At 35.9% G+C, this 72,089-nt stretch overlaps 2 protein-coding genes, 1 long non-coding RNA gene and 4 pseudogenes across 5 annotated transcripts; 3 read left to right on the forward strand and 4 right to left on the reverse strand.

The window, feature by feature from the left end:
• The window catches only part of LOC143616790 (protein-tyrosine sulfotransferase-like), an 8,285-nt pseudogene extending 6,777 nt beyond the window's left edge, over positions 1–1,508 (reverse strand).
• Positions 1,509–19,239: 17,731 nt separating this feature from the next.
• Positions 19,240–30,711, forward strand: LOC143616791 (uncharacterized). The gene is made up of 7 exons (XM_077089520.1): positions 19,240–19,456; positions 29,565–29,724; positions 29,918–29,988; positions 30,077–30,154; positions 30,231–30,318; positions 30,439–30,494; positions 30,567–30,711. Exons 1-7 carry the CDS (start codon positions 19,240–19,242, stop codon positions 30,638–30,640), a joined length of 744 nt encoding a protein of 247 aa, XP_076945635.1. The 3' UTR covers positions 30,641–30,711.
• A 1,781-nt stretch (positions 30,712–32,492) lies between these two features.
• LOC143616789 (uncharacterized) lies at positions 32,493–33,192 on the forward strand. The gene is made up of 3 exons (XR_013150722.1): positions 32,493–32,572; positions 32,947–32,988; positions 33,089–33,192. It is a non-coding gene; the product is annotated as an uncharacterized LOC143616789 (long non-coding RNA).
• On the forward strand, positions 33,192–34,370 carry LOC143616792 (uncharacterized). Its single transcript, XM_077089521.1, has 7 exons — positions 33,192–33,225; positions 33,280–33,350; positions 33,437–33,475; positions 33,560–33,664; positions 33,738–33,825; positions 33,917–33,963; positions 34,122–34,370. The coding sequence occupies exons 1-7, from the start codon at positions 33,192–33,194 to the stop codon at positions 34,197–34,199; spliced, it is 462 nt and encodes a 153-aa protein (XP_076945636.1). The 3' UTR covers positions 34,200–34,370.
• A 2,258-nt stretch (positions 34,371–36,628) lies between these two features.
• LOC143616798 (phenylalanine--tRNA ligase, chloroplastic/mitochondrial-like) lies at positions 36,629–40,091 on the reverse strand (annotated as a pseudogene).
• A 4,335-nt stretch (positions 40,092–44,426) lies between these two features.
• LOC143616793 (phenylalanine--tRNA ligase, chloroplastic/mitochondrial-like) lies at positions 44,427–46,754 on the reverse strand (annotated as a pseudogene). Its single transcript, XR_013150723.1, has 5 exons — positions 46,574–46,754; positions 46,122–46,312; positions 44,893–45,119; positions 44,582–44,699; positions 44,427–44,488 (listed from the first exon to the last, which is right to left on the reverse strand). The product of XR_013150723.1 is annotated as a phenylalanine--tRNA ligase, chloroplastic/mitochondrial-like (transcript).
• Positions 46,755–47,175: 421 nt separating this feature from the next.
• LOC143616794 (beta-galactosidase 16-like) lies at positions 47,176–52,162 on the reverse strand (annotated as a pseudogene). The gene is made up of 18 exons (XR_013150724.1): positions 51,703–52,162; positions 51,020–51,115; positions 50,798–50,910; positions 50,644–50,710; positions 50,442–50,534; positions 50,218–50,361; positions 50,044–50,138; positions 49,854–49,962; positions 49,575–49,778; positions 49,333–49,497; positions 48,936–49,091; positions 48,769–48,860; positions 48,562–48,671; positions 48,369–48,461; positions 48,186–48,287; positions 47,855–48,000; positions 47,419–47,752; positions 47,176–47,286 (listed from the first exon to the last, which is right to left on the reverse strand). The product of XR_013150724.1 is annotated as a beta-galactosidase 16-like (transcript).
• Positions 52,163–72,089: the final 19,927 nt, after the last annotated feature.

Consider the following 72,089-nt stretch of genomic DNA (forward strand, 5'->3'; position numbering starts at 1 on the left):
AATAAAAGTTAGTAAAAAATAACAAAACAATTTTTTTTATTTTTCTATGTTTTGTATTAAACGTAACAGCATATATTGCATACTAGGATATAGCCTGTATAATACACGGGTGGTTAAAAAAATACAACAAAAAACTTAAATTTAATAATCCACGTAATAGCATACCTTGTCGTCTCAAAAGCATATTAAAATATATTTATATGTCTAAAAATATGATTAATAAAACATATTTTTATCTTATGAATACATAATAACATACCTTATGAAAAAATTATTTTCTTTTAATAGTTTAAGTAAGTAGATTAAAATTAAATAGCTTATTAGGTGTAAATTATAATTTTAGAAATTGTTGAGGTGAAATTCTATGTGGATAGCTTAATTAAAGGCCATGTGAAAGCTATATGTTGCTTTAATATTATAGTTATATTAGATTAGATGTAAGAAAAAAAACGATGTTACTTAGGGCTTTCACGGGTTTTCAGAACTCAAATGGGCTTTCATTCTATAATTCTTTTATGTATGTATGTATGTATGTATGCATGCATGTATGTATGAGAGAGAGAGAGAGAGAGAAAAGTAGGGTGGTCCCACCAAAACACCCCCTTACCGTCAGTCGTTCCAACACCGTCCCCCCCCCCCCCTCTTACCTCCTCTCTGGCCTCTGCGGTGTTCCCCCTATTACCACCCCTCTGTAGTGTTCCCCTCGTTGTCGCCCCTAAGCTGCCCCTACTAATGCCCATAGCATGTAGTCTAATAGGTTATCATGCATTACATACGAGACAACCTACGCCATTAATTCCATAAAAAAAACTTGATTTTAACACACAGTGACAAATTGAAAATTCACCTGCTTTTCTAAATCGCGGACCAAATTCTATCAAAAACAATATTTTGATTTTGTCTTGAAATAAATTTGAACAAAAACAAACACGATTTGAAGCATTTCGTTTAGTCTTAATTAGTTCACTTTGATTGAGTGTAATCAATTCATTTCAATCCAACAAAGCATAATTAGTTCGATGTAATTACGTCAATTGGACGTAATTGTCTTTGATGTTTTACTTGTAGGCAAGGAACATTTTACACATGGAAATTAAATTCGACTCCTGATAGGAATCTCAGACAGAACAAAATTGGAAGTACCGATTGTAGATCGCGTCAACAAATTAGATTTAAGTTAATTACGAATCTGTCACCGCGTGATTTAAAATTGAAATTGACGCTTAATAGGTTGCATGTATGTTACTGCATGGGAAACGAATATATATATATATATATATATATATATATATATATATATCTCTTAAGGGATGGTCTCCTTTAAGAACTCAAATATAATTAGGAACTAAAAGAACCAATCATGTCTTTGATCGAAACAAAGCCATCTTCATACGAAACAAAGTATTAGTACCACTTTGATTGCCACGTTCTTCAACAACAATTTCTTCACCAGCATCATTATCCACCACGTCTTCGTGAACAACCTGAATAGCTTTCTTCACCAGCATCATTATCCACCATATTCGAATCTGAACTCGGTTGATCCATAACTACAAAAAACAAACAGTTAATTATTATTCTACTAATATATATAAACCTTGACATGAAAAAAAATAAAAGAAACAGTACATGAACGGAGATATGATAATCAGAATACAAATTTAATTTAATTTTAAGTTACAAGTTTAGCCGGTGATTAAAGAATTGATGATGCATACCTGATAATATGTAAACTAATTTCGTTGATTCAATCTTGATGAACGATTTAATATGTATTTGATTGTGTTTAGTATAACTTCCCCATGATAATGGGAAGTGAAAATAGGAGTTGTTATTCAACAGGATCATAATACGTGAATATTTAGTTGTTTAAAAGACTATACTACCCCCATTTAAAAAAAATTAAAAGAAATGAATGAAAAATTCTGATTGGTCAAGAGAAGTTCCTAGAGTTCTTAACTAAATCTTGGGTTCTTAATTGATACTAACCCTATATATATATATATATATATATATATATATATATATATATATATATATATAAGTATATAACCTTAATGTGTGTCATTTCAGTTTCAATTTATAGTTGATGTTTGACTTTGACTTGGAGGGTCAGTGTGTGGTTACCTTAAATGCGTGATTGTTGGTTCTAAAGACAATGCCAGGAACATCATGCAACCAAAATGGCAAATCTCTAAAAATGAGACAGAATATATATATTATAGTAATCGATTCCCGAAGTGAAAGCAAGGTTAATTCGTGTGAACAATTCAAGTTATAATTAGTTACCCGTAACTCCATTCGGCCTCGATAAAGGGGCTGATTCGAAGAATTACATAAAGACCTTGTTGTGGGACTTGCTTTATGAAACTTATTATGTCATTTCTTCCAGTAAAATCATACTGCAAGTTAAACTAACAAAAACAGCAATATTGTTTAACTAGCTAATGCATACATATATCATATATAGGATCGAGTGCGTGGCAAGTAAGTTTAGATCACGAGATCACCTGTCCTGGTTGCGGCTCGTGAAGGTTCCAAAACACATAGGTTTATGTTGATACACGTTTTGTATGTCTCAGTCTTTATCAGGACATTAATGTAATTAGTCTAAAGTATAGGGGTCTTAATGTAAATATGGCTAAATAGGCCATTCGCTCTAATGTAAGTTACATTCGTTACCCCGTAACGAATGTAACACATTCGTCTAATCTGTAAGCTCATTCGTTAACCCAGATTAACGAATGAGATAACGAATGAGGGCTACTCGTTATAAGTTAAATGTATTAACGAATGAAGAGTTCATTCGTGTGATTTAATGTAACGAATGACACATTCGTTAACTGGTATGTTAACGAATGTGGTCATCCCCTATATATATGCTGTAAATTATTCATTAATGTAAGTCTTTTGAAGTTTGTTTATCAATTCTCTCTCGTTACTCTGCCAATTCTCTCACACATCATTCGTATCGATCATAACGTATATCGACTCTAATTGTATACCTATACATTATGTATCGTTGTAATCATAAGATCTAGATCCAGTTAATCCTAACCATGCTCTTTCAAGTGGTATCAGAGCTTTGGATCTGATCTACGATACATTTTCGAGTTTTAATCGTAATCAATTGATCAATTTCGAATATGAATTGATTGATTTTGTGATTTAAATTGAAGTTCAAAATCAGAGTTTGATTATTCGTTAAATTGAACTTGATTGAAGAATGTTTGTGAATTCGGACATGGCTAGATAGGTTCGGATTTGGTGTTGGATGGTTTTGGTATAAGTTTTAAGTAGTTTCAGTAAGATTCGGACGAGTTTGAACTTGAAATTGGAAGTTTGAATCGTTGAAGACTGATTCGTTACGATGAAGACTTATTCGTTAGAATGAAAACTGATTCGTTACACTCATTCGTCAAGCTAAGATCAAACCTTATTCGTTAAACCTTCTTCGTTAAAGCCTGATTCGTTAATCCATATTCGTTAACTCTCATTCGTTAACGAATATCTTAGACATTCGCTAAAGTAATCAACGTTTAACGAATATCCCATTCGTTAAAGTATCTCAGTCTTAACAAATATTCCATTCGTTAAAACCTTTTCGTTATTAGCTCATTCGTTAATCTCCATAACGAATGTGAAGAGATTCATTAAAACCCATTCGTTATTTGTTCATTCGCTACTGACTCATTCGTATGAACAGTAAATTTTGTTAAATTCCTGAAGTTTATCAGTTGGTTTATGATAGCTGCTCAGAATTCATCTTATTATGCGTTAGCATCACAGAACGTCTTATTGCAACAAATGCTGACGATGGATAACGAGATAGGCAATCATAATAAATGTCCCAAGTTGTTGAAACTATCGGACTTTGTCCGTTGGGAACCAAGATTTCGTGCACATCTGGGATCGGTGCATCCTAGCAGTGTTCGTTTTCTTGATGATGTTTATGCTGCACCACTGATCGGTAATGACAACACGAGTTGGACTCCGAAACCGTTTAAAGAGTATGAGACACATGAGTTGAAGGACTTTGAAAGTGAGACGAAAGCTTATTCTACTCTTACTATGGCTTTACCGGAACATATTTTTCATCAATATAGTACGATCAAAGTCTGTGCTTCACTGTTTACTACCTTGAAAACCAGAAGTTTGGGCAATACTCTTGAAAGCAAGAAGACTTTGGTGAAATTCCAATTCAGAAACTTTATTCTGATGAAAAATGAAACTGTAGATGAAATGATCAACCGTTTCAGCCACTTGATTGTTGAAATGTCTTCTGTTGATCTTGAGCCAACAGAACAGGACAAAATTGATACTTTGAAGAATGCTTTACCTACAGACTATTCAACGTTCCTGTTTGTGCTTAAAGAGAACGGATTCTTTCTGAAGCCTGAACTGACTGCTGTACAATTCATTAATAAGATAGAAGAAAGGGAATTCGATCTTAAATGGCAATCTACTTTGATAGAAAATCAACATCAGCAGTCGTCAACTCAAAACCCGTTACTTTATGGTGGTGCATTACCAACAAATAATGCGACAAGCTCAGTGCCTATTAATGCATTTTTTGCTCAATCCCAAGAGGATCCTAACGTAAACAATCCTCATAATGTATGTTTCATGGCGAGTGGTGCAACTGGCAACTCAAATGCTCATGCATCAAGCTTACCCAAGGTTAATCTACAAGAAGCTGAACAACAGTTTGCGTTTGTATGTGCGTTCATGACTTCATATGAAAAACTGGTGGGAAGTAAGATTGCTATGAGCGATCTCACAGATGAGGATTACGATCAAATCGACCCAGATGATCTTGAGCTTATGGATTTGAAGTGGAACATGGCCATGATTGTTCGAAAGGTTAAAATATTCATGCAACGAACGGGAAAAGATCTTCCCACGTTGAACAAAAGGGTTGGGTTTGATAAGTTAAAAGTCAAGTGTTATAATTGCAGTGAATTTGGCCACTTTGCCAAAGAGTGTGACAAGCCGAGGAAAGATTATTCTGGCTCACGCAATTCTGACCGTTCTTCTACAAAGTCTTCATCTGGAGGAGATAAAAGTAACACTGCTTGCTCTAGTGATCAAGACAAATCTCCCGTTACTCAAGCTTTATTGGTAAATGATGGATTTGATTGGTCTCAGCATTTATTGGGAAACCAGGCAAACGTTGCTATCGTTGAGCCTGTGAAGAATTTTGAGGATGCCAGTAGCAATAATGTATTGGAGAGTAGTGATTCATCTAACTCGGAGACTGACAGTGATCAATCTCTGTCATCTCAACCAGAATCAACTCCTAAGAAAACTAAATCTTATGCCTGCATGGCTAAGATTGATGAGGTATGTCCTACACCTTAAATTAATGTAAATGAACCTGCATCAATAATGGTGGATTGTTCTGAGTGTACTGTGTTAAAAGCCAAACTTGAAACAGCATTAACTTAAAACAATACATTTACTAATGATTACTTTACGATCAAGGAATGCTATAAGCAAAGACAAAATTGCTTGAGCAAGCTAATCTGAAAATTCAGAAATTATCAGATAGTAATCATGATCTTAAAGCAAAGGTTCATTGTAAAATTATTGAAGTGGATCAACATTTAAAGGAGATTCTTTGTCTCCGAACTTGCATTTCCAATCTCGAACAAGAAAAAATGGAATTAAATCATAAACTTAGTAAATTCAGAGATTCTTCTTTTCTGTTGAATGAAATAATCGAGGTTAATCATTCACATAAAAAGAACGGAAAAACAGGTTTGGGATACGTCGAAATTCCTCCTCCATTTAATCAGGATTACAATGGCATTCCTACGGTAGAAAATTCTTTAAATATGTCTACTGATAAACCTGAAAACGTTGATTCATTTGAACCGACTTGTGAACCAGTTAATATTGAAAGCAAAAAGGTGTTTACCAAAAATGAAATAGACGATTCAATCGAGGAGCTGACTGAAACAGATATGATTGTTAAAAATAAGGACATTCCAATTGACAATCACATTCTGTGTGAACCAGAAGATTTTGAAAAAGCTGTTTATGGTGCAAAATCCTCAAGTGTTTCTTCAAACAATTCACGTGTTCCTAAGGATATTCCTAAAGTAATTCTAAAGGAACATGTTAATGTAACTTCCACAGACAAGCTTTCAGTGTCTGATGAGGAATTAATGCGATTCATTAATCCTCCACTGAAAACTTCAACTGGAAAGGTATTTAAATTAAAAGGTCTCTCAAAACTGTTTTCAGACAAAGAAGTTCCATTGAATCTTCTTAAACCAGAATTGATTGAAAGTGTATTTTCAAGATGAAACTACTGAAATGACTGAACTTGAGAAGAAATTCTTTAAATCAAAAACTAGTAATGTTCAAAAACAAAAAACAAATGTTTTCAAAACTATAAAATTCATAAAATCGTCATGTTTGGAAAATTCATCAAATTTGACAAATCTTGAATTTTACAAAACAAAAAAGGGTTTAAAACATGAGTCATCAAAGAAGGTCACTTTTGAGACACCTAAATCTGATGATCTTAAAACTTTGATATCACAACCGACCGGTACATCATCACAACAAAGTTTAGATTCTAGACTGTGTTTCAAGTGTGGTGAACCGGGTTATGTTTCAAGACGATGCAAAGCAAAGATCAACAATATCTAAGATTATTCAACTTGCAAGCCTAAATCTTTTTCAAACACAAAGGAACATCAAGTTGATGATTCTATGATAATGTATTCAAACATCAATCCGAGGAAAGTAATTCGGGTTGATACTCTTAAAGTATTAAACACATGTGTTGATCGTGCTCAACCCATCTGTTTAAACACAAATTCGGAAAGAATCCGTGATGGTTATCTTAAAAAGAAAACTGCCACTTATTCTCAAGTACCGAATACGTGTGTTAATTTATTAAGTTCTCCAAAAGTTCCAAAGGGAGAGCCCAAGACTGAGGCTTGGGCTGCCTTTTTGGACTAATCATTTTGCTTGTTTGTGCAGGGTACATCTAGGTCTGTATCAAGTCAAAAATGGATATTGGATAGCGGATGTTCTCGGCATATAACCGGCAACATAGACCTTCTGAACAACATTAAAGATATTCAAGGGGTTATGTGGCGTTTGCTGGTAATCAAGGAGGAATGATTACAAAATAAGGGGAAGTTTCAAACGGTAGAATAACGTTTGAAAAAGTTAATTATTGTGAAAATGTGGATCACAATATGTTGAGTGTTTCACAGATCTGCGACAAGAAGTTCACCACCATATTCACCGATAAGGAATGTGTTATTCTTCAACCGGGATACACAATTCCAGAAGACATGGTTGTCATGCGATCACCTCGATCAAATGATATTTATGTACTTGACATGAGTTACGATGTCAAAGTTTCGCCCTCATCTACTTGCTTCGTGTCTAAAGCAACAGAGAAAGATTCTATTCTTTGGCATAGACGAATGGGACACATTCACTTAAGGAAAATGAACTTTTTGATGACAAATGATTTAGTGAATGGTGTGTCCCTCAAGAACTTCAAATTTAATGATCATTGTGTCGCATGCAAGAAGGGGAAACAAAAGAAGAAATCTCATCCGACCAAATCACTAATCGATATCGTTACTCCTTTGGAACGACTTCATATGGATCTCTTTGGTCCTGTGAACCGTGCTAGCATTGCTAGAGATTTTTATTGTTTAGTTGTGACGGATAATTTCTCTCGTTACTCGTGGGTATTATTTATGGGATCGAAAGATCAAACTCCTGTGCTAATTCAAAACCTTATTACTAAGATCGAATCACTTTACAAACTAAAAGTGAGACGAATTCGTAGTGACAATGTAACGGAGTTCAGGAATAATGTATTGGATTTCTTCTGTATACAGAAAGGAATTCATCGGGAATTTAGTGCACCTTATGTTCCTCAACAGAATGGGGTGTCTGAACGAAAGAACCGTCCGCTGATTGAAACTGCACGGATAATGCTGGCTGATTCAAAGCTATCTGTTCAATTCTGGAACGAAGCTGTGAATACCGCCTGCTACACCTTGAATCGCGTACTGACGGTAAAGAAGCTCAAGAAGACTTGTTACGAGCTTCTACATAATTGTAAGCCGAACTTAAAGTATTTGGAACCATTTGGGTGTCCATGTACTGTGTTGAAGAAAGACATTGGAAAGTTCGATGAGAAAGCTTTTGAGGGTTATTTCTTGGGTTATAACTCTCCGAAGAAGCAAATTTTCATTCTTTCTTCTGGTTGCGTAGAGGAATGGTATCACGTTGATTGTCAAAGTTATACGACTCCACCAACTGGTACAGGTCCCGATTGGATGTTTGACTACGATCGATTATTTAACTCATTTACATCAACAGTTAATGACATACCTGAAGATCTTGTTAGATCGTATTTGGAGGAACAATGTCTTCCAAGTCCAAGGTTTTCTTCGGTTGATGCAAGTGACTCTCTTAATGTATCTGAAACGTCAAACGATGTTACTGAGTTCTCCGATGATACTGAGTTTGTTAATTCATCATCTGTAATGTTAGATGCAACTCAAGAAACTACTGAGCCTATTCTAATCAGTGATGATTCATCATCTATCTCTTTAGACACTGAGGAGGAGAATATCACCAATTTGGGTGATAATGTATCTGTTCCTACGAATCCTACTTTACGGATTCATTCGCAATATCCACAGGATCAGATAATTGGTGATGTGAACGATGGGGTTCGCACAAGGCACCAATTGGCTAACATATGTGATGATCATTCTGATCATAATGTATCTCCTACTGAGGATTCGATTGTTTGTGCTTATGCGGATTTGCACTCTTCGGGTATCCTTAGTATAGCGCAATACACCTGCTTTTTATCACAGATAGAACCGACAAGTGTCGAAATGGTACTCAAGAAACCATCATGGGTTGAAGCTATGTAGGAGGAGCTGCAACAGTTTGTTAGACTGGGTGTATGGGACTTAATTGACAAACCCGTTCGCGTTAAAAAGGCAATTCCTACAAAATGGGTTTTTAAGTGCAAGAAGGACGACCGCGGGGTTATCATGCAAAATAAGGCACGATTGGTCGTTCTTGGTTACAATCAACAGGAAGGCATAGATTATACAGAAGTGTATGCTCCGGTGGCACGACTGGAGGCTATACGAATCTTTCTTGCCTATTCAGCCTACAAAAACTATAAAATTTATCAAATGGATGTGAAATCGGCATTCTTGAATGGAGCAATTCATGAAGAATTGACGTGAAACAGCCTCCTGGCTTCGAGGATCCAGACTTTCCTGAGCGTGTTTACCGTTTAAACAAAGCTCTATATGGTTTGCATCAGGCCCCGAGAGCCTGGTATAGTACATTGGCTGACCATCTGATTGAAAGTGGATTCAAGAGGGGAACTGTGGATTGTACGTTATTTTACAAGAATATAGGTGATGATCTGCTCCTCATCCAAATTTACGTGGATGATATTATTTTTGGTTCGACAAACGATAGTTTATGCAAAGAATTCGAGAAAACGATGCAGACAAAATTCGAAATGAGTTCGATGGGACAAATGAGTTTCTTTCTGGGTTTGCAAGTTCACTAGTCTGACGCTGGGATCTTTATCCATCAGACAAAATATGTGACCGATGTCTTGAGCCGATTCAGGATATTCGATGGCAAAATTCCCTCTACTCCTCTTCCCGTAGGTCACAATTTATCACCGGATGAATTGGAGGATACCGTAGATCCGACCCTATATCGAGCCATGATTGGATCACTTATGTATTTGACTGCTTCTCGACCGGACATTATGTTTGCTGTCTGTTTGTGCGCCAGGTATCAATCGAGTCCCCGAGTGACTCACCTGGCGGCAGTAAGGCGTATCTTACATTATCTGAGGGGAACTCCAGACAATGGTACCCCAAAGACGATAAGTTCGATCTCACCGCCTTTACTGATTCGGACTATGGAGGTTGCAAGATAAATTTCAAATCGACAACAGCGGGATGTCAATTCTTAGGAAACCGGCTTGTTTCCTGGCAGTGTAAGAAGCAGACAACGGTTTCAACTTCAACAGCCGAAGCGGAATATGTGGCGGCCTCGAGTTGCTGTTCACAGGTTCTCTGGATCCAGCAACACTTGCGGGATTACGGTTTGAAGTTTCTTACTACTCCTATTTTTATTGATAATTCTGCTGCAATCTCTATCACCAAAAATCCAGTTCAACATTCAAAAACAAAACATATTGAAATCCGTTATCACTTTATACGTGATTGCTATGAAAAGAAATTAATATCAATTGATAAAATTCATACGGATTTTCAAAAGGCTGACCTATATACCAAAGCTTTTGACAAGACGCATTTTCAATACTTGCTTGGTATAAACGGTTTAAAATCTTTCACAGAAATTCAAAAGCTTGGTTAAATCATTTTTTTTGTTATTTCAATTTTTACTGTTTTTAGGGGGAGATAATAGAAAAATACAAAAATATTGTGTTTTCATTTGTACAGAAAAACTCTATAAAACTCCAAAAACATTCAAATATTGAAAAATCCAAAAACATTAAAAAATGCTCCTCAAAAATGAGTTTGAAGCAAAAAGGGAATATGATAGTACATTGACTTAGCGGACCTAACACATGAATAAAGTAAACTAAAAAATGTCGTAAGATCAATTGTATGATGTGTATGATAGGCTTAACAGATCATATAAGTGCTGAAAAGATATAAACCTAAATGTTTGCCAAATCTAGTGGTGTTACATCTTGTTGCATAGTTAATATCTGTATTAAGTATCAAAAAGCTTTAAAGATTGCTGTGTGTGCATACATTCATTTTTGAAGAAAATTCTGTTTTGGTTTATCTTTAATTTTGCAAAGAAATTCAACTTCATTTTTTTCTTTATTTTTATTCAAATCTTAGATCCTCTCCTGCGCAATAAGATTATTCGACCTGAGGGTTAAGATTTGGATATTCTGCTTTATTTTCTTGGTGTTTCGTATAAAATCTTGGAGTTTCTTCGCGCGATAATACGGGATTATCCGAATTGAGAGTTAAGATTTTATGCAACTTCAACTTATTTTATCCTTTTATTTGTTAAAATGGAACCTTATCTGCGTGTAGTAATACCGATCTTAAGGGAAAATTTTAACTTTCTGCTTTATTTTCTTTTTGTTATTTTTGTATGAGTCACAGCTAATCAATTCAAAGAAGAAAAACGTACTGTGAAATTCAATGTATAAGAGATATGACACTGTGTCTGACAGGTGGGTTCCACATAAGATTTGTGCTTAATTGAACCATAAAATGTATCGTAAAGTTACGGACGGATCTGTCTAAAGTTTAAAGTGGACAATTATATCTGCAATCTTCTTTGGGTTACGTGTATAATAATGTCAAAATTGAAGTGTAGTCTAAAACGTTATTAGTCAATATGATTCCCTGCTCAACTCACAAAAATATGTAATGCTTTTCATTTACTGTGTTTAGTTCTTTACTACTTGAAAATTTTCAAAATATACAAAAAGATTTTGTTTTTTTTTTATTTTTTATTATTTTTTCTTTTATGCTTTAGTTTCGATTTACCAAGCTTGCGAATTAAATCAATGAGAAAAGGAAAAAGAGTTTCACCCTGGAAAAAGTTTAAGTTAATCGAGCTTAAAGTATTTTCAATTGGTAACAATTGATGTTTTTAACATAAAAAATCCGTTTAAGTTAAGTATTACCAATCCATGGTGATCGGGTATTTTAATGTATGCAATTAAAACCTAACTTGGTTTTAATTGATTATTTAATTCCTTAAAATGAGAATTTTGTCTCATTCGCTAGGGAATATGGTGATTCGTTAAAAAGTTTAACGAATGTAAAGCCATTCGCTATTTAAACATAACGAATGAGTTTCTCATTCGTTATAAAGACATTTGCTTCCGTTGTGTATAACGAATGGAAGACATTCATTTAAACATTTAACGAATGTGAATGGTTAATGTATTATTCGTTAAAGATTAACGAATGAATTATTTATTCGTTAAAGATTAATGAATGACTTAGTTATTCGTTAACAATTTAACGAATGAGAGAGGATTCGTTAAAAATTTTAACGAATGAGATTCAACAGTTAACGAATGAAGCCATTCGTTAGTTCAAATTTTGAACGAATGACCTCGATTCGCGTGAAATTATTGGATATATTCCCAAGGTTAGACGAATGACGGTTCATTCGCCTAATTTCTATTACATCATCTTCTCTAAACGAGACTCTGCCAAAATTTCTTCAAAATCCATTACTTGCATATTTGCCTAATTGATTGTTATCTTTGTGATCAGCAGGTACAAACGATTCTCATCATATGTGTTTCACGAAGATTCATTGGTGGTTTAAGTGTTAAACTGATACTTTAAATCCATGAAACTTAATTGAATAGTTAAAATCGATTACCTTTGAATCGATAATGGATTGTTTAATACATGCATTTGGTTTTCAAACACAAACTAAATGGTTAATTGTATAGATTGTTTGAAATTTCAACAGATTCTAACTTGAACACGACGATTTTGACAATAAATAGTCAAACTTGTTTGTATTTTGACTCTCATATTAGTCAAACAGACACTTTTGACTGATTCGTTATGTTTATAACGAATGAAGCATGATTCGTTATCTTTATAACGAATGTAGCTTGATTCGTTAAAACAGTTAACGAATGACTGTCTGATTTGTTAAAGTAACGATTGGATTCGTTAAAGTATAACGAATCAGAGTGATTCGTTAAATTTGATTTGTTACTTGTAACGAATAGGTTAACGATTAAGGATAATTCGTTAAAGATAACGAATAAACCTTTTCATGTTTATCGAATGTCCCATTCGTTTCTAGTTTTTAACGAATGTGATTGTCATTTGTTAAACAGGTTGTTTATTTTCAGATCTTTTACTAATGTATGTTTGTTCTAAACAGATATGGCACTTTCTTGGAATAAAAGCCACAACATATGTGCGTTTTTAGAGCCGAACTTTGAAGATACTCCTATCTTTGGGGGTATGATTAGCTTTCTTATCCGTTCCAGAATTTACAAGGCCATTTCTACCCTTACAGTTGTTTATCAGAAGATACAAGAATTTTGGAATACTGCTACATTTATTGAAGCGGAAAATCAGATTGAAGCGGTTATTCAAGACAAACGAGTAGTGATTGATATTGGCGTGATCAGAGACTCACTGGGTTTTCATGATACTATTGATGATAGGTGTGAGTTCGATCGAGCGTTGATCAGAGGATTATTCGATCGTGTAAAGTATAATGGTGATTTGGGCAGATCTATGTACAACAAAGCGAACTTGTGTGAACAATACAAGTATCTGCTTCATGTTCTTATTCATTGCCTGGGTGATCGGAAATGAGGTTTCGACGAGTGCAGGGTGATGCTACAATCTGCATTCGTGGCTATGGTGCTGAATAAACCGTTCAATTTCTCTGAATTGGTTTACTATCATTTGAAGGAGAACATCACCAGCAGACACATATTCTTAATGTATCCTCGGTTTTTGCAAATGATGATCAATAATTTGGTGCCAGACTTGGAGAAAGATCAAGCTGATGTTATGAAGCTTGAACACACGAACGAAGAAACTATGAGCCGGTTGAGATCTTATAGAGGTCAGAGTTTGGTAGATCGACCAAAATTTAAACGATTGATTGGTCATCTAGCGAATATTGATTATGTCACGCCACCTAATGATCGTTGGGCACATGACGATTCAGATTCAGAACGTGAAGGTGGTGACGGTAATGATGGTAGAGATGATGGTGGTCCAGGACCATGTACCTAGCCAAGTTAACTTATGAACAGAAGCGTAAGCGTAAAGGTAAAGAACCGATGATTGAAAAAGGGGAGAAAATCAAGAAACAACGAGTTAGAAGAGGTTCGGGTATTGAGATACCAAGCCAGCCATTTGTGCCTTCTACTGCTGCTTCTACTCCTATTATTTCATCTACTGCTTCTCCAGTTTCAATTCCACAGATTCCACGATCTCCTACTCCTATGGTTATGACAGATTTTTCTCGTTCTCCAACACCTGTGCAGATGCCTACGTCTCCAATGCCTCCAACTTTGACTTTGGCTACTACTGTGAGGCCTGATCCTCATTTTGGAGATATCTTACATGCTGTATTGGCACAGATGCCTTCACCACAGCCAACGACATCTGTTACTGTGATATTTGAGCCAAAAACAAGGTACACCTCAGTACGTATTTACCGATTAAGCAAATAAACGCCTTTTGCGTAACAAACGAACGATTAATCGAACGGGTCGGGTTATGACCCAGATATCCCGGGAGGCCATCTATAAGTGATATACAATCTATACAGGCTAAAATATTAGAAATATGGTCTTAGTTTGATAGCAAACAAGTTAAACGAAAATATGCTCGTTTAACTACCCGCTATAGATTTAAACGCGAAAGATAGTTACAAACCAAGCATTGTATCATCCGTTAAGCTGAAAAAGACTTACCAAACACTTATTTGAAATGTTTTAAGCGATCCGTGAAAATATTTTTGATTTTTACAAACATATAGTATGTTTTTTATAATTTTACACAAAACTAGCCGAAAAACACTCGTTTTCGCCCTGTTTAACGCACCTGATAAGTTTTTCGCGCCAAAAACCGAACCCGAACTAAGTTTGGACTGGGCTTTTCGTATTTGGGCTTGAGAAATCAGAAACTTGGGCCAAAATGGGCCCAAAGTGCGCCCATGGACTTCCGGCCGCAGCCGCCACCCCACCCCCTTTTTTTCCTTTCACATATAAACTAGATTTGAGATATTTTTACACATATTTTCAAACACAACTTCTGGAACTCTTCTTCTACAGCCAAAACCAATAAGAAAACTAGGTAAAAACCTTATGATTAATCGATTTTTGATTCGTTTAAACTCGTTTAACAACATATAAACATGTCTTGATTGTTAAAAATCATTCCTAACCATGTAAAAATCCTAAAAATGGTCCATAAACATGTTTTGATCATACACATGGTAAGGAACCTGTTTTGATAGTTTTTTTTGCCATAAACACGGATTAAAGAGTTGAAACGGCGTTTGTACGGTTCAAAAGTTTGTTTTTATGCACTAGCCGAAACCCTAAGTTAAAGGGCTGTTCTATTGATGAAACCTGCTTGGTTTGTGATATAGGACCTGTACCTAGCCTACATAGGAGCACAAGAGCTCGAAAAGTTGATTAGAAAGTCGGAAACGAGCCAAACCCGCTAAGGTAATGCCAAAACACTCACGTACGGAACATCAGGGACCATGTCAATGAGTCCCTGTTTAAATTTGGTAATTTTTCGACCATCCGAGAATATTTGGCGAATTTATTACCGAATTGGGACGTTTATTTGGGAAAAATAGCTAAAATACTTCAAAAATTATGAATTTTTTCTGGGAACTCAGATTTGATGTATTTTGATCACATACGAATTTTGGGATCATTTGGAGAAGTCTAAAGGTGTTTTGTGTATATGCGTTCGTGTGAATTTTTATAGCAGAATTTGTGTCGAAAAGAATATCGCACGAGCTTTTTACATTCTGGAATTGATACAGGTTGTTTTGGGACATGAGTTGAGTATTCAGAAATTTTTGTGGAATTTTTGGAAATTGTTTGGGGTAAACGGACGATTTTCAGGCGAAATATAGCTGATAAAATGAATTTTTATAAATTAATAAATCATTAAACAATTCCAGAAATATTTTTATAAAAATCTACATATTTTAATTGATAAGTGACTAAATTTTCATAATTTAATGATTAACGGTTAATTAATTATGCTAATTTGAATATTAAACAAATTCAGTTTTTATAAAAACCGGCAAGTTCGCGATTAACAAACCTGCGGGAATATCAAAACACCAAGAGTAATCAAAAATCATATTTTTGGACTAATTAAGTAAAAACGAACTTTTCTATGAGAATCCTGGACAATGCGGATGGATTGTGCGCTTTTCTTCTTAAATCAAACTGAATAAACAGAAATGGGCCCCGTGGCTAATCCGGGACCCCAGTATGTGATCCTTCTTTATAACTTAATCATTTTATTAACCTATACATTTACCCAAGCTTATTTTCCCATAACTGTTTTTTTGAACGTGTAAACGAACAACTTGGCCCAGCTGGGAAAACGGGAATCTGAGCCAAGTTCAATTTTAAATATTAGACATTGAACAACATCACAACCTAAGCCTATTGCCACTTTCTGGGCGTTCCAGCTATACCCAGATTAGTTATACAGCCCAGTTTAGTATTGATATTATAATAATATTAATTATAGGAACTACTGATTGCGGACCGAACAAACCACGAGCTGATACAGTACTGATTATCTACTAAACCGTGAGTTTCATGACCCCACTTCTAAACTATTTTACGAACTTTTGGGGAGAAAAGCATGTTTAATTATATATACATACCTGAAACATGTATTGATGTGAATTATCTAAGTGCTAACACACGAAAGTCCCCACGATCACAGTGATTAACTTCGAGCCAGTGGCTTGTGAATAGTACTATTGGTTTGACAAACCCAAACGGAGCCGGCATGTATTGCTGAGACTTTATCCCGTTTGCACATGACCATAATTATACAACACGCTATGTAGTGTTAGACATAGCTACTTGAGGCATGTGGGCGGAAAGGGGCCACAGTGGTTGATTGAGCGTGGGAAATGGATGCACGCAGCACATACAGTCAAGGCTTCACTGTAGCTTAGCATAATTACATCATTTACATACATACATACTTATTTCATGATTACAAGTGTTAACTTGTGAATACTCATTACTGTTTTCTCGAAACTCGTGAAACTCACAAATTCTAGTAGTTGACCTGTTTTAAACTGCTTTTCAGGTGTACCTAAATCGGAATGATTTGGTTATCTGTTACTTCCCCAAGATGTGTGGTTGATGCTATGTGAATAGAAGCAAGGGCGTTAGTAGTAAGACCGTATAGTTAACGAACTAGTTTTGTTTGCATCGCCTAGTCTGTAAAACAATGATAGAACAATGAATTGTAATATATTGTAAATTAGTTTGTAATGTTTCTTTATAAACAATGTGTTGATACCAGAGGTGTCTGTTACATTCCCGTTTTACGCTTCCGCATTGTGCTAGTCGGGGTGTGACATAAGTTGGTATCAGAGCCATTGGTTATAAAGGATTAGGTTATCCCTTAGGGTACCTAAATATAACCGTAGGCTCGATTAACTCTGGGAAATATTTAAATAGAAAATTTATATTATATACTGATGGATGTCGGGATGAACTTGTTGGGCAAGTGAGTTATTGTGGTCCGGAACATAATAACAGACTTGCTTGTACGAGGGAATTCGGGGAGAAGTCGCTGAACGTGTGGTTAGGTAAAAGTGGCAACATATGTGTATAAAAGGTGATGTGAAAGTATATATATATATGTAATACTCATACGTGCTTATTTGGAACAAGGTGTATGAATACGTGTACGTACGATACTGTTGCTGACGGTAAATTTTACTATGAATATTATATTCATTTATATTCAATATTGATTTAAATAATAATAATAATTAAAATTTTAATTAAACTAATATTATATTCTAATATAATTAATAATAAATTTGGTTTAATTAATTAATCTTCTCGACAATAGTTAGCGATAGCAAAGATATTATTCTTATAACTAACATTTGTGCAGAGTCATGTCAAGGAATAACGACTACGTACCGGAAGAAGAACCGGTAATCTCGGTTGAGGAAGATCCAGAGAAAGAATCAGATGAGGATCCAGAGGAAGAGGATCCAGAAAAGGAGGACCCAGAAGAGGAACCGGAGGAGGAGGAGGAAGAGGTGGAAGAAGTTATTTGTAGAGAGCTACCCAGGAATGTGCCTGATCTGTCCGGCTACAGATGCGATAGCTATCCACCCAGGTCACCACGCAGGGATCAAAACGAAGTTAACAGTCAGTATCGTTCACCTGCTAGAGTAGCCCGATCACCCACTCCACCTATACACCTGTCGCCGACGACTTCAGCTACTGCGCGAGTCCGACAGACTGCTCGTATTGGGGTAACCCCGATTGACCCTACCTCGATTCCATTCAAATCTACCCACGACCGGGGAGGACCTTCACGCCCTAGGGCAGATACTTCATCTTCCCGTTCATTGAGTATACCTACTCCTCGCCCTGACCTACTAAACACAGGAAACAACTCTTGGATGGCTGTCCTGACTGACCGTGTGATAGACCACTCGATAACCATAGCTAACATTAACCAGGAAAGGAGGGACGTGACCCAGTACTTATCGACGTTACATCAGATAGTACTGAACTTGCAGCAGTCAGATGCCTACCACCGTTGGTGTTTGGATAGGGTGACAGTTCGGCTGTGGAACTGTTACTGGATTATTACGGTGTTGTTATTTTTATGTTTGTGGTTAGCCTATCGTTTGTACGGATAAAGGCAGAATGTTACGGTGTGACAGTTACTCCTGTTACTCCCACACCGTTGCCAAGCCCTGAGCACTCTTTTATGACATTCAGTCGTCCTCAAGGACCTATGCAACCAATACATCCTAATTTCTATCACATGGCTCCTCACGCTCAATGGTTTCACATGATGAATCTGTTGCATTTACAACACACTCAAATGCAAGCAGATCGAGCTGCAAATGAGCTGGCACAACGAAATTTGCTTCGGCATGTTCTATCAGCTCAGCGTGATAATAAGGAACTTCGAGCCCTAGTTACTGCTCAGGGGGAGAGGTTAGACAAGCAGGAGGAGATTATTCTTCAACTAACATGCAAAGAAGATGAATTAAAGAAGTTGAAGAATAATGAAGATGATCAGGATGGTGCAGGGGGTAGGGTAGATCAGCAACCGGGCGGAAGTACTACACCGTTGGCGGGTAATAAGACTGATGCGAGTGTTAGTGGTGGGTCAGAAGCTAGTAATCTACAGATTGTTCCTTATAAAGATTACACGAGAGCCAAGCCAATAGACGTTATTCCGGCTAACATGCTTCTGTTTGTAGGAATGGTTGGGATTGTTTAGAGTATGGTGAATGCTGATGAGATCGAAGAAGGTGAATTTGTTGATCATTCTTTAACAAAAGAACAAATTGCCTTGCTTCTGGATCTAAATGATGATGAGATTAAGGAATTGGGTAAAAACGTGGATGTGGAGATGGAAGATAGTACTGATATAGGTATTCCTCACAGGAATGTACCTAATTTTGAAGAAGTGGAAATGGAAGATGACTGCTGAAGAATATCTGGAGTTCTACACAGATAATAACAATGACTCGGGTATTCCGTTCTTTACAACTGAGCATTTCAATGCGGCAGAACGTCGATTACAGGAGGAGAAAGATAAGTTAAAAGCTACTGAATCGAGCTATGTGTCCACTACAGGGAAGAAGCGGAAACGTGCTTTTGATGGTATGTTTGAGTATAACGTTGAGAAGATGAATAAGATGATCGAGACTTTCAGATATCATGACCGAGAAAATGTGAAAGTTGAGAAAGCTCGGGAATCTGCATACCAGATGAAGAAGTTCAAGCCTGCTAAAGTCGTTAAAGGTGATACGGTGGCCTGGCAGTACGATTCAGATCTTAAGGTATATATTGTTAAGTGGGAGCACGGTATTTATTATTTCAAACGCCCACACGATATTTTATCTATGACTCGATGGGATTTACGAACCCTAGCTAATCGCCCGTTTGTTAATCGTGGAGACGATAAATAGGCTAGCTGGTTCTACTGGCAGTTATTGCATGAAACCCGCTTTGGTTTCAAATTCTTCCAGCCTCAAGTGCCGACTCACAAATATATTGATGAGATAGATACACACACGGGATGGAGGAAGTTAATTATAAAAGTGAAGCCGCCGAAGACTTTGAAGAGGGTTCCGATGAAGATATTCCCTCAGAGTTTCTTCACATCATTTAATTATTGGTATTATGATAATCGTACAAGTGAAGCGGTTATTGTTTATGGCCAGGGTTCAAGCACGAAGACGTTACGTGTAATTGATCTGATGTGGCTGGTCAATCTATCTGAGTCTGACAACGACGCGTTATTCACAAGTCAGATCAGATTCGCTAATGTAAAGGATTATGATCTTGCAATGCAGTTTCATAGGGTTGTTCGTGTCTGCTACGCATACAAGATTCATGTAAGGCCCCGAACCCGGTAACCTTACTTTAGCGTCGGATTTACTCATAAACACAGTTCTTACAAATCAGAGTTCATTAAAACTTTCGCGGAAACGTTTACTTGAAGCATTCGTTACAAAACATTCAATCTCTTCTTTGATACTATAAAACAAATCATTATATTTAAAACATCCTTTCTTCCATCTTAAGATGTCAGCCGTTCAATCCATGCCATGTGCCATCCTCATGCTAGTTCTTTGGTCTGATCACCTGCGTGCATACTAAAAGTCAGCTACGCTGAGTGAGTTCTAGTTAATCAAGCAACTTATCATACAACCACTACATGCATCATATACGTATCCGAAGACACGTAGTCCACTATCTAACCTGCTTACCTTACCACTTAGCCTCTTATTTACACCTACCACCTTGCCACTTTGCCACTTTAATAACGTATAACGTTATGCCACTTTGCCACTTTAATAACGTATAACGTTATGCCACTTTGCCACTTTAATGACGTAGTCACGTATAGGCTTACCCTACCACGTACTATCGTCATGCCACTAACACTTTTACTACACTCTTGTCACTTCTAACACGCTCTACCTCTACTTGTCTACAACACGCTTCGTATCATTTACATAATAAGCAAGTCACATCATAGCATTCATACACACTAATAACCACTTGGCAATCACTATCCTTGGCGATGCGTGCAATATCCGAAGATCGTTCACGCACCAACAAGTATTATATAATAGCTACCTCGTATAACATCTATAGCATACACTTACCACTTAAGGTAAGTGTATTCACACTTCACATCGAGTATGCACACAGCCCCGAAAACATAACAAGGAAATGGGGCTAGAAACTCACCTGAATCCTGTTACGCTCTCCGTTAATAGTTATTCCCTTCTTGAGCTGTGCACGGCTAACTGTATAATATTTACATATATCAATTAACTACTACTACTCATGTTGATTTCTATCTTTATATGACCCACAACGAACGGGGGTCCGGGGGCGGCGCCCCTGGCAGCGGGGTCTAGGGGCGGCAGCCCCTAGCAGGGTCCAAGGGGCAGAGCCCCTGCCTGGGGTTAAACCTTAGGCGAACTTAGCTTTAGGCGAAGTTAAACCTTATGCGAACTTAGCTTTAGGCGAAGTTGTCATCAGGCGAACTTAGCTTAGGCGAAGTTGTCATCAGGCGAACTTAGCTTTAGGCGAAGTTGTCATCAGGCGAACTTAGCTTTGCAGGCGAAGTTCATCAGGCGAACTTAGCTTGCAGGCGAAGTTCATCAGCTGCAGGTACTGTTCGCTCTTAAATCCTTCGTTTCTTAACCAAATAACTCGATTTAGGTATCCACGGAATCGTCTGACCAGCGCCTACAAACCCCAACTATCAAATCGACCTAACATCGATGTTTAAAGGGTGCGATTTAGGCATATAGGTTACGGGTTCTTTTTATCAATCGATTAACCCATCAAATCATAACCATTTTCAGTAAGTTTAGCTTTGTTGGATTCGTTTTTACCATACAAACACAGATCTATCATTTCTATACTAATCCAAACCTAAACGAACAAGTTCTCGGTATAAACATACCGTAAATGAGTCGAACTATGAACACGAGCTGGTCTTGTTGCTTTGGTTCGTCACGACGATCTAGCACCAACAAGCTCGGGTCCTCGCCTTTGGATCTTGGTTCGGGTCGTGCGTGTTTTGGGTGTGTGTAGAGATTAGGATGGATAAATGGATGGAATGGAAAGGATTGGGGTTCAAGGGGGTATTTATACTCCCTCAAGCCCATGGACCGAAGGCCCATATTTCCTTTTGGTCCATATCCAATCCCATCTAATTATCCTACTAAGTCTTCATATTATGCTGTTCCACTAACTCGTTTATTTCACCCGACAAAATAATATATTAAATATTACTTTAGAAATTTCGGGATGTTACAATTCATAGCTGCGTTGATTGGAAGACAAAAATGTTTCAACGCTAAAGTATGATAAAGAGCTTGAGACGAGGGGGAGTTTGTTGATACACGTTTTGTTCGTCTCAGTCTTTATCATGGCATTAATGTAATTAGTCTAAAGTATAGGGGTCTTAATGTAAATATGGCTAAATAGGCCATTCGCTCAATGTAACACATTCGTCACCCCGTAACGAATGTAACACATTCGTCTAATCTGTAAGCTCATTCGTTAACCCAGATTAACGAATGAGGGCTACTCGTTATATGTTAAATGTATTAACGAATGAAGAGTTCATTTGTGTGATTTAATGTAACGAATGACACATTCGTTAACTGGTATGTTAACGAATGTGGTCATCCCCTATATATATGCTGTAAATTATTCATTAATGTAAGTCTTTTGAAGTTTGTTTATCAATTCTCTCTCGTTACTCTGCCAATTCTCTCACACATCATTTGTATCGATCATAACGTATATTGACTCTAATCGTATACCTATACATTATGTATTGTTGTAATCCTAAGATCTAGATCCTGTTAATCCTAACCATGCTCTTTCAGTTTGTATAACATCCAGACTACCTTGTTTCGCTTTAGCTATCAAAGATGGCCACATCTACCGAATGATGCTGATTAATTTACAAAGTTTATTATACAAACATTTTATTATACATTCATTTATTATTTATAAACAAATCAAGTTTATCTATTCAAAAACTGGAAAAAAAAACAATACTAATAATAGTTAAGATGTTACAGTTATTTTATGCTCTTCAGACTTTGACACTTCAATTCCTTTTATATATTCAGAATAATCATATAAAAACGTGAATTTCAAGTTACTTTAATTTAAGATTCAACATGTTCGTTGATGCATAACACCATGATTGATGAAAAATATAGGAAAGTCCAGTAAATAAAAACTTAATTTACCAATAAATGAATAAATAAGTAAATATCTATTGAATTAATTTATAATAGTAATTATATGGGAAGGGTGGAATCCTTTATAAATGAAATTAACTTACTAAACGCGCAAATAACTAGAGTAGTTATTATATATAGTGTTAACATTATTATTCTAGTTAATTTGTTTGGTTCTCACATTAATTAAGGCATTATATCGTAAAACTATTGAAAGTTAAAAGGAGTAAATACGTACATCCGGTGTGCTTCGAGGATAATGAATTGAACCCGAAAACAGAATCTGGCGATTTCCATCTATGATGAGTGATCTCCCGTCATAGCTCACATTCGCCCCCTCCACCATCACGTTGCCACCACCGCCTCCATCACTGACCACCGCTAATAGTAGAATCCACCACGCTAACCACGCCATCACGTCGATCTCTCTAGAAAGTGAGCGAGGGACTATTAAGAATGGTGATGTGCGAGATATATAGAAAGAGACTAAATATCATATATGTTGCGTTGCACGGAAAACATGGTTTTTATAGGTTGGTGGGTGTTGACCATTGTTTAATTGTGAACATTAATTTTTGTAAATATATTAACATGTGAGACCAACAACAATGCCTAGCTACACGTCACATGTATGATCCTTGTTTTAGAAAGATGATGTTTTGTCTGTATCCAAAAGTATATAAGCATGTAACAAATTTGTGTCGTGTTGGGGTAACTAAACTAAATGATTTAACTACTTTAAGTTTCGGTATAGCGTGAACACTAATTTATGTAAATATATTAGTGTGTGAGACCAACAACGATACCTAGCTACACGTCACATGTACGATCCTTGGTTTGGAAAGACGATGTTTTGTCTGTATCCAAAAGTATATAAACATGCAACAAATTTGTTTCGTGTCAGGGTAACTAAACTAAATGATTTAGTATAGCGTTACGTGTGTTGTTATATCATGATTTATTGCGGATTTCTCAAATTATATACAATCAACTTCGTCTAGATGTTAATATATTGAAGTTTGATATCAAATATCTATCAAGGCCCGAATTTATGAATATTACATATGTTCATTTTGGGTTCGTGTTTGTTTGTAGCATCTTAAGTGTTTAATATACAGATTACATTATTATTTTAGCAGTATTATGGATCCTTCGGGTTAGTGGGTCATGTGCAGTCGCAGGCCTCACATGTACTAGATCGTTCTTGTACCTGGTTCGTTATTTGACTGGTTTGTTAATCTAATAGCTGTTATTATGTTTCGTCTGTATCCTTTCACATTCATATACTCATCTTGATTATATCATATAATAGCTCCATTGGGATGTATAAAGACATACATAATGTATTAGATTCAAGCATTTTCATAGATACTTTTTAGAACGCCATGTAGTTCTAGACACATGTGCAAAAATAAATTGTATGCATGTTAGATTAAGTATGAAAATAATTTATTAAGTTATTTGGTTTTTTTTAAAAGAGAAAAGTTAAAAAAGTATTTTACAATAAAAAAAAACAATTTATTTTGCTTTTTAATTGGGTTAAAAATGCTATCTTCTGAAAGCCACAAATCTTGACTTTTTAAAAAAACAATAAGTCAATAATTGTTTTCAAACTCAATCAATCCCAAACTTACCCTTAAGATTATCTTCAATGCTACGTGCATTATTTGTTTTCAAACTCAATCAATCCAAACTTACCCTTAAGGCTATCTTCAATGCTACGTGCGTTAGGCATCCTTAATTGTCACATCATCTACCACATAATATTATTACAAATCTTAAAAACTTCAATTTCATCTCCAATCTTACAAATATTATTAAATACTCTCTTTAATTTTCATCTCATCACCTACAAATTACACACAATATTTATATAAAACTTTTTATTTTTACTTTAGGACCACCTTTCACAAGAAATGAGACAAACACATGTCCGTGTGTTAAGACACTTCATTTAAGAGCAACACCCTCCAATACTACGAATATCTAAGAGCCTCCAATAAAATCTCATTTTTAGTGTGCATATAGTCAAATAATAATGATAATAGGATAAATCTTACTAATATATATATATAGGGGTGAGATCTAGAGAGAACTCCTCTTAAAGAGAGAATTAAAGAACTAATAAAAACTATTTTTAACTTTTTAAGAAAATAATTTGCAATTTTTTTTTCTTTCCTCCTTCTAATAAGATGATATTGTTCTTAAAAAAAACCGGCGATGTAGTGCATATGTGCGCTAATGTGTATTGCATATATACGATAGTGTTTTATTGCATATAATACAACACAATTGCATTATATAATACACACTATTGAATATATGCAAATACAAACACTAATAATTGTACTCGAAACAAACCATCGCATATACGTAATACAACACTAATGCACATATACACTATATTGTTTTTTTTTTGGTATTTTTGTATATAATATAACACTATTGCACTAATACAATACAAAAAATTGCATATATGCTATTCAATATTATTGCACATATCAAAATACACACTAGTGCACACATGCAATAAAAAAAAGTCGATGTATTGCATATATGCACTACAACGAGTTTTATTTATTTATTTTTATTTTGTTTATATTTTTTGAGTAAATGGTAACATAATATAAGAATAATGGCAAAAACAAAAATTAAAACATATTTTTTTTAATTAAATGAAAAATATTTTTTATTAGTTCTTTAGTTCTCTCTTTAAGAAGGAGTTATCTCTTGATCCTCTCCCATATATATATATATATATATATATATAGGGGATGGTACAAATAAGAACCATGATTTTCTAGAAAACCATCAAAATAAATCTTAACTATTGATCTATGTAATCATTGGTTGCTATTCTTATGGCATTATGGTAAATCATTTACAATTAAAAGATACTTTAACAATGCTTTAGAGGCAAATCTGAAACAAAAAAAATACTAATTTCTACATTCACTCTTCTCTTTCCTACTTCTCTCTCCTAAATTACAATGAAAAATTTTCAACGTCCATTTTATTTTTTTTTATGTTCAATCAAAATCAATAATTTGAAGTGGAAAAAAGTAGATCAGATCTTTTGAAACATACATAACAAATTTAAAAGAAACCACTAAATACATATATGAATTGTCAAATTTCAACTCAAATACATATATGTAACAACAAACAATAAAAATTGCATAGTATACATTAACAACTAAATCAAATAATAGCATCTATTTACATATATGTAATATTGTGTGTTCATATATGTATTAAAAAAAAAGAAAATAAACTAAGATTTTCACTAAAAAAAGGCACATACCAATATGCTGCATATGTGTAAGATACAATACATGTTTATGTATGCTATGATACATATGTGGAATTCAACAGGTACATATATGTATCTCGACACTAACTGCATTTTGTCTCTGGAGTATACACATATGTATTAATGGACTAAGTAGCACGGGAACGGGTACGGGACTAGGATACGGGGGCGTTACGGGTATGAGAAACGGCAAAAATAAAAAATCCAAGATACGGGTACAGCTAGGGTACGACAAAAAAAATATAAAAAAAATTACAAATATATTAAACAAAGCTTAAAATAGATTTATACTAATATAAAGTACAAACTACAAAAAAAACTATATCAACCATAGGTAATTAATTATCAATAAAAAATAAATAAATGTATAATTTTTATCTATATATATAGTCAATTTTAAACATTTTAGCTATAAAATTATAAGTCGAGGACCAAATGTAAACTAGTCTAAATAGAGAGGGTTAAATTTTAAAATGCATAACCTAATTTAACATTTTATGTAAAAGTTAACAAGTTTTAAGGGCTAAATATAAGCAAGTGAAAATCAAGGGTTAATACTAATACTAAATTTATTTAACCCCAAAAGAAACTAACCCACAGGCAGCCGCCTAATTTCTTCTTCCTTCTTCTTCATTGGTTTTCTGGCGCCGGAAATATTCACCGGAATATACTATATTGGCCGCTCCGTCATGCTATTGGCTACAGAAACGTCTCGGAATCGTTTGTTGACCGTCCCCATTTAACGGGTTCGTTTAGGAAACGTTTCCGACGCATTTCCGTCCCCACGCCGTCCCCGGGACCGGTACTCTAACCTCCATGCCGTCCCCGTGCATCAGAGTTAATGGATAATAACCAACAGAAAGGATAAATGCAAAATTGAATATAATATCATGAATATGAAGACTCAGCATAATCAACTTGAATAATAATTGAAGTAAGACCCTAAATAAAAACTATATTAACGAATGAATGTTACGTACAGTGTAACCCGGAAAAAAATTACACAATTAAAAGTATAATGTATAGCGCCGTTGTTGAACCAGCACCAACCAAACTCCAATTCGTTTTCCGGCGAAGGACATCCCATAGATTTATCCCTTTCAAGCATATCGCAGATTGTTGCGGCGGTAGGAGACAATCCAACTCAATCGTGTGACGGATATGGGTGGTTCGCAGTGGCGGCGGCTTGGGTTCCGCCACCAAGTCATCAATCACAGGCGGTTGGGCTCATGCCCTTCGAAGATCTCCGAAGTGATGTGTTCTACAGGGCAGATTTGTATAAGAGACTCATGCCAATCGTGGGTATTAGATTTCTTGTTGGTTTCATAGTTTGTGTAATGTTTTTGGTGTAAAACAACTATTTACTAAAGAAAGTCTTAACATTCCCAAAATTATAGGATGCACGTATACATATTGAATAGAAATTACTAAAGAGCCCTTTTCAGCCATCCAAACACCCTTTAATCACCGTAATCATCTATGCTTTCATCCTTCTACACCATGATCAAGCTATTCAAGATGAAGATGTAAGGCTAAAGCTTCTGTGACCATCTCCGGACGTAGGGTGGTGTTGTATTTTGTATTGTCAATGTTTTGAACCTTAGCTTTTGATTTGGATTTGGTTAATCATTCAGTTAGTTTAATCTTTACATTTGTTTGCGTTGATTAAACAATTTTTCGTAATTGAATGTTTGAGATTTTGTCAGTTAATTGATTTGAGGTCATCAACATTTAGGATTGAATTCTTATCGTCATTGACCCATTTATCGTTAACCATAGAATTGATTTCATTTATCAAAACCTAAAACTGGTAATTAATTAGATTATTATTCAGCTGTGCTAGTTGTTCGGATTAAGTTATAATAATCTGCAGAGCCAAATATTTAGTCTTTTGATTATTTATCTAAACCAAGAGATTTCCAAATAGGTTTAATTACTTGTACAACCCGCTTCACAACCTAAAACCTGGTGATTGATAATTTCTCAGAATTGTTTACAAATCAAAATTGTTTGTTTGTTTCAAAGTATCTAAATCAAAACCATTCTCAGAAGTTTGCTTGACAGTGTATGCCCGCCTAGTGTAGTATTTAGTAAGTTATGAATTTGACTAGCACTTTCCATTAATTTTTGTGAATTTGACACCTTACTTGTCCTTGCTAACGAAGATATTTTACAAATGTTTTTGATTGACCTTTCGACATTCATCATCAAAAAGTTATTTTAAAACCCATAATAATCTTATTATTATTATTATTATTATGTTGTTTATAAACTAGTATTATTTTAATAATGGCACCACAAACAAGCCCTTGATTGGTGAGAAAAGAAGGTTAGGTGGCCAGGGCTTCTGCTTTGCTTTTCAAATTTCAAAGTTTATATCCGTTGAGACCATCTGCCTGCCATTGTTGAACCAGACAACAACAATCAATGGGAAGGTTTCCGGCCAAAATCGACTACGAAAACATCCGAAACGCTCGCATATCCGAAAACCAGGTTACAATACACTCTACCCTCTCTTTTCTTTTATCAACTAAAATCGGTCCAAATCGCAGGCTTCCTTAGGGCTGCAAAAGACCACTCGTGTGAAATCACCCAAGAGGAAGTATGTTAAGGCGGCTAGAAACTACTAAACCCTACCTCTCCGGCTGGCTTGATTCCATCTCTCCAACTTCCTCTAATCAAGTCCCCAACTGGTTTACCCTCTTTTTCCCTTCGTTCAAATTATTTGGGCTAAAACCGAAAGACTTTTTTAGAAATTGTTCGGTTTTCAGCTTTGGTTAGGTTCGGTTTTTGACATTTGGGCTTGAAATTTTTAGGGAAAAAAATTGGCAAAAAATAATAATGAATTTAGGCCTAAAGTTTGTTTTTTTGTTAATGTATACTTTATTTTAATATATTTGGGCTAAAATGTTTGGATTAAACTATGTGTTATATTATGATAAAAACGAAAATCTATAAATTCATTTCGTTTTTAATTACAGACAAGACTGAATCCGAACCGAAACTTCAGTTTTAAAAAAAACATAAAGCCATGCCGTCAGTTTATGCTTTGGTTTGGTTATGTATGATTGGTTTTTTCGGTTTCATGCACACCCCTAGTTCAAATACAAATTAGGTCTTGTATTTGTGCCCAAGATATCGGAAAATTTCTGTAATATTACTAATTTGGAAGGTAAAGATGGTGAAGAGAAGGAGAGGAGGCCAGCCAATGCTCCGTATGTGGATGTGAGACGGTGTCATTCTCCAGATGTTTCGTCTGAACGACGGTGCATGAGCAAAGGAAGGGGGAGCATTTATGATCCTGTGTTTGGAATTTGCTGCCATTTTTGCAGGTCTATTTATAACAACTTCATTCATGTGTGTTGCATATGTTGTTTGCATTATTTTAACTATCTATTTAGCATAGTTTCTCACATTCTTTAATCTTTATGCGTATCAGTTGTTGGTTCATATACTAATTAGTTTCAATTCACAATGAATATTATTATGTTTATTATTCAACTTCAAAACTTTTGACTTTTATAGGCAAAAGAAATTGTGTGGTGAAGAAGACTGTAAAAGGTGCAATGACCTTGATGTTGATCAACCATGCCTAGGTTAGTGCATATGCTACAATCTCCTTTTTTCATATGAACTTCATTATTTGTGAATGCAATCTCACTCACATTATTTAAACTCACTCAGGTAAGACCGATTGCTCAGTGTGTCACTCTAGCAATGGGGTACTTTGTAGAGCTTGCCTTAAGGTTAGGTATGGTGAAGGTAAGTTTAAAAAATCAAGTTAGCTCAGTAGTCATTTTGATGAAAGTTTGAGATGATTAGATAATTGTTGTGGCAGAAATGGAAGAAGTGAGAAACAACAAGCAATGGAAGTGCCCTCACTGCATAGAAGATGAAGGATCCAAACCTTACTGGGTATGTAACAGGTACAAACGTCACCACATTATAACGTTTTAAATGTTACTTCCATATGGTATCAAACTATCAATTTCAGTCGGGTATATGTTATTCTTACTTGATGCTTCTTATTGTTATCATCATCATAGCTACTTGTGCTTGAAGAAGCGAAAGATAGCGCCGACTGGGATTGCCATATTCAGAGGTTTGACATGTTTTTCTATATAGTAATGGTCATTATGCGTCATATTGTAATAAATTTGTTTGTGTAATGTAGCTCGGGAGATGGGTTATGACTCAATCGCACATCTTATGATGGATGAACTTCAACGACGAGGAGTGAAAATATGATGTTGAGGTCTAGGATGATGTATTATCCCAAGTTTAGGATGGTGTTGAGATTTAGGACTCCTCACTATGTATTTGGGTGGTTATTGTTCTTTTGCTTGTTATTGTTAGTTAACGATTTAAAACTGTTAACCGCTTTGGTAGTTTGTCTAACATGTGTTGTTCTCTATTCTCTGATATGAATCACTCAATCGAACCACCTTTTGAGTCTCAAGTATAGGATGATCATTACTTTGTTATCAAAGAAAACATTATAATTACATTTACTTTTTTTTTTTCACGCTTTGGCATTTTAATGTCTATTTAAAAAAAATGCTCATACAAATACAAGAATTAGTATAGGATGATCATTACTTTGTTATCAAAGAAAACATTATAACTTGATAAAAATGTATGTATTGATCGCTAAAACTAGCTTACTTTTCAAACCGGTAAATTCTCGTTGGTCATCTTCAACCCCTAAGACCCACCCTTTGTCCACAGCATTCATATTCATGGCGGCCCTTCAATGCCTGCTTTCTCAAGCTCGCCGCCACTCTCCAATCTCTTGTTATTATTCTTTTCTTCGTCATCCCCATGGCTGCTGCTTCAGAGATCACTCTGTTCTTCACCCCCAAACGACCCACCCCAATCCGTACCCGTTCAACCCGTTTGTATCCAAATAGGGTGGCACCGTTGTTCATGATCTTAAGGAAGGTCAAATCTTTATTAACACCCTCATGTTGTAACTCGCATTGCTGTCGCTGACATGAGATGTTAAGATTAGATATTTTAGCCATTAGAGATTGATCTTATGCTCTATAGTTATAGTGTTTGCATCTATCAAGATTATACAATTGAACGTTGTTTCGGTTTTTAGATTAGACTTAATAAAATTGCGTCACTTTCTTGGTTTTGGTTATCTGAAATCGGCAACATTGTTGTTTATCTTTGTAGCAAGTTTTAGGCTTTCGGTCCTAGTTTACTTTTATATGCCCATTAGTAATCATTTCTTGAGTTTAGTCAATTGCTAACTTAATGCTGTTTCACAAGTTTTCAATATTTTGGACATTTGATCAACAGTCACATTTTTATCAAGTTATATCAAGTAATCATTTTTATATCAAGGTATGCCATATATTTTGGACATTTGATGAATACTCACATTTTTATGCCAAGTCACCTGTTGTGTTTTGTTGGGACGGTGGAATATCAAGGTGTTTTCTTGCTAATTTTTTCTATTATTGTTTAAAATCTTGATTAAGACCCTGTTGATGACGTATTAAGATTAGAGATTGATCTTATGTTGCATATTGTTTGCATCTGTCATGATTTACGATTTAACATTGTTTTGGTTTTTAGATCAGACCTAAAAAATGCATCACTTTCTTGTATTTGGTTATCTGAACTTAACAACATTGTTCCTTATCTTTATAGCAAGCACACATTTTAATATTGTTTACTTTTATGCCCATTAGTAATCACTTTTTGAAATTAGTTGATTACTAGCTTTATGTTGTGTGATTGTCTCACAAGTTTTCTATACTTTGTTTCTGTTGAGAGATATTTTGGACATTTAATCAACAGTCACATTTTTATCAAGTTATGCTACGTAAAGTATTGTATCTTGTTGGAACGATGGAATATCATTTTGTAGGTGCTAGGATGCATGACTTATGATTGATTTTTGGTACATATAATCTATGTAATTATAAATGAAGACTTTAACTCATCTTCTGTATGCATGACTTATGTTTCATCTATATGTTTTCATATGCCATAGCATAAGAATTTCGGCATATATATTTTGTTAGTGAATTTGATCTAATTTTCTTTTACTGTAGTTTTTGATTTGTTGTCTTTTTATTTATCTTTCAGGCTAATGCCAAGCGTAATTTTGATGAGACCTTGGAAGCACATGTAAAATTAGCTGTTGATCTGCGTCGTACTGATCTGGTATGTTACTTTCTTTCTAACTCGTTATTGGTACCATGGATTATGTCTGGCTTAAACACAGATGTCTGGCTCATGTCACTTTTTGAATCTGATAATATGTTTTTATACTATCAAATGGTTGATTTTCATCTGCAACTGATATTCTAATAGTACAAAGTACTATGTTTATGTGTTAATTGTGGACTGGACATTGATAAACTAAGATTAAAGTGATATTCTAAATGTTTCACATTTTTTTTGAAAATATTTTCCATTGAGAATAGTCACCTTGCTTTGTCATATTGAATCTTCCTGGTTAATATTTTCTTGTCAACTACATGATTGACTATTTTGACTTGGGTTATCTTATGTTGTTACTTTGTTCAAACGTGCAGAAACTTACTGGCTCACTATCTCTTCCACATGGCAGTGGAAAGGTACTATCTGTACTTGATTATGATCTATGATTTCAATATTGGTACATATTTGATATTGCTTTTGTAATTAGTTTACCTAATGGTAGTTTGTGTTTTGCAGGCTCTTCGGGTGGCTGTGTTTGCTGAAGGAACAGCTGCTGACGAGGCTAGAGCTGCAGGGGCTGATTTGGTTGGTGGTGAGGACCTTATTGAAGGAATTAAAAATGTCTCATGCTATAATGCTTTTAAAAATATTTTGTTAGGAACTGTTTTTACTACGGGATCTTTATATCTTAATTCAACCTTTTGCAGGCAGTATTAACATAAAGGACATTGACAAGTGCATTGCAATGCCTCAACTTATGCCACGAATAGGAAAAGAGGTCTGCATTTTTCATCTCAGAATATGTAATATCGCGAAACCATCGATCTAGTTTATATAATGGAATTTGTTATTCTCTTTTGGCAGATGTTGAAAAAGCTCAACCGTTTAACACCAAACGCAAGAGTGAGTCATAACTTCATTGTTTCTTCTTCTTCTTTAAAGCTACTTACATGCCATGCTTATGCGTCGTTTTATTCTCTTGTACAGGATGGCTCCGTAACCACTGATATTTCAAGGGCAGTGAAAGAAGCAAAGAAAAACATCACATTTAAGAAAGACAAGTCAGCAATTGTTCATGTTGGTCTCGGGAAGGTAATCAGTTCTCTTTTAAGGTTTGTGTTACATCACTTACATGTGATTCGTCTTGCATAATTATTTGAAACAGGTCAGTTTTACAGAAGAGGCTTTATGTGAAAATGTGGGAGCCTTTGTTAATGCTCTTTTGCTTGCCAAGCCTGCAGGATTAAAGAAAAGTAAATAGCTTTTATATCATGAGTGAAAACCAGACTAAATATCTACTATTTGGCACTTAATGACAATGGGCTTTTTTTTGTTGTTGTGTAGGTTCTAAGTATGCTGGATACGTGACCACCTTCCATATCTGCAGCACGGTAACCTCCTTGCTACCTTTATTACAATACCGTAATATTATGTTGAACTTATTAAAATTACAGAATTGTAACAAAGTAATTATTATCGTTACGTTTTTTTGTCAACCGTAATTTGATGGGCAACTTTGAAACTAACTTAAACGATTGGTGTGATGCAGATGGGCCCATCTTTCCCAGTTTCGATTCAATCATTATCTATAGCAGCTGATTGTTACACCAAATTGCAAATGAGATGACTTCAAGTTTAATGTTGTATTTCCAGGCACGGTTTTTGTTTTATTTTTACGCGATCGCATCTTGGTTGGTTGATTTCTGTTACACACAAGCTGCTGGTGTATACATCCTGCATAATTATGGCATGGTTGTAGTAGATGCTGTTTATTTAATTCAAGTACTCATTTCTCATGACAGACTAATAAGTTTTGTTTCAAAAAGTAGTACCTTACTTTTATTATGTGTCAGCTAAACAAAAAACATGTATAACTGATGTTTCTTTTACATAAAGTAAAAGCCAGTTTGACCCTATGAATTAAGAATAGTTTAAGAATATATAATTACTGTTATTTAGTGGTAAAGAGTACAATTTCAAGTGCAAAGTGAAAACATGATAGGTTATTATTGAAAAATGGACATTCATGTTAAGTGAAACGTTCCTTTTATTTTGAGCTTTAACACTGCGTTGAACTTTGAACATAATTTGAGGGTGTTTGAGATTGCTTATTTTTACCAACTTATAACTTATTAACTTTTGTTTGGGATTGCTTGTATTGTGAGAGGAAAAGTTTAATAAGTTACAATTTTATAACTTATTAACTTAATGAAAAATTATAAGGAGGTAAAATAAGGAATCCCAAACACCCCCTTTGTATAGTTACATTACTGTTCATTGTTATATTTCGAATGCATAAGATTTAATGATTAAAAAATATATATTAGTAACATAAATGCTTGTTTAGAAAAGATCAAAGCGTCAATGAGCTTGTGGAGTTGTGATGGAATGGTAAGGAAGAGACTTGGTGTTTCATGTGACCCAGATTCGAATCTTACTCTAACATTTAGTTTTAGCGGCACCAGGGTGATGATAGGAAAATAGGCGAGTAGGTGACGTTAACTAGTTGGATCCTTGAACCGAACGCACTTTATTTCATCGCTCTGTCATGCGTTCAGACGAGTGTTTACAGGCGTTGGCCTTAGGTGAGAGTTTTCCCCGGATCAAAAGATGAGTGAATCTCGATATGGTGAATTTAGCCCGTAGTCTGTATGGAGGTATCATTGGCCATTAAAAAAATAATAAAAAATCGAAGCTTTTAATGATTTGAATTAAAAAAAAAAAGCATAGTTTATAAAGTTGGTCATAACATGAAACATTTATTTCGGCTCTGGAACAAAATCTTGATCACACTTAATCAAATCAAACATTAAATTATTTCATGCCCAAGTACAGAATGGCCACTAGACCACTTCACTTAAACTTGATTCATTCATATGTATCACAAAACTAATATACTAGAAAACACATTAATACTCAACTTTAGAATAACCCGTACCCCGCCCATTCCGCATCACTCACACCCGCCAGACGATCGATAGGACGACGAGAACGAGCCATTATAAAACGGTGATCCTGACCTTCGAGTCGTCTCAAGGTCCGACTTGTACACGTGGAGCTTGTTGGTAATATTTTTCCTTTGGCTGTATCCTTTGGCCTTTTATTTATATAAAAAGTTACTGTATAAACAAACATTAAATTATATAAATATATATATATGAGACTTGCACCGGACGGCCACACATACATTGATATAGACAAAAATATCCCACCAAATTCTTCATCTTCCTCCTCGCATTATACATGCAATAATAAAATAAAATAAAATAAAATAAAACAAAATACCAAACTAATCGTTTAAATGGAAAATTGAAAAATGGCATATAGCTATTGAGCAACTATTATTGATCTTTAATTTATCTGTTCTATAACCCTTTTCTTGTATCCGAAAATGAGTGGGTGGTGGCAGTGTTCCTGGAATACTTGGGGTACCCGCAGCTATTTACCCGAGCCCACCTCCACCTTCCTTATTTCAAACATGTTTGGCGTCAGTTTTGTACCATGTTGGATGATGTAAACATGGTACTAACATAATCAACAAGCTACTATAAATCTTGAAAGAAGACATGTCAGTTACCCCTTGTGGTTGATTGCCGTTGTTCCTTACATGTAAGGGTGTATGAATAACACGCAAATAAATACGACCAACTCATTTTTAGACGTAATAGCTAAGGATGAAATAAAAACTCAACAGTTAAACACGCCTGGATCACTGGATGTTAGCATTTCCAGGAATCTTCAACATTCACGTATTTACTAAGAAGTTAAATAGGTTACCACTCTTAATTTAATGTTCATTGGTTATACGAATAACTTCAATTAAAATGGAGATTAGGGATGAATTATTGGTTATTTGAGATAAATTGGGCCTCAATATATAATGTGCTGTGTTTTCAACTTGGAATGCAAATTGCAAAGTGCAAAGATCATAAAAATAATAACTTTGAAGAGAACACCATAAATAACATCTTTTTGTCTGCAGAAATCAAGAATGCAAATGTATCAAGTCGACTTGAACTCAATTCTAATGATTATACTAACCAGGCAGCTCGAGCCAAATAGGCTCAAGCGAAGTACAAGCAAGTTTTTATCGAACAGTAATTTTACCAAAAGAAAATTTGCAGTTATATCATAATTATTACAAGTATAAAAACAAAGGACTAGAGTTACATATGTTGGAAATTGGAAGTAACCATGCAACTTATGAATGCCGTGTTGAATTTAACAAACAAAAATATGCTACACAAAATCATCTTAGTTCAACATTCATCTGGCTTTGCACCTGATCTCGAACATTCCACTGCATTAATATCCATCCGCCAAATCATAATGTTTATTATCAGTATGAAATGAGGATTTAAATGAAACTTGTTTGATGAAAAGATGTTAACGTACCTGTATCTCGTTTATTTCCTCGTCTGTAAGAGAACGCTCCATGGAGCGATATGTGATCCTATAACAATGGCTAGTCTTTCCTTTCTTGTTAGTGAAGTTGTCAATCAATTGGACCTGAGCATATATAAGAGTGTTATTTTATTTCATACTAAAGTGAAAAAAACCAAGTATTCTTATACAAACAATTAATCACCTCCTCGGAAAGATCACTGGCAACGCCTCTGACGATTTCACAAAGATTGTTTTCAGTGAATGAATCATTTATCTAGAAACTCATGTCTTTATAACAAGGTGGATACTGCATATAATATTATTCATCAGAATAGAATAGAAAAATAGTATGTGCATAAATGCCAACTCATACCTTTGAAAATGGCTTGAACTTTATCCCAAGTTGACCTTTAGTAAACTGCATCACAAGAATGTTTTAGGTCAATCTATCTTGGCCCATAACCTAATTGGTCAGCTGCATTTAGTAAAGTACCTGAGATGTGAACCGCTTATCGGTCGACCAAAAAAGTCTAATATCAGGAATGTCAAATAAGACCATTGCCAAACGTTCCAATCCAAGTCCAAATGCCCAAGCCACGTTATCGGTATTTCCACCCCGTTTTAATATTTCTTGTTCCATCACACCACAACCAAGAACCTCCAACCACTTTTCCTGAACCATCAATTAAAATCACATAACTTTTATTAAAATAATACATCACACCAGTTCATTAGTTAAATATCTAAAATACCCATCAGTGACAAGAGTTTTGAACTAAAACTTAATAAAAAAAAATATCTTTACCTGGAAATATATCTCGAGTTCAAAAGATGGATTTGTAAATGGAAAATAAGTGTCAACCCATCGCATTTCAACAACACCTAAACGTCACAATGAAGTGAAAGTTCACTCGGTTAGCTACTATCCATCTCAACTTAGCATATATAATATTAAGTAATGAATCAATTTCTTACCAAAAAGGTGACGTGCCAAACCCTCTAGACAAGCTTTTTGATCATTTGCACCATATGAAGCTCCATCAATGCCAGAACCATTCCAATCATTTGGACTGAACACCCTAACTCCTTCCATCTGCACACTCACATACAAGTATTATAACCCGCATAACTTTGGGGCCCTTCAGACGTATGTTATGTAGCTGATAATTGTGGTTTGACTAATCAAAATCAGAATCTAATAATCATAATCATGATCGTTTTTACTCATATTAGTTAACTGTAATATTATAGAATTATAGTTGATTCAGAAAAAGAAAATCAGATACCTGATGGAATACTGGATAATGAGTTGAATCAATGGAGTCTCTTCGATAAACGTCACCGGTAATAAGAAAATTGGTATATCCTTTCCTTAACAACCCAGCCTGATATGCACTAGTGTGACACCTCAGCACAGTGTCTGCATCAATGTAGTATGGATCATTGTAACTCCGGCTCACATGATCAGCAGGTACCAAGACATCATCAAAGTTCTGCATGCACAAAGGATTTAAAATTGTTTATCAAACGATGTAAAAATGTTTATATAAATAATAATAACAAAGCTATATCATAGACAGGCATTTCATTAAAAAAGTTTAAATGGATATCACTATTAAAGCATGACATGCCATTTAAATTGTTTTAGATGCAAAAGTATTTTCTTTTCAATCGTCAGACTGCCAACTAGAGGTGGCAATTTCTGACAGGACACAAACATAATCAGGTTTTGGGCTGTCATGTTTAACTTGTTTAATAAATGGACCGTGTTCAGACTGACCTCTTTAGAGCATTCCCGGCAGGTCCTCTATCTCCATCTCTATGATTACACCAAAAATCACAACCTTTTCTCTCTCATTTTCAATTAAATAATAATTTTTATAACTTTATTGTGACATTTTTCTCTCTCCTTGACTTATAACTACTTTCAACAAATATTAACGAATTATAGAGTATCAACAGTGTTTCTCAAAATTTACTCATGAATAGTAACATTTTCTCTCTCCTCCACTCACAACCGCTTGCAATTATTCCACACAATATAGAGAACACACTCACAAAAATATAGAGGACCTGCTGTGAATGCACTTAACCCATGTTTTACAACCCAATCAACTTGTTTGTCACCCAACCCGTTTAGATGGAAGGGCTAAATGGGTTGTGCTTGGGTTACACGATTTTAAGTGTGTGCGTATTAGAGTGGAAGTTTTGACACAAATAAAAATATGGATCGTGTTCGGGTTGAACATTTCAACCCACAACCTATCAACTTGATCACTATCAGTCGAACCGTTTAAAACATGGTGAAACTGGTCATATTCTGATTACATAATTTTAAGTGTTAGGATTGATGTGTTCAATATGGGTTTGGGTTAAACATTTCAACCCAATTGACACCCATACAGTGCCAGCTACAAAAGGCCAATTTATTTAGGTGATCACAGTGCAAAAATGTTAGTAAGGTATTTCCTATGTTGCAAGCTTAAGGGCATACCTGTTTAGTGGTAACAATAGGGGACAAATCATCAAACTTGAGAAACTGATTGTTATAGTTGGAGTCAAAATACTCATATATCGCATTCTTGAGTATCCCAAGGGGTTGATTATCTCTCCTATGAAGTTGTAATCAAGGTTTAGTAAATATTAGATCAGGGACATTATTTGTAGGTTCATCCTTAACAACATCTGCACCACAAATATACCATATCAGGACTAAGAATCAAAACACTAGCTCACAGAGTAGTTGATAATAGAAGATGTTCTATTATCAAGAGACGAAAAGGCTCGTGAAATTTCAATTAATTGTCTTTCTATTTGCCCGAAAATGGGAACCCTAATCATAAATCAACAAGTATATATATATATATATATATTAAAAAAATCAACAAAAGAAAAGGGCAATTATGTGGTAAATTAATTACACAATCAAATCAGAAAATGAAGAAGAAATACCTTGTTTAGAAATTTGAACTCCGCCGAGTGAAGAAGCTACCGTCTGTGTGGATTTGTGTCTGCGGATGAAAGGCAAAGAGACTGAAATGAAGGTGGCTTTGGATGCGTAAAGGAAGAGAGAGGGTTTGGGTTTGGATAGAAGAAGGATGTGGTGAGCAAAGGTCAGACTCAGACCAGCCATGGCTCACTGATAGACGTAGAGTTTAGGAGCTTCGGATTATCTTCATTACTCATTTTAACTCATAATTTTAAAGCAACTTTTTTTAAAGAAAATATCCTTTTTATCCTGTAACTAATACCCAACCTCCATTCCAGGGTGATGATAAAATAAAAAGGATAACCCAACTCTATTGGCTTGATTGATTACAAGGGCTATATGACCGTATACAAGAAAATGTCATGAGTTATATTGGATGATATTTAAGCGCAAATTCATTTTTATGCGTATGATATTTCAACCTCTTGGATACTTTGTTTTTGTACTTGTTATCAATGTGCAATAAAATGAGCATATATCACATTAAGTGAATTTCAGTATGTTTGGTTGTAAAACTGTATAGCTTGTTTTGCATTTATAACTTCCTCTTTTAAGTCCACATGAGTTAGACACATAGCCTTTTTCGCATCGCATTACTTTTTCGCTTCGCATGAAGCCTTTTTTGCTTCGCATCGCATGACCATGCGAAGTGAAAAAGGTTTCATGCGAAGCGAAAAAGTAATGCGAAGCGAAAAAGGCTTCATGCAAAGAGAAAAAGTAATGCGAAGCGAAAAAAGGCTTCATGCGAAGCGAAAAGACACGCTAAGCGAGAAAGGTTTCATGCTAAGCGAAAAAGTTATGCGAAGCGAAATTCCATGAAATTAATTTTTTGATGCATTTTTGTTAAAGGCCAGGATGAAAGCTGCTCAAGACCGTCAGAAGTCATATGCGGATAAGCGGAGACGACCCATTGATTTCGATGTTGGAGACCACGTGATGCTTAAAGTCTCGCCTTGGAAGGGGATTATTCGTTTTAGAAAGAGGGGAAAGTTGAGCCCAAGGTACATAGTACTGTTCAGAATCTTAGCCCGAGTAAGCGACGTGGCTTACAAGCTTGATCTACCCAATGAACTGGAAGGAATTCACTCAACCTTTCATGTTTCTCACTTGAGAAAATGTCTAGCAGATGACACATCCCACGTGCCACTGCTAGACATCGAGGTAGACGAACAGTTAAACTATGTCGAGTAGCCTATCAAGATAGTTGACCGCAAGGAAAAGCAGCTTCGTCACTAGGTTATTCCCTTAGTAAAGGTGATATGGAAGCATCGTAAAGGATCAGACGCTAATTGGGAAGTCGAAGAAGAGATGCGCAAGTTTTACCCCGATTTGTTTAACTAATAGTTAGGTTTCAGGGACGAAACCTCTTTTAAGGAGGGTAGACTTGTAACACCCAACTTTTAATACCTGGGCAAGAATAGTAAGAGTTAGGGTGATAGGCCCTTCTAATACCTGGGCAAGAATAGTAAGAGTCTAATGTAAGAGTTAGGGTGACAGGCCCTTATAATACCTGGGCAAGAATAGAGTGGCCGACTCTATGATATCGGTGCAAGAGGTCGGGTGGCAGACCCTTATAATATCTGTGCAAGAGGTCGGGTGGCAGACCCTTATAATATATGTGCAAGAATGTAAGAATAACTGTATATTTGTAAGAAAAGTGTAAGAATATTGCAAGTAATGTTTGTTCGTAAATAAATGAATGTGTAAGAATAATTATGTGTAAATAAAAGAATAAAGTAATATGAATGTAAGACGATAGGAAACAAGAACAGGACAAAGGTAAGAATGGTACCTACGGGTGCAAATGTGTAAGAATAATCCTATAACTTGTTAAACTACAACTCACTCAGCGTAGCTGACTTTTAGTATGCACACAGGTAAGTAGAATGAGGCGGGTTGCTTGAGGCGGGACACGTGGCAAATGGATGAAGACTGGCATTAGAGACGGAAGATTCACGTGTCGATTATGTTATTGTTTAAGACTTAATGTATTTTGTTAAGATAAGTACTTATGTTATGTAAAAATGTTTAATATTAAGTATTCCGTGAAAAGTTTTTAATTAACTCTGATTTTAGAACTGTGTTTATGAGTAAATCCAACACCAAAGTAGGGTTACCGGGACCGGGGCCTTACAAGTTGGTATCAGAGCATAAGTTCGAGAGAAATAAGCATCCTAAATGCTTAGACTCGAACAGAGAATGGGACTTAAGGAATAAGAGAAAGAAGATGCCAGTCCGAGAATGCCATGTGTCTCCCAAACAAGCCTAGAAAGTGATCATGATCTTGTGTATAGTAAATAATGGGTAAGAAAGCTAACTAAATAGCTAGATATAGAATTTCTTGTTTATGTGTGAAGATGTGAAACGTGTGATCAATCAATTATTATACGTAGAACCCAGCACAAGTGAACTCACAAAAGGAAGTATTTAGGACACAGAGAGTAACGTGAGCAGTTAGTCACAGCTGGCCACTGTTATTACCTGTTAGCCTTACTATCCTTGTACTAAATAGTTCCTAAAGTGATGATGTTTGTGTTTTCCTATAGAATACGAACGGCTGGTACTAAGAAGATTGTTGGGCAAGGAGAAAGTTGGAGACGCCGTGGTAGACCACGTGTTACCCAAGTACCCCCCGAGCAACCGATTATCGAGTCTGATGGAGAAAGAAGTGTGACTGTGCGAGATGAAGGGAATCAGCTCGACTTGGGCTATTCAAGCTGCTATTACCCAAGCAGTAGCTGCTGCAGTGCAGCAACTTCAACAGGAAAAGCCAACTGGGAGCCGTGCAGAAACTGTTGAGAAGACGGGGGAGGGTAGTAAGAAGGACGAAGAGGCTGAGAAAGAGGAATCAAGTGAAGATGAGTCTGTGAAGGTCGGTGATGGTAAGAAAGGCCGAGGCGGGTGCAGCTACAGGTTGTTCAAAGGTTGCGACCCACCAAAGTTTTCTGGTACAGGGGATGCAATCTCTACTCTCCAATGGATAACCGCGATGGACAAGGTTATCCGAATTAGCGAGTGTCGCCCCAACCAAGCAGTGGGCTTTGCTACCCAATCATTTGCTGATGAAGCTATGTTTTGGTGGGAAACTATCAAACAGAGAAAGACTGTTGCTGAAATCAAGGCCATGAGGTGGGAGGATCGAAAGGAAATGGTTATGAAGAATTTCTGTGCAGATTCTGATGTTGAGAGGGCGGAGGTGAAGTTCCTGAATTTGAGAGCGGGGAAAATGACACTCTGAGAGTACGCTACTGAGTTTAACCGTATGTCAAGACTCGTGCCTGAAATGGTGAACACTGAGGCTAAGAGGATCAAGTGCTACTTGAGGGGACTACCACAAAATGTCCGCACCTTTGTCCGGGCTAGTAAACCTGCTACTTTTGATTCCGCTGTTGAACTCGCAGAAATGGTTTACGATGACCTGACTGTGGATGATGTGATGGTGGTGGGAGAGAAGAAAGAGAAGAAAGGGGTTGCTCCTGTTAAGCGATCCGGTAGTCAGTTGTGGAATTCAAAAGAGAAGAAACAGAAAGTGTGGGAAAGGAAGCCGTGCAAGACTTGTGGAAAGATACACGAGGGAGAGTGTAAGTGGGGCGTTAAAGCGAACACTTGCTACAAGTGTGGGAAGACAGGGCACTACTCTCGTGATTGCAATAGCGAACCTGTCTGCTACAAGTGTGGAAAGACTGGCCATATGGCAAGAGAGTGCACCGCAAGTGAAGCTGGGGGAAGTAGCAAGAAAGTGGCTGACCAGAACAGGCCAAAGACGAGAGCCTACATGCTCACCCAGGAACAGGCCAAGAAGATTCCTGATGTTGTGACAGGTACTTTCTTAGTAAATGGTATTTCTGCTTCCGTGTTGTTTGACTCAGGTGCGACTAGGAGTTTCGTAGCTACCTCGTTTTGTAAGACAGCGAAGATGGAATGTTGTCGTGTGTCTGAAACTTTTACGATAGAAACCGCTAGTGAGACCTCGGTTAAAATTATGAGAATGGTTAAGAGTTGTAAGATAGAGTTGGAAGGACACGAATTGCCTGTTACCCTATACGTGATGACCTTAGGAGGATTCGATGTAGTATTGGGGATGGATTGGCTGTCTGAATTTGAGGCTTAGATGGTGTGTAAGAGTAGATTGTAAGACTAAAGTCTTCGGATGGCGGTACAGTAACGGTTTATGGTGATAAAGAAAGTTCAGGGCTTAACGTCATTTCGATGATCAAAGCCAAAGGTTTGTTAAGGCGAGGGCGCAGTGCCAACCTGGCATATGTTGCCAAAGCTACGGCCGAGACGAAAGAAGTGAAAGACATTCCGGTAGTATGTGACTACCCAGAAGTGTTCCCTGAGGACTTTCCGGGATTGCCACCGGAACGAGAAGTAGAATTCCAGATAGAATTGATACTAGGAGCACAGCCCGTCGCGAAAGCACCTTACCGTTTGGCGCCGGCTGAGATGAAGGAATTGATGTCCTGACTGCAAGAACTCCTAGACAAAAGATGGATTTGTAAATGGAAAATAAGTGTCAACCCATCGCATTACAACGGCACCTGAACGCCATAATGAAGTGAAAGTTCACTCGATTAGCTACTATCCATCTCAACTTAGCATATATAATATTAAGTAATGAATCAATTTCTTACCAAAAAGGTGACGTGCCAAACCCTCTAGACAAGCTTTTAGATCATTTGCACCATATGAAGTTCTATCAATGCCAGAACCATTCCAATCATTTGGACTGAACACCCTAACTCCTTCCATCTGCACACTCACATACAAGTATTATAACCCGCATAACTTTGGGGCCCTTCAGACATATGTTATGTAGTTGATAATTGTGGTTTGACTAACCAAAATCAAAATCTAATAATCATAATCATGATCGTTTTTACTCATATTAGTTAACTGTAATATTATAGAATTATAGTTGATTCAGAAAAAGAAAATCAGATACCTGATGGAATACAGGATAATGAGTTGAATCAATGGAGTCTCTTCGATAAACATCACCAGTAACAAGAAAATTGGTATATCCTTTCCTTAGCAACTCAGCCTGATGTGCACTAGTGTGACACCTCAGCACAGTGTCTGCATCAATGTAGTATTGTCTGCATCAATGTAGTATGGATCATTGTAACTCCGGCTCACATGATCAGGAGGTACCAAGACATCATCAAAGTTCTGCATGCACAAAGGATTTAAAATTGTTTATCAAACGATGTAAAAATGTTTATATAAATAATAATAACAAAGCTATATCATAGACATGCATTTCATTAAAAAAGTTTAAATAGATATCACTATTAAAGCATGACATGCCATTTAAATTGTTTTAGATGCAAAAGTATTTTCTTTTCAATCGTCAGACTACCAACTAGAGGTGGCAATTTCTGACAGGACACAAACATAATCAGGTTTTGGGCTGTCATGTTTAACTTGTTTGGTAAATGGACCGTGTTCAGATTGACCTCTTTAGAGCATTCTCGGCAGGTCCTCTATCTCCATCTCTATGATTATACTAAAAATCACAACCTTTTCTCTCTCATTTTCAATTAAATAATAATTTTTTATAACTTTATCGTGACCTTTTTCTCTCTCCTTGACTCACAACCACTTTCAACAAATATTAAAGAATTATAGAGTATCAACAGTGTTTCTCAAAATTTACTCATGAATAGTAACATTTTCTCTCTACTCCACTCACAACCGCTTGCAATCACTCCAAACAATATAGAGAACACACTCACAAAAATATAGAGGACCTGCTGTGAATGCAATTAACCCATGTTTTACAACCCAATCAACTTGTTTGTCACCCAACCCGTTTAGATAGAAGGGTTAAATGGGTTGTGCTTGGGTTACACGATTTTAAGTGTTTGCGTATTAGAGTGGAAGTTTTGACACAAATAAAAATATGGATCGTGTTCGGGTTGAACATTTCAACCCACAACCTATCAACTTGATCATAATCAGTCGAACCGTTTAAAACATGGGTGAAACTGGTCATATTCTGATTACACGATTTTAAGTATTAGGATTGATGTTTTCAATATGGGTTTGGGTTAAACATTTCAACCCAATTGACACCCATACAGTGCCAGCTACAAAAGGCCAATCTATTTAAGTGATCACAGTGCAAAAATGTTATAAGGTATTTCCTATGTTGCAAGTTTAAGGGCATACCTATTTAGTGGTAACAATAGGGGACAAATCATCAAACTTGAGAAACTGATTGTTATAGTTGGAGTCAAAATACTCCTGTTTCACATTCTTGAGTATCCCAAGGGGATGATTATCTCTCCTATGAAGTTGTAATCCAAGTTTAGTAAATATTAGATCCGGGACATTATTTGTCGGTTCATCCTTAACAACATCTGCACCACAAATATACTATATCAAGTCTAAGAATCAAAACACTAGCTAACAGAGTAGTTGATAATAGAAGATGTTCTATTATCAAGAGATGAAAAGGCTCGTGAAATTTCAATTAATTGTCTTCCTATTTGTCCGAAAATGGGAACCCTAATCATAAATCAACAAGTATATATATATATATTAAAAAAATCAACAAAAGAAAAGGGCAATTATGTGGTAAATTAATTACACAATCAAATCAGAAAATGAAGAAGAAATACCTTGTTTAGAAATTTGAACTCCGCCGAGTGAAGAAGCTACCGTCTGTGTGGATTTGTGTCTGCGGATGAAAGGCAAAGAGACTGAAATGAAGGTGGCTTTGGATGCGTAAAGGAAGAGAGAGGGTTTGGGTTTGGATAGAAGAAGGATGTGGTGAGCAAAGGTCAGACTCAGACCAGCCATGGCTCACTGATAGACGTAGAGTTTAGGAGCTTCGGATTATCTTCATTACTCATTTTAACTCATAATTTTAAAGCAACTTTTTTTAAAGAAAATATCCTTTTTATCCTGTAACTAATACCCAACCCCCATTCCAGGGTGATGATAAAATAAAAAGGATAACCCAACTCTATTGGCTTGATTGATTACAAGGGCTATGTGACCGTATACAAGAAAATGTCATGAGTTACATTGGATGATATTTAAGCGCAAATTCATTTTTATGCGTATAATATTTCAACCTCTTGGATACTTTGTTTTTGTATTTGTTATCAATGTGCAATAAAATGAGCATATATCACATTAAATAAATTTCAGTATGTTTGGTTGTAAAACTGTATAGCTTGTTTTGCATTTATAACTTCCTCTTTTATGTCCACATGAGTTAGACAAATAGCGCATCCACTAAAAGCGTCTTAGGCGTGCCCGGACATGGGTCTCCACCAAAATTTTCTATCGAATGAGGAATCGAGCATTGCCTTCTCCCTAAACAAGCCTGAAAGATCAAAATGCATATATACATACAAGTCAGTTATAGTCATTTTGCAAAGTAATATTTTTAACAAGGGGTGTTATAGTATTTTGAAAAGTAAACTAAAAATATGGATTCTGAATCAAAGAAGATCACATTTTCAACAATTTGTTGAGAATTAGATGAATAACAATTGCCAATAGAGTAGCTTTCGCAGTCACCCGAAGGGTTACCATGACTTGCAAATACAATCTTGGTGATGATTCGTTTCCTAGGACATCTAAGATGAACTCGAGGCCATGGTCTCCAATGAAAGGGACCATGTACTGCCCATGAACTTATCCTAGGAGGATGTGAATCTGTCGCACGTCCACAAACTTTGTTGATTGAAACAACATCTAGTGAAATGTTTAACGAGTTTCCATATTCTTCCTCGAAAAAAACCAGTAGGTTTCGTGTTGGTTTAAGGAAAGATCGTGGTACATTGTACCTGTAAGACACGTGCCAAAAATTTTTTTGTGACAAATGCTAGGAAATTGAATGAAAAATATACACAACTTAACACATGTGTGTAGGCAGGTTTCAAACTAACCATGTTTGTGAAGGAGATCCTGAAGGAGTCTTAAAGGAGACCCAATATCTTCCAATACTTTGGCCATTGATCCAAGTTTCTCCTTTGCCCATAGAACCAATGTTTAGAGCAATTGGTTTATCTCCCTCAGGCGCGTCAAATGTTGTCTTCAAGTACAAAAAAACATCAGGATTTGTAGAACACGTAAATAGTATGCACATAATGTCAACCATGCATGTTTGGATAATGATAAAACGTCAATACTATCCTAGTACTCAAACTAAAGATAGAATAATAACTAGCGAATTTGATAAATCAAATAACAATAATAACGATAACAGCTAGCACTCACTTTATACCATGTTAGCGGACAAGAGTTTTCGTATGGGGTACATGAGACATTACTAGACCCTTCATCTGTGTAAATCGATAGCTTCTCCCCAAGTAATCCGACCTTTATCAATATATCAGACATGCTAATTATGTGAGTATTATCAGAAGGTAATACAAAAAGTATTTTGCTGGCATGGCTTACTTGATATCCCCAAGAGTAGCTTGTGAAATTGAGTTCACGAATCAACACCTCGCTTAACCCTGACCGTTTACGCTCCATAAATGCTCCTGAATCCTTCACAAAGTGATCATCAGATCAATAAACCAGCAACGCGGTTTCATTTTCATTTATGCTGTACCTATTAAATTTGACACTAGGCTTGTGTGTAACCTACCGGTAGCCCAACCATTATATTCAAGAAAGAAATATTGTTGATTCCTGTTGACAATGAAATGGTGTCTTCAATTGTACAATTTGTAACTTTACGAGCTCCATGTACAGAACCTAGATGCAAACAAAAAGAGAATATTGTTGGTTTAACATATGATCACAACATTATTAATTCCATATAATAACACATAAACACAAATTCATTTTGTACCCACAAGTGCTCCATTAACAAATGCACGTAAAACATGTCCACGAGAGTTAACTTTAAGTGTGTATTGAGCATCTGACGAGTTTTGTTGGATACTATATGTTCACAAACATCAATATTACATTGATTTACTTCAGGTTAATTGAATGAAAATGAATATCAAACTTTACCTTATTGTGTACCAAAGATAATCTGATTTGTCTTGTATTTGACCTCAATGAGGTCTGGTCGAATTGAGGAACAACTTCACTAAAGATCTCCCATTGTTGAGGTGTGTCGAACCTTACAACCGGTTGCATTGATCGTGTATTAAATTGTGTACTTACCTTTGCATTCATGAAACACTAAACGTTATTATCTCATTGATGAATTCCCTAATAAATTTAATGAAAAGGTAACCAACTAATGATAATTATAAAATGTCAATAACTATTCTAATATTCAAAGATATAATAATGACTAACAAACAAACTTAAAAATATATTTTAAAAATAATTTGATAAATAAAATAATAACACATAATAAACTCTGCTAACATTAAGAAACTTTCGAATTCAAGAAACATACCATAGCGGTATTAAAAACGACATTTTTGCAGTCGGCTAAGATGCTAACCGACTTTGATGGCAGACTATATATTGAATTCCGAAATACAACTTGAACACTATCGTGACCATCATTATTAAAAAGAAAGGCTGCACATTTGCCTGAATTCTCAGTGTATACGTATGCCTGTATGATTAATCTATATGTAAAAGAAATTTTGAAATAAACTTAAAAAAAAAAAAAAAAAAAAATCAAATGCTTACATCTTGATTTGTACCCAAATGTTCAATGGTTAACTCTCCATAGAGTAAGGCATGTAAGCATAGCTTCAATGCTTCATGCATATGCTTAAGATGCCCGTATTTTGGTTGTCTGATTGTGCCATATTCATCAAGAGGAGCTTGATCATAATATCCTGTTATAATAAATGATGCAGACGTTCGTCCAAACTTTGTTCCTCCGTGGTACTGTTACAAAACAAATGGTACAACTTCATGCATGTTTACTTGAACGAACGATATATATTTGTTGCATATTAGTACCATGTAGTAATTTACAAAGCTTCCATTCATCTTTACAATGAATAATGTTGTATAAAAAGCTAGATCTTTAGTTGATCTTAGTCTCGGGCCTTCTCCATATGGTTGTAAGCTTCAATAACCCATGAAGTATTAGTAAATATCAGGTTATGAGTTTCGTTAATAATAGGATAGCCTGAAAGTAAGTATTTACAAAGAAGTCCAGTTTTCAGTCCACATGGAAGGCTTATTTGGGGAGTTCGGTCCTTTCCAAGTCTCATCACATCTCATCCCATTGCATGTGTTGATCTGCATGATGCATATGTGTGTTTAACCTTAAAACTCGAAGTAACCAAGGGAGTGGAATAGAAGTACACGAGACGCGGACCACTGGACCAGGGGCATCATCTTGCTTGCACATCATCCATGGTTCACTCGTGTTTTGGCCAACCGCCATTTGCGCAGTCCAGTTAACGTATTACGGTCCGTCCTTATGAAAAGCTGGCTTGATGATCTGGTACTCGTTTTCTATCTGCCGAGCATTCAAATTTGCAATGCTCAATTAGTAAATGAACAAATGAACACAAATAAGAAGGCAATGAAGTTGCAAACTTGTGATAGAGTAATTGGGCCTCCTTGTGAATAAAGCAGGTTCTCTGCGCTCATCATGCTCACTATTTTAGTTGTGAAATTTTGCATATGTTTCTACACAAACACAAACATATATATAAGTATATAATCTTAATGTGTGCCATTTGAGTTTCAATTTATAGTTGATGTTTGACTTTGACTTGGAGGGTCAGTGTGTGGTTACCTTAAATGCTTGATTGTTGGTTCTAAAGACAATGCCAGGAACATCATGCAACCAAAATGGCAAACCTCTAAAAATGAGAATATATTATAGTAATCGATTCCCGAAGTGAAAGCAAGGTTAATTCATGTGAACAATTCAAGTTATAATTAGTTACCCGTAACTCCATTCGGCCTCGATGAAGGGGCCAATTCGAAGACTTACATAAAGACCTTGTTGTTGGACTTGCTTTATGAAACTTATTATGTCATTTCTTCCAGTATAATCATACTGCAAGTTAAACCAACAAAAACAGCAATATTGTGTAACTAGTTAATGCATACATATATCATATATAGGATCGAGTGCGTGGCAAGTAAGTTTTAGATCGCGAGATCACCTGGCCTGATTGCGACTCGTGAAGGTTCCAAAACACATAGGTTTGTATTACATCCAGACCACCTTGCTTCGCTTTAGCTATCAAAGATGGCCACATCTGCCGAATGATGCTGATTAATTTACGAAGTTTTTTTATACAAACATTTTATTATACATTCATTTATTATTTATAAACAAATCAAGTTTGTCTATTCTAAAACTGAAAAAAAAAAGAAAAAAAACAATACTAACAATAGTTAAGATGTTATGGTTATTTGATGCTCTTCAGACTCTGACACTTCAATTCCTTTTATATATTAAAGAAGAATCATATAAAAACGTGAATTTCAAGTTACTTTAATTTAAGATTCAACATGTTTGCTGATGCATAACATCATGATTGATGAAAAATATAGGAAAGTCCATCAATAAATAAAAACTAAATTTACCAATAATGAATAAATAAGTAAATATCTATTGAATTAATTTATAGTAGTAGTTATATGGGAAGAGTGGAATCCTTTATAAATGAAATTAACTTACTAAACGCGCAAATAACTAGAGTAGTTATTACTATATATAGTGTTAACATGATTATTCTAGTTAATTTGTTTGGTTCTCACATTAATTAAGAGTTGCTTGTATTTGATCATAATTAACATTATATGGTAAAAATATTGAAAGTTAAAAGGAGTAAATACGTACATCCGGTGTGCTTCGAGGATAATGAATTGAACCCGAAAACAAAATCTGGCGATTTCCATCTATGATAAGTGATCTCCCGTCATAGCTCACATTCGCCCCCTCCACCACCACGTTGCCACCACCGCCTCCATCACTGACCACTGCTAATAGTATAATCCACCACACTAACCACGCCATCACTTCTCTCTAGAAAGTGAGAGAGGGAATATTAAGAATGGTGATGTGTGAGATATATAGAAAGAGACTAAACATCATATATGTTGCATTGCACGGCAAACATGGTTTTTATAGGTTGGTTGGTGTTTACCATTGTTTAATTGTGAACATTAATTTATGTAAATATATTAACCTGTGAGACCAACAACAATGCCTAGCTACACGTCACATGCATGATCCTTGTTTTGGAAAGATGATGTTTTGTCTGTATCCAAAAGTATATAAGCATGTAACAAATTTGTGTCGTGTTGGGGTAACTAAATGATTTAACTAGTTTAAGTATAGCGTGAACATTAATTTATGTAAATATATTAGTCTGTGAGACCAACAACGATACCTAGCTACACGTCACATGTACGATCCTTGGTTTGGAAAGATGATGTTTTGTCTGTATCAAAAAGTATATAAACATGCAACAAATTTGTTTCGTGTTGGGGTAACTAAACTAAATGATTTAGTATAGCGTTACGTGTGTTGTTATATCCTGATTTATGGCGAATTTCTTAAATTATATACGATCAACTTCGTCTAGACATTAATATATTGAAGTTTGATATCAAATATCTATCAAGGTCCGGATTTATGAATATTACATATGTTCATTTTGGGTTCGTATTTGTTTCTAGCATCTTAAGTGTTTAATATAAAGATTACATTATTATTTTAGCAGTATTATGGATCCCTCGGGTTAGTGGGTCATGCAGTCGCAGGCCTCACATGTACTAGATCGTTTTTGTACCTGGCTCGCAATTTGACTGGTTTTGTTAATCTAATAGCTGCTCTCATGTTTCGTCTGTATCCTTTCACATTCATATACTCATCTCGATTATATCATATAACAGCTCCATTGGGATGTAATAAAGACATACATAATGTATTAGATTCAAGCATTTTCATAGATACTTTTTAGAACGCTATGTAGTTCTAGACACATGTGCAAAAATAAATTGTATGCATTTTAGATTAAGTATGAAAATAATTTATTAACTTATTTGATTTTTTTTTAAAAGCGACTAGTTAAAAAAGTATTTTAGAATCACAAAAACCCATTTTATTTTGCTTTTTAATTGGGTTAAAAATATTATCTGTATTACCTATAAAACATATTGGATGTTAATTATACACTTTCCGGCGAGACGCCCCTAAATTTAATGTGTTGCTTGGTTTGCTAACGTTACACTTCAACTTCAGACGAAGTTAAATTGCTCTCTGACGGCATTAACTGCAATTTAAACAAAAAATGAAACTGATCATATCAATTGAATGTTTATTTATTAGTTTTCATAACCACCGCAAATCAATTTCTTCTCTCTGGAACTTTTCTATGCATCCTCCGAGCAATCGCGTCTTCCTGTGGATTGTGCTTCTCAATCGGAGTCGCTTATGGTTGAGGGAACCGTTTTTTCGATCTCTAAATAGATTTGTTTTCGTCATATCAAGTTTGATTTATGTGAAATTGCTCTTGGATTTTGTTATCATCTCTACAGATAAGAACCTGATTTAGGTTAAATTTGTGTTTGATTAAGGGTATACTCACAGTTTGGATCTAACTAATTTGTGTCAAACTTCATATCTTTAGGTTTTCTGCTGTAACTTGGATTGATTCCAAATCTTGTTAATTGACACTTGAGAACTTCGGGTCTGCACTATCAATTATCCAAAAGGCAGCCTAAGTTTAATTTTTTAATAGGTATTGTAGAAACATGAAATGAATCTGACCTGATCCATGACGATGTTCCCCGGTCTTCGAGATGAACGAACCACGACTCGATCTTCTTCTCCGGTAGCTTAAGATCTGCAATGGTTTTTGGGGGTGTGGAGGTGACTGCTAAGAAATCTCAAGGATCTCTTGTTTACAGACACAAAAATGGTTATGGTGGTGGCTCTTATTGAAAACAACCAACCCTTAATAAGGAGGTGGAGACCTCCTTATATAGGGAGCCTCATGGCCACCATCATGGTACCCTAATGGGCCTAGCCCAGTTAGGGTTACCTCCACAAAACCCCCTCAGTCCAATAATATTGTATTAGCCCATATAATAAACAAGCCAAACATAATAAATTAAGGTCGTATGCCGGGTTTAGTACCATACCCCTACAGGTATGATTTAATTTGTTTTGAATCAAGTTCAAATTCAAGTTGTTTGATATGGTCAACTTTATAAGATTTTTGTTGACGATTGCTCAATTTTGGAACTACAACTTTAATTTGTTTTGAAATACTAATCATGCTTCCTTATGGTGTAACATATTTAGTTTGAATTTTATTTGTTTACAGTGCTGGTTACAACATTACAACGGGCCTGGGTTGTTCTACAGAGCTGATGAAGTTTGACATGGGTGGCTCAGCAGCAGTGTTAGGCGCTGCAAAAGCCCTAGGTCAAATTAAACCCTCCGGATTAGAGGTGAGTCAAACGGGCTATAAGGGTTTTGTTCGTTTGCATTAAGAATAACTAGAAATGACCATAACTACTTGCTTATGGCTAATGCATGGAATATCTAACAGGTATCATGTTTTTTAAAGTCATCTAATTTCCTAAATACCAAAGTGAATACATCATTTCGTCTAATAGCTGTCACAATCGAGTTTTGACTTGCACATGATTGAGGGAAACTGTTCAAATGATTTATAAAAGATTTAAGTTACTTTTCAGGACCAAGAAAAATTTAAGATCATGATATTCTAATATGTTGCTTATATGAACTTCAAGAGTTGTTGTTTACCTTTTGAGGTCAACTTCTACTTCCAAATTCTCTATGTGTGGTTTAAACTTGAAATCATGATTTTTGATGGGCATTGTGTCTTGGAGAACCCGTAAACAAGAGATCCATCTTCAAATTGATTTGGGTCGGATGTTTTAAGCCGGTGCCCAGTGGTGGTAGTGTTCAAGTTCAGCCACTAACTTTTTTCTTTTTGTTTTTTTACTTCTTTTATCATTAATAAGTTAATGTATGAAACTGCTTCTAAAAATATGTTTTTAAAACAATAATCATTTGTTTAATAAAAACATTACATGTGGCTGTAACACTAATTGACTAAACCTGCATTTCGACCACTTTGCTTAGGTTAAGAGTTTAGTGTTTTGGTTGGTTACTCTATTTTTTAAAGATTTTTATAATTGAAAGATATATAACTGAAATGGGTCAAGTTACGGGTTGTATTGGCCTTTGGGAACATTTTGCTAGCAGGCCATTTTGCTAGCATTTCGGGACATTTTGCTAACAGCCCAGATGTTTAAGTTTTTTATAACATGGTTTGATGAATTAACAGGTGAAGGAGGTGGGTGATCAGCCTGATTTCGGTATTGTACGGGATCTATATCATCTAGGAGCACAAGTACCCCTTTGCCCAAGTATGGCTGGAAGAAACATAAGCAGGCCAAGAAAAAGGTACCTAGATTTTAATCTAATATTTTATTTTCAGCATTATAACTTTTTACCTGTCGTATGTTAACATTTGTTAATTTTAATTCTTTTGTTTGTAATAAAATTTTCACCTTTTATAAATTGGATGTACATAATGTTTGTTCTAATTGGTGGATTGGTAGTTGCAGTTTATCCATTGGCTAGCCCTTTCTGGATACGGATGAACTCGCTTTTTGGTTTTGTATCTGATGCAAGTGTGACATACTTAAGGCAAGAGGTTATGGCTAATTTTTAGATTTGAAACTGAATGTGAAAATATGTAGTTGTCTATAAATAAGTAAATAGTTGATTCCTTGTCTAGCTTCTTATTAAAATGAACGAATCATTTTTTAGGGGTTGAACCAAGTAGTTGAGAATACCTAATAAGCAATCAACAAGTGCAGATTATTTAAAAACCCCTTCAAATTTTGCTGTAAATAATATAAATGTGAACTAATATCCTAAACCCTTAAGTCCGATTTAAAATCACCTATATATCTTTGTTAGTTTTAAAATGTTACATGCAATGATAAGCATGATGGTATTTAGACTTTACTTTGGATATTTACCTTTACTTTAATTAGTGTTCATTTGTATTTCTTTAGATTTGTATATCTTCAATTGTGTTCATTTATGTCTTTGCACTATTTGTTTAAATGGCAAACATGACTAACAAAAACAATTTAGACATTCACTTTATGCAATCAAAACTCCAATCACAATGCACAAGTAATGTTGGCACCATAATGAATTGAAACAATACCAATTGAATTCTCATTGTCTTCCCCGCTGCAACGCGCGGGCTCTCCTACTAGTAGAGGTGTTCAAAAAAACCGGTTACGGAACCGGTTTGGCCGGTTCAACCGGAAACCGGTTTTTTAAAAACCGGTTTTTTTAAAAACCGGTTTGACCGGTTTACGTAACCGGTTTACGTATCGGTTATACGTTTTGGAGCCAAAACCGGTTTTATAACCGGTTATAAAAAAAAACCGGTTTTTTTAAATAACCGGTTATTAAAAAACCGGTTAACCGGTTTTTAAAATAACCGGTTTATTACCGTTATAAAAAAAACCGGTTAACCGGTTTTTTAATAACCGGTTAACCGGTTAAACCGGTTTTCGAACGTTACCAAACGGCTTTATAGCCGTTTTTTTTTTTTTTTTTGACCGTTTTTTAGCCGTTTTTTTTTTGTTTTTTTACCATTTTACCCCCACAAACATCTATATATAGTTTAGGTTGGGTATTGGTTAGATCACACTTGATTATACAACTCCAAACGCTCTAAACGTTTATTTCATACGCGATTATACAACTCCAAACGCTCTTCTTTCGTAGTCGTTTATTTCATACTCGAGTATACCACTCTTAATTCGTAGTCGATTATCATGGCCTCCCAAAGTGCTGCTTCATCGGTCAACATGGGTGCCTCGAACACGGGAGAAACCGTCGTTCGGGTCATCCCCACGAAACGAAACCAAGATATTTGGCAACATTTCGACCTATGCGAAATGTCTAACGGAACCCAAAAAGCTAGATGCAAACATTGTTTGAAGTTTTATAACAAAGAAGCAAACTCCAGTTTAAGAGCTCATGTAGAAAAGCCCTCTTGCAAGGTCTTGAAGGACGAATCCGGAAGTAGTTCGCAGCCGGAGATGACGAATCAAGGAACGGTGTTTACGTACGACCTTGAAGCGGTACGTCAACAGTTTGGCAACTTTGTGATTCAACAATCACTTCCTTTCAACCACTTCGACAACCCTCAATTCACGGAGATGATGCAAAAGTATGTTCAACCACGCTACCAACACGTAAGTCGTTCGACCCTTAGAAGAGATTGTCTTAAAGCATGGAAAAACGCTAAGTCCGAACTAATTTCATACTTTTCAAACTTACAAACTGGTGTGAACTTAACAACGGATGTGTGGTCGGTACCTAATGGTTCGCCCGACTCATACATTTGTGTGACGGCTCATTGGGTTGACCCCCGGTCGTGGCAAATGATGAAACGAACCGTTGCGTTTCAATTGTTTGATTACCCGCACACGGGTAGAAATATTTTTAAACTCTTGGATAAAGTCATTCGACAATACAAGATTGAAGATAAAATCTTTTCAATATCGTTTGATAACGCGTCCAACAATACGGCCGCGGTTGGCCATTTAAAATTAAAGTATAAACCTATCTGTGATGGAGCGTTTTTTCATAGCCGATGCATTGCACATATTATCAACTTGGCCGTGCAAGATGGGTTAAACGTGATCGAAACGCAAAGAAACAATTTTAAAAGAATGTTACGAGATGTTTTTAGCAACAATTCAACATTTTCAAGATACAAAAAATTTTGTGAAGAAGCTAACTGTCAATGGTTGGGGCCTAATTGGGATTGTCCAACAAGATGGAACTCGACTTGTGAAATGTTTGAGAAAGCCATCCAACAAAAACAATCGTTAATTGCGTTTCATCAAATTTTGTCAAATAGGGGTAAATGTGCACCGTACGATCCTAGAAACTGGTTATTGATTGAGATCGTTACGGAGGTTCTTCAAATTTTTAAATCTTGCACAACTAGTTTATCCGGGGTTTACTATCCAACAAGCCCCATTGCTTTACCAAAAATTGCTGTCATGTGCACAAAGTTGACTGAAATTCATTGTAGGGGTGCACCTTATTTTGATATGGGTGCAAAAATGAAAGAAAAATTTAGAAAATATTTTCAACAACTACCCGCTGTTTTGACCTGTGCGGCTGCGTTAAACCCTTGCATCAATGTTGGTGGTGTTGAAGCTTTAATAGAAAAAATTTGTGATGAGCTAGAGTTAAACGACGATCAAAACCCCCATTATAACCAAACTTTAAAGAATGCTTTCAACACCACCTTGGCAAACATGTATGATGTTTACCTTACAAAACACGGGTCGTCTTCCCAAATTCATGACTCGTTAAGAGCTGTTGCCCAATCCCAATCCCAAACCGACCTTGAAATGGGGATGTACTACATGATTTGGGAAGACGCCGGTAAACGTCAAAGGGTAAACACCCCAAGCAGTGAACTTGGAAGGTATGGTGGTACCAACTTTGTGAAACACATGACTCCGGATGAATTTAGAAGTCTTGATTTGCTGGCTTGGTGGAGAGGTAAGGAGGATGAGTTTCCGATCCTCGCCGCCATGGCCAAAGATTTACTAACGGTCCAAGCTTCCACGGTAGCTTCGGAGTCTGCTTTTTCTGTTTCTGGCAGGGTTATATCGATTAGGAGGACTCGACTCACTCCACCAGCTGTAGAGATGTCGATTTGCTACAAGGATTACTTGGACTCTTTAGATAGGGCACAACATCAACGCTCACTCGAGGGGGAAATGGAGTATGAGGCGGCCTTGTATGAAGACGAGGTCAATCAAGGACACACTCAACCAATGACCGATGAAGAAGCCGCGTACGACGATTACCTAAGGAATAGCTCGGGATCGGGTAGCGAAGAAAATGAGTAACAAACATCAACTTGTTAATGTAATCGTGTCTAAGCATTCTTTAATGTTTGTATTTTTGAGTTACGAATATGCGATAACGATTTAATGTTTGTATTTTTAATGTAAAAGCTATAAATGAAAGTTATGTGTTTTTAATCTTCCAAGCAAAGAATGCTAACAACGAAACCCTAAACCCTAAACCCTAAAGCAAAAAAAAAAAAAAAAAAAAAAAAAAAAAAAAAAAAAAACCGGTTAACCGGTTAGACCGGTTATTAAAAACCGGTTATAAAAAAACCGGTTTAATAACCGGTTCTAACCGGTTTCTAAACCGGTCCAAACCGGTTTGGCCGGTTTGAGTTTTCATTGATAAAAACCGGTTAATAACCGGTCCGGTTATTAACCGAACCGGTTTTTTTCTGGATAAAAAAAACCGGTCCGGTTAATAACCGAACCGGTTTTTTCAAAAAAACCGATTTGTGCACCTCTACCTACTAGTCTTCTAAACGCCACAAATCTTGGATTTTTAAAATAATTTTTTAAAAAAACTAATAAGTTAATGATTTGTTTTCAAACTCAATTAATCCCAAACTTACCCTTAAGACTATCTTCAATGCTACGTGCATTATTTGTTTTCAAACTCAATCAATACCAAACTTACCCTTAAGACTATCTTCAATGCTACGTGCATCAGGCATCCTTAACTGCCACATCATCTGACACATAATATTATTACAAATCTTAAAAACTACAATTTCATTTCCAATCTTACAAATATTATTAAATACCCTATTTAATTTTCATCTCATCACCTACTAATTACACAAGATTTATATAAAACTTTTTATTTTACTTTAGGATCATCTTTCACAAGAAATGAGACAAAACACATGTACTTGTGTTAAGGCACTTCGTTTAAGAGCAACACCCTCCTATACTACGAATATCTAATGGCCTCCAAGAAAATCTCATTTTTAGTGTGCATATAGTCAAATAATAATGATAATAGGATAAATCTTACTAATATATATATATATATATATATATAGTTTGGATCAAATATAAATGAAATTAACGTGCTAATTGTGAGAATCAAGTAGAGTAATTATATATACAAGTATATTGTAATTGCATAATTACTCTACTTGTATATATAATTACTCTACTTGATTCTCACAATTAGCACGTTAATTTCATTTATACGTTAAAATACCTTTATTCACATTTTTTCAATATTTACGTTTTATTTTCTTTTAAATTTTACATTTACAATATTTTATTTACTCTTGACGGTTATGCATATGGAATCTACTAATGTTGTAAAAGTAGGTCTACAAGGTCGAGCACTCCCCGAATACTCGCTATAAGGTATGGTGTCGATGCGAGTTTTTTTTAACTCCGCCTATTTACTAAATATTAATCAAAACTGGTCAAACTCAGCCAGGATTAAATCTAGTCGGTCAATTTTGATTTAAAAATAAAGCATAATTCATATCTATGTGATATTAAAGAAAAATATCATTTTTTAACTAATGATTAGCAATTTTTAGAATAATTTTGTATTTTAAAATGTATTTCTCTTATTTATATTGATATTCAGTTATCTTGTTTTAAATATTAGTAAACTTATGATATCTCCAAAAATTAATTTGCTTTATATTTACAATTTCCGAGTACATCGAACTCCTCAACCGGCCGCCTAGGGTCCGTATAATACTTGGTGTTTTAGTTGTTTAATACCATTTTCGAGTACTCTCTCTGTGGGTGAAATAACATTCTTTAAAATGTTTAATATTTGGTGTTTTAGTTGTTTATATATGTCGAACACGAGTACTTTGATTGGTTTTATAATTGCAGGCGCTCGGAGCTTAAAGGAACTAATTTGGAGCATTTAGAATGGATTGGAAATGAAAGTATTGTACATTATAAGAATAACTTGAATAAGCTTAGTTTGACAAATCACTATTTTAACAAGTCCAAATTAATGACCTTGTGTAAAACAGTTAAACATTTTGATCTTTTGATTTTGATTTGATAAAAACATGACAAGATTTGTTGTCTAATGAAAAACCCAGAGAGAGAGTTCACCCGCACATCAAGAGTCGAAAAACTATTTTTAATCATCGGTGTGAATTTTGTCTGCGGTAATCAACTTCTTTTCGTAACAATCACGAATGAAATGATACAGTATCTCAATATGCTTAGTTTTATAGTGGTTTACCGGATTCTTAGTTATGGAAATAGCTGCATTATTATCTACAAAGATAGGGGTAGTAAGAAAATTCAAATCGTAGTCCCGTGTCTTTTGTTGTATCCAAAGAACCTGAGAATAGCAGCTGGAAGCAGCTACATACTTCGTTTCACATGTTGACAACGAAACCGTGGTTTGTTTCTTGCATTGCCAGGTGACAAGACGCTTGCCGAAGAACTGGCACCCTGCCGTTGTAAATTTGGCATTCAGATTACAGCTTCCACGTGGTTTGTTTCTTCATTACTTCTTCAAACTGCTTGCATAGAACATCGTTTGTCGACCCGAAAATGATATCATCGACGTAAATCTGCACGATCAGTAGATGTCTATCAATGAATTTGGTGAATAGTGTACAGTCGACGGTTCCTCTGATAAAACCGTTGTCTACAAGATGTTGGGACAACGTCTCATACCAGGCTCTCGGGGCCTGATGGAAACCGTAGAGGGCTTTATCAAGGAGGTACACTTTGTCTTTATGGATTGGATCGACAAACCGGTGGTTGTCCCACGTAGACTTCTTCACTAATCTTCTCATTAAGAAATGTTGACTTCACGTCCAACTGATAAACTTTGAAACCTTTCCAATAAGCAAACGCCAGAAAGATCTGAATAGCTTCTAGCCTTGCAACTGGTGCATAAACTTCGTTGTAGACGATACCTTCCCTCTTGTTAAAACACAAAACAACAAGTCTTGCTTTGTTTCTGACAATGATTCCATTCTCATCCCTTTTACACTTGAACACCCATTTGGTGTTAATCTGCTTCTTGTCCTCAGGCAAATCAACCAATTTCTAGACCCTGAGTTTTTCGAATTGCAATAGTTCCTCTTGCATCGCATTTACCCAGCTCTCCTCGGTCAGGGCTTCTTTGTACGTTTTTGGTTCGATCTGCGAAATAAAACATTTGAATGAGAATTGATTTTATAATGGAGATACCTTTGAGTAACAACACTGGAGATTTTGATCGATTTGACGTCTTGTTTGAACTCCAGTATTCAAATCTCCTATGATGTTATCCTCAGAATTGTAGGATAAAGTTCTTGGCACCACTTCTGTAGGTACTGACACTTCAGGTTGGAGATTGTTCTCACTCTCTTCAGTAGCAATGATGGTTGGAAAAATAGCTTTGACAATCTCCTCATCTGATTCACCATCATCATCAAAAATAGGAGTAGTCTCTGGCATGTCATTAGATTGAACATGATTTGGTACATCCTGAGGAACTGACACAGGAACTTCAGGTGCTGTTACATAGTCTTCTGGTAACTGTTGATTGTATAACATCGTCAAAGTCTCATAAGAAAGAACCTCTTCAGGAAGTTTGAAACTTTCCCAAAGGCTTTCGTAATCAAACAGCCTAGAATTCCCTTGTCGTTAAACGGTAGGAGTATATCTTTGACAATCAACATTTTGGACTTGGACAATCTTGTGGAGACTAGAAATATATACACGTCTTAGTGGACTAGCATACCCCACAAAGAATCCTTCAACAAATTTGGGACCAAATTTGCCACTTGGTTCAAGAACCGTACACGTTGATCCAAACGGTTCAAGCCACTTCAGATTAGGTTTTTGACGATTAAGTAACTCGAAACACGTCTTGACAAATTTCTTGACTGTATGCACATGGTTAAGTGTGTAACAAGCTGCCGCTACTGCTTCCAACCAAAAATTTACTAATAATTTTGAATCAGAGAGCATAGTTCGAGCCGTTTCAATCAAGGTTCGATTCTTTCGCTCAACTACCCCATTTTGTTGTGGAGTGTACGTTGCATTGAATTCATGAAGAATCCCCCGGTCATTACAGTACTCAAGCATTTTTTTTGTTCTTGAATTCCATCCCATTGTCACTTCTTATTTGCCGAATTGGTAGATTATACAAATTCTGCAGCTTTTTGAATAAGATCATTAAGGAATCATAGGTCTCATCCTTTAACTCCAAAAACATTACCCACGAAAATCTCGAATAATCACCGGTAACCACAAGACAATAAGACTCAGTGGTATCATGCAATGGAATCTCAATTTCCACATTCAGTGCCCTTAGGTTTGTTTGGAATATAAGCATTCCACATCGGTGGAGGCACAACATGATAATCCACACTTGATGATATGTTCTCATTCACATCAACCTTGGCTTTTGGCATAATGTGATCAAGAACATACGATGAAGCAGCATAACTCACCAATTTCAAGTTTACCCTTTCTTTTTCAATCTTGAGTGTTTGCAACTCAAGTTTGAGAGCTGCATTTTCATCAATGTGTCTATTAATGGCAATTTGTTTATCTTCAACAGTATGTTTTAACATAGAAATTGTCTTTTGATTTTGTTGAATACTTGCCCACAAATTCTTTTCACATTTTTGCAATTTCATATAAGCCTCATTAACTCTATTAAGATCTAATAACGCTTGATCATACTGTCTTTTCAACTCTTTAATTTCAAGTGACTTAAAATCACACTCATCACATGGCAATTTACATTTTTTACAGATATTTGAGTTTGGAGTTACTTGATGTGCCATGAGTGCCTGATATATTAAAGAACATTCTTCACTTGAAATTTCAAAATCTTCATCGGTGACTTCTTCCACCAAACCTTCAACAAACTCCTCTTTTACCTCAACAGATTCCTCCTCAACACTTGAATCTTTTACTTCAGAAATCATCAAATCTTCTTCATCTCCAAAGTCAATCTTTCCATGAGGTACTTCTTCTCCATTAAACCAACCTGCAAAACTTTCTATGATATCAAGTGGAAATAATGAAATCAGATAGTCAGAAAGAACCTCATGAAGTTTGTCATATGTTCGTGGAGGTTCGTCATCTGAAGTACTTTGATCAACTTCTTCAACAACCTTGTCACCTTCTTCATTCTCATTCTTAAACACCTTGATCATACCCTAATCATTAACCACTTCATTTTCAACCAACTCATCCACTTTGTCCTCAATCCCTTTAACCACATCCTTAATCTTATCCGTAATCACATTCTCAATCTTATCCTCAACCGCCGTTTCAATCATAATCTCTTGCTTACCCTCACAACCATTTCCGCCACATTTACTTGGAACACCGAGTTCCAATTGAAACCTTCATATACTTGAGCTGCAGCAGCCTTTTGTTGTGAGGTTGACACTTCAGTCAGTTTCTTGCCTTTTGATGACTCTCCCTCGGGACGATGATATATTGCTTGCCTGTAGTAATCCCGCCCAAAGGGATTTGCAGCATTATCCTCCACATTCTTGATTGTGCATTCCCTCTTGAAGTGTCCTTTTTCTTTACAATTAAAACGTCTCACTTTAGATTTATCAAAACCTAATTTTGATGTCGAACCATCTAGCACATTTCTTCCAGTGATTTCCTTGAACCTTTGTGCTCTCCTTATCACACTTGCCATGCACCACCGTATATCAATCATTTCCATTTCCTTTGGATCAATTTGGTCGTAGTCCTCTTTTGTCATGTTATAATTTCCAATACGACCAGCAACCAAACACTCGTATGACTCTAAAACTGACCCAAGAAATGCCATATGTTCCTTTACATTGTCAGTGGTCATGTTTCCTGTATTTTTCAGATTTACAGCAATGTTGCACTGTATAACATCAGAATCTTGTGTATTTGTGGCTTGAGAAACTAGAATTGTTCCTAAGTAACTACTACTGTAATGTGGAGTAGTAGTAACATTGGTTACAAAAGCTTGGCCAGTTTGCTCTGCAAAAAACGCTATGGGAATCTTAAGATTTGAAGAAGTAGCAGATTGTGACCCTTTAAAATATCCCAACATCCTGCGAAACTACTATTGATTTCATTTTCTGCTTTTGCCTAAGCTCCAATTCGTGTGCCTCAAGCTTCTCAATAAATCTAGCAAGGTTCAGTTGGGCATATGCAACGGTTTGATTGTTGGATCGTTATGAATGTTGGTAGTCAACACACCCCTACGAATATCCACCGGAAGCCCCTTCACATACTTTTTAATCCTCTTGGCTTCGGGAGTAACCAAATCGAAACATAAACGAGCCATCTTGTTAAACTTGGTGGTATACTCCCGATGCGACATAGTACCAGCCTCCAAGGCCAAGAATTCCTGTTCTATCTTATCCAATTCATGCGGAGGACAAAACTGATCGAGAACCAATTTCTTCAACTCATCCCACGTCATCTTCCTAATCGAACGATCATCCATAGCCTGCGCCAAGTTATCCCACTAATATAGTGCCTCGGAACGAAACGAGGCAGTCGTAGCATAAGTCACCATGTCATCCCCCTTGCACTTACTAACCCTCGGAACGGCCTCCATCTCTCTCACCCACTGATGTGCTGCCAAAGCGTCTTTAGTACCATCGAAGGAAGGGGGTCACACTTCTTAGAGTCACCATACGAGCAACCCCGAGTAGATACACTAATAGTCCGCACCTCATCTTCATCCCCACTTGGCACATACACTTCCTCTTCCTCTTCGACCTGCACCTCCTTACTCTTCCTTCCCTTATTCGAACCCTTACCACCCAGTGACTCCTCCATAGCCCTAACGGCCTCAGCAACGATCTCGGGAATGGCGCCATGGAGCACCTGGTAAACCTCATCCGCGATAGCCGCGCGCATAGCAGGATCCAAGGCAGGGTTATCCCCCTCCTCATGAACCGGGGTTTCCTGCTGGGGAGTAGGAATCTCACTTTCGGCTTCGGCACGTGGCTTACGACCACAGCCGCGAACACTAGGGCCACCTCTCTTAGTTGCTCGAGTATTAACCATGACTTATCCCTACAAGACAGAATTTTAACACGGTTAAGTACAAGTGGCATTTAGAACATGTAAGGTAAGGGTAAACTGCTAATGACGTTGATCAAGTGTAATTAGTCGTTTACTTTACCCGCCTGTCCTAATCACCCCTGCCCCTAACCTCGTTAGCCTTCTATCTAACACTTAAACAGTTAATCACATACTGGAAACTTTTAAATTTAAAGGAATGACTAATAATTTAAAGTTACCTCTTGGCGTGCAGCTACTCGCGGTGGGCATACTGGTCGCTTTTCTTACAGTTCGAGTCCAAGCATTCGGGGATGCTCGGATCCCTCGAACCATGGCTCTGATACCAACGTGTAAAGCCCCAAACCCCGGGAGCCCCACAGTTGGTATTCATACAAAATACTTATTAAAATAATTACACTTGAAAACGGTTTCTTCCATTAAACAAACATCTCAGAGTGTAAATTCAGCGGAAAACATAAATAGTGAAATAAGTTGCCTAAAACCCGGGAATTTTGCCCAAAACCAATTTAAGTATAATTTATAAAACTTTTTTAAACGAAAATATCCAAAAACAAGTTCTTCATCCACGTATGCCCTTCACCGTCCAAGTAACTTCGTGCACATCCAAGCGATAAGGCATCCTCTTCCTAACCTGAAACTCACAATAACATGCACACAAAGTCAGCTTGAGCTGAGTGAGTTCAAGTTTTAAATAAATAATATCAGTAATAGTAATTATGATAGTCATTCCAAAAGTTTAAAATAATAAGAGTACATCCATTAAGTCATCATTACCGAAGACTAAACATTCTCATACATATATACATATACAAAATATATGTAAACATTCTTTCAGGTACATCCCTATATATATAACAATATATATATATATAACATCCACGTATAACATCAGGGTCGAGCAAACGTACTACCCAAACACGTAACATCAACGCATGCAAACACAAAGTAGGCATACGCAACATCAGTAGTCGAAACGACTACAACATCGCCAAATATAGGCCAAACAATAATGTGTATATATATATATATTTAACATCCCAAGGCCTGCCATATATTAGCAAGCCTATATAAAATCGTTTAAAACATTTCATCAAGTAAGAAAAACACTTAGGTGTGCATGCTAGCCCAAAACTTAAAAGAGTAAAAAAGGCATCATGAACTCACCTGAAATCAACCAAACACTAGCAATGAGCTAGGAAATCTCTAAGTGCACGCTCACATGTAAGGGCCTGTAAATTGTACACAACGCGTTACTAAACTAGACCGTAAGAACACACTTGCCTAACGAGCCGTTCAAGCCCAACAATTTGGCCCGAGGCCCAACCCATACTCATTTACTTTACCTCAGCCCCTAAAACCTTTCAATTAACCAAATCCACCCTACGATCATGGTCGGGGCTAACCATGATGCACAACTCACCCGTCGGTATGCAAATCGAGTCGAATACGCGCGTAATAAATCTTAAAACCAATTGCCAAACAAATCAGCCCCAAATGGACCAAATTCTCATCTTAACCTTTTAATACATCATAATTATGTCACCCGAGTTGATAGGGTTGACGGTTCCTTTTTACAACACTCATTTTAATGTTTAAACAACAATTCGCGCACAACTGACTCATTTGACTAATCACCAACCTAATCAGCCCCGAGTATCAAAAAAATAATTTTACCACAGCCCTTAAACCCCCCTAGGGCTATGAAAACTGATTCGATTGGTCATTCAATCGATTAACGCATCAAACTCAACGATTGACGATTCTACACCCGATAAACCCTAGTTTTCGAACTAAAATCAATTGACCGACCTAAACACCTCCAAAGGCCACGAAATTTTAATATGATGTAAATGCCATACCTGGGAATCTTTCTACACCAGAAACTCTAATTTTTATCCACGGGAAGCGGGTCAATTGCACTTTGGCAGAAATCTGTCCAACGAAAAGAATCGGCAAAATTGAGCATCAAAACAATTAGGGGTGAACGAAAAAAGTGTTGGGGATTGTAGTACATACCTTGAACTACTCCTAAATGCCTTGGAATTAATCAAAATCCGAAGCAAAGAAGGGGGCTGGTCTCTTGGCCGATCGCAGCCGGTGGGTAGGGTTAGGGTTAGCATTTTGTTTTATGTTATAAAAAAGAAAGTTACATCCAAGTCCCTCCAAATTGAGGTATAAGGCATTATGGAAGAAAAGTTAAATGGTTTAACGTACCGAAATGACGTAAAGGCTTCCGAGACACGTCGGATAAATCCCGAGAATTATACATACTTTACAAGCCTTAATCTCTTGGAACCGAAATTAACGGGCGTTACAATATGTTTTCCTTATAAAATGATACGCATTGAGTTGATTTGAAAATGCTTCTTGTGAATTCGGCGCATAACATTTTTCATAAAGTTTTTCATAAATAAGATTATCACAAAGTCGTTTGGGAACATATATCATGAAGATTTATAAAATGTTTGTCATAATGTTAATATAAAAACACTTATCTTGAAACAAGAGTGAAAAATGTTTAATGGAAATATAAGATTTATCGTTTCGAGTATCAAATAATATTTATTATAAAGATGGCATAAATATATTTGAAATCTTATAAGAAATAGGTAGTATGTTTCTCCCCCGAGTTTTGTAAACCATAAAAAGAGTAAAGAGGGGCCATGAAACTCACCTGAAATGCCCTTAAATAGTATGCTAGACAAAGGAAAGCCCGGTTTGTATGCCAACCTACTCATGCCCTAAAACGCGTAAAGACATGCTAAGGTCCAATGAAATATTTCTAACATGTATGCTGATGTATGCAAAACATTCACCCAACTAGTTAGACGAGACTAAACCATGCGTTGTGTTTCGAATGTTTGACATGACAACCTTCTGGTGATTGTTCATTTTTTCTTATATATATATATATATATATATATATATATATATATATATTAATATAATATTAATGATGCAAATATCTTAACTTGTTCTTGTATAAAAAAAATCGTGTTCGGGTTTTTAAAATAAGTAGTCGTTCCTACTTTAGTCGTGGCTCATTTTGTACGGTAAATAAATATGTGTGAAGTTATATATTTAATTTGCATAAATAAACCATGAAATGCATTCTGCGTTACATAGAGAGACATACAAAAACTTTATATTTTTATGTTTTTGTTATAGGGAATTACTCGTCAATTATCAAACATTTTATGTAAAATGAAACTCAATATATTTCTAAACATATATTCCCAATATTTGTTATAGTATTTTAAGACCATATTTAAGTAAAGCATATAATTGTTATTAAGAATATATATTTTCACCAAAATATATAATGTTATTCGTTTGTCTTTAAAATGTTATATATAACTTATAGAGCATGTATGACTTTTGTAACAAAATACAACTTTTCATGTATATTTTAACTAGAGCATGCACCCAATTTTTATTAACCCGAACTTGTTAAAATCACACAGAATTCATACTTTACATACCATGTGAAATACATACATGTTTAGGTTACTAACTTAAACTTGTCTATTTAAACATAACTACCGAGTATAATATTTAAAATTTTATTATGAAATCATTGTAGAAAATTTGTAAGGACCACAAATATTATCAAGTGGGTATTTTAAGAAAAACCAAATTTTTTGTTAGGTTCCTATAGTTATAAATTTTTAGGCAGCTAATACTACTTGGGTGAATGATTTATACATAACAACCTTTAAGCGATAAAAAGAAGTTATAAATTTAAAGAAAGAGCACTCACGTAAAGAGAGCAAAGATGAGTCTTTAGAGCTTGATGTTTCTGGCTTGGATGGGTCTTGGGTTTCGTTAAGATTATAACCGATCGAGAGAAGAGAAAGATTAAGAGAAAGTACAGAATAGAAAGTAATATGGAGATTATTGTTGGGAGAGGCTACATGCAAAAACAAGAAAGAGTGTGATATGGAGTCTATTTATGGGAGGCTTGTAATGGGTTTTAAAAGAAACTAGAATTTTGATTTAACTAGAAACTTGACTAAGCTTTTGGAATATTGAACTTGATCTGCAGGCTAGTCGGTTTGCACCACAACCAATGGAAGGGAAGAAGAAGACAAAAAAAATGAGTAGGTTATGTCCTTGAGACTTGCATAGAAAGTACATGAGTATGGTCTTTAGATAATATAAATCAAGCATGCACCTTACTTGCTCATATGGATAACATGCAGATCCTTTTTTCTAGTTTTTCTTCTTATTGCTACTGCCGATTTGACAGAAAGTAAAAGGCAAGAAATGTGTTGACCAAGTCTTAAAAGTTTGTTAAGAACTAATATAATGATACTACACATGAAAAATAACACTTGGGTAAACATGCTGCTAAAATCGGTGGAAAAGGGCTGTGAAAGCCACCGGCTTTTGCGTGGAAAGGAGGACAAATATTGAATATGACGAGTAAATTAATCCGTTTGTTGTCCATTTTGTCTACTTCGTAAGATAACTCATTATAATAAAATGAGATATTAGGAATTTAAATATGTCATGGATTAGATATATATAGTTTTGTATGATTATGGGGACCCGATTTTGAGATCAAGATTGGGTCTTGAACTTAATCAATAAGAGGTTCTATGGATAAAAATTTAATAAAAACTCAGCTCGGATTCAATCCGTATGTTCTAAGATAGTTTATGTAAATGTACAACTTTAGACTTAATAAAATCATATACAAGTAGTTGTAAATACGTGCCATGTGTATATTTATAAATATATACTTTCGGCTGTGCTCGTTATCTCGAACTCGCTAGAAAAATACGTCTATGTGTATTAGCGCCAAAAGATTATATAAAATGAATAGAAATAATCTTATGCAAAATATATATATGTGACTATGTAATTCCTATAATTACCTAGTAAGTATGATGTGCATGATCGATCTTATAATTACCTTGTTCTAAGAAATAATCTTGTCACACTAGTCCTTATGTAACTCCGTAATTCCTATAATTACCTAGTACGTATGATGTGCATGATCGATCTTACTAGATCTATTTTTGATTAAGTAGACCTGCGTTTTACCTAGCGCAATTAACGTAATCTAATCGTGTTTAAGGATTGTTCCAAATTGTGGATTGTCACATCTTCTTCTTGCAAACTGCAGATGTTTGGTCCACCTGTTCTGTTACAGATGCCTGCAGATATGCTCCACAGACTGCAGACATTTTACCTCTGAAAAAACAAACAGCACCTTAGATTTCTGTCTGTGGCACTCTTTAAGCATAGTAAGTTCACTAACAAGTTGATCATTGTGTTGTAAAGCAGACTCAAGTTTGCACTTAAGTTCACAACACTGATCACACTCAGTTCTTACTACAGAAGTGATTGACTCGTGACATTCATTCATTGTTACCTTAAATGTGGAGTTAGTACAAACCTCTTCGATCTTGGCCATGCAAACCAAGGATTCGGTATGCCCAACACCTGAGTCATCAGATTCAGTTTCTGACTCAGACGATTTACTCACGTCAAATAAATTGTCACCCCGTGCATCCTGGAATTGATCAGTAGGTTCAACCATAGCCAAATTTGCTTGATTACCCAAGAGTTTATGTGGCCAATCAAGTCCTTCATTCACAATCAACGCTTGTTAACTACCGGCCTTCACCTGATCCCCCTCAGGCTTTATCTTCTTTTCAGGTACATTTTAGCTTTTACCTGAGTTTCATCTGCTGTTCAGGACCTGTGTAATTTTTCTTGTGTTTGTCACATTCTTTTGCAAAGTGACCGAACTCCTGGAAATTGTAGCACTTTACTTTAAGCTTATCGAACCCAACCCGTTTGTTCAGTGTGGGTAGGTCTTTCCCGGTTTGTTTCATGAACCGTTTTAGTTCACGGACTATCATGGCCATATTCCACTTTAGATCCATGAGTTCCAGATCATCCGGGTCGATCTGATCATAGTCCTTGTCGGTTAGTTCACTAGTGGCTATCTTGCTTCCCCCCAATTGTTCATACGATATCATGAATGCTCTTATGAAAGCAAATTGTTGTTCAGCTTCTTGCATGTTCATATTCGGTGGTGAACTCGACGGACTAGCACCCGTTGTGGATCCCGAGGCGATGAAACATGCGTTGGGGTTTGATTACACTTTGAGTGCTTTCAACATTACTCTGAGTGTAAAAAGCAATAATCGGGACAGAACCGCTTGCCGCTAGCTGGTAAGGCTCCACCAAATAAAGTAGGATCTTGGCTATCCTTCAACAAATTCTGGCACTTCATATCATACTCACACTCTTCTAATTTGT

Source organism: Bidens hawaiensis, unplaced genomic scaffold (genome assembly GCF_021521415.1).
Source record: "Bidens hawaiensis isolate Kalapana, Puna unplaced genomic scaffold, B.hawaiensis_p1.1 tig00049870_1, whole genome shotgun sequence".
NCBI classification, from domain to species: domain Eukaryota; kingdom Viridiplantae; phylum Streptophyta; class Magnoliopsida; order Asterales; family Asteraceae; genus Bidens; species Bidens hawaiensis.

What these genes read in the sequence shown, in the direction of transcription:
- LOC143616791 (XM_077089520.1), top strand. Translation starts at nt 19,240, where the DNA reads ATGTACCTAATTTTGAAGAAGTGGAAATGGAAGATGACTGCTGAAGAA. An exon ending in ATTTGCTGCCATTTTTGCAG is followed by an intron (nt 29,725 to 29,917) that starts GTCTATTTATAA and finishes TGACTTTTATAG; the next exon opens with GCAAAAGAAATTGTGTGGTG. An exon ending in TGGGATTGCCATATTCAGAG is followed by an intron (nt 30,495 to 30,566) that starts GTTTGACATGTT and finishes TGTGTAATGTAG; the next exon opens with CTCGGGAGATGGGTTATGAC.
- LOC143616792 (XM_077089521.1), top strand. Translation starts at nt 33,192, where the DNA reads ATGTCTCATGCTATAATGCTTTTAAAAATATTTT. An exon ending in AATGCTTTTAAAAATATTTT is followed by an intron (nt 33,226 to 33,279) that starts GTTAGGAACTGT and finishes AACCTTTTGCAG; the next exon opens with GCAGTATTAACATAAAGGAC. An exon ending in TGCCACGAATAGGAAAAGAG is followed by an intron (nt 33,351 to 33,436) that starts GTCTGCATTTTT and finishes CTCTTTTGGCAG; the next exon opens with ATGTTGAAAAAGCTCAACCG.